Below are 72,089 nucleotides of genomic sequence, written 5' to 3'. Positions count from 1 at the left end.
ACTGCAATTAAATAAACCATCTTAATTTTCAAACAATTAAACCATATAAACCCTCAGTGCCATATCTGTTCACAGTTGAATAAACCATTCAAATTTACAGAGTTTATGTTTATTACACAATAACAGTATAACAATATGATTCAAGTACTTTAATCTATAAGCATTTGTGTACAAATAATTTTTAATTTAAAAATAAACAATTTACCTATAATACCTGATGAGTTGAAGAGCGAAGACGATGGAGACAAAGGAGGGCTGGTCTGACTCTTACAGATTCACGAAGTTGCTTGGGGAGACAACCACCGCCGATGGAAGAGAAGACCAAGCCGCTAAAGGAAACGACCTCACCGCTAGAGGAGATGACCGCACTACTGGAGGAGACCACCGACCGTGAGCACTGCGCCAGTGAAGAACGCGACCTATGAAGAACGCGTATGGAGAACGACGCGACTGCCGTCCACCGCGTCGATGGAGGAGGCGACGACCGTGCAACTGGAGCCTGGAAGAACAAAAAATGATGACCTTAGGAGACGGTGATGGACAGCGAACGCCGGTGATAGAGTGAGGTAGAGCTAGTCAGAGAGAAGAGGGAGAGCCAGAGTTTGAGAGTCTGAGTGAGTGAGTGAGAGTCTGAGACTGAGAGGAGAGTCTAGAGTCCAGAGAGTGAGAGAGGTAAGGAGCGCCGTAAGGTAACATTAGGGATTTAGGGTTAGGTCACAATAACATTAGCTATTTATATAATGTGAGGATCTGTACGGATCTGCAGATCGGATCCACAGGTATCACTGCTAAATCCGCAATCCGATCCTACCACAGTGCGGATCAGATAATATCCGCAAAATTCAGATCGGATGCAGATAGTTACCGCGGATCTGTGGATATTATCCGATCCATGTGCAGCCCTAGGTTCATGGATGTTAACGTATAACTACTTATTGTCGCTGGATTCGTACAATTCTATTATGGAGAGCATATACGGGAGACTGATTTTTTTCACATTTCTTAGATTGGAGTAATCCAGTGTCAGGAAGCATTGATCAACACATTAATCGAAAGATGGCACCCTGATAGCATATATTTCACTTTCCGGTTGGTGAGTGTGCTGTCACATTAGAAGACGTGGCTATGATACTTAGTCTTATGATTAATAGTCTTCCAGTGACAAGAGTAATCGTAAGTAGTTTCGATGTCCTAGAAGTTGAATGCTTAGATCAGTTTAGGGTGGCACCTAGGAAGGCGGATTGTAGAGATAGTTTTATAAAGTTGATGTGGCTACGGAATCTGAAAAACCATTTAGTCTTGAATGATGAAATTGGGATTTAAAGGTACGTAAAGTGCCACATCATGTTATTATTCGGGACGATCCTGTTTGGAGACAAGTTTGGGACAGCGATACACTGGAATTTTTTGCCTTTACTGTGCGACGTTTCTAGTATCGGTGAATTTAGTTGGGAATCAGCCTGCCTGGCACACTTATACAAATCTCTTTGTAAGACATCTCGTTTCGACTGGAAGAAGGTCGATGGTCCCCTAATACTTTTGCTGACTTGGCCTTGGATCCGTTTACCATTTCTTACACTGATTCCTGTCAACCCCTGGTTTTTTCTGCTTGCAAACAGGTAAACCTATCTAGCAACAACTTCAGCTATATGTTATCACTGTATCTTAATGTTTTGGTTTAGGGTTTGTTAACAAAATAAATGATATCAGTTGGCATAATTGGGAACGTACTGACCGACTATATAGATTTCATTCTCTTGCTCACTTTAGGAAGTCGTTAGATAAACTGTAAGAAGGCCAAATATGTTTTCATGATATAAGTTTCTGTATTTGGTACGACATTATTATTTAGTTCGTAATCATATGTTTCTGTGATGTGTCCAGTTTATGTGGGAGACTTAAATCATAAATAAATCATTATGAACTTATGTTAAATTTATACACATCTTGAATAAATATTCATTAAATTAATATAAATATATACATATATTTATTTAAAATCATGTAATTATCTCAATTTTAACGAAATAAATACATAAATAAATGCTAATTAATATTAACCAAATAAACAATAAAATACAATCTTATCTTAAATTTAACCAAATAAAGACATAAATAAATACTAATCGATTATATTTTCACATGTCACGTAATTAATTAATTTATCAATAATATAACAAATAATAAAATTTTAATCTATCGTACAAATATCCAAATTACGTATCTGCATTCATATATTTAGGAAACTTTGGTGCATGCATGGCCTCCAAATCCAACGTGCGTATGAAAGATGGCTCCTCAAACAGATGTTGGTTTGCTAGTGCATTTGTAACTTCTGTCACATCTGCCTCTATAGTGTCGTCAGTTTGATCTTCATCTTCATCTGAACAAACGACCTCGTAGGTACTTTCAAACTCTTCCTCATTGTCACTATTGTAATCTTTCTGTTCAATATTTCGATCAGTTTCAGATTGTTCGAACTCAATATACAAATCAATGAACGACATCTAGGAACGACTTTCAATATACATTGAAAATATTTCTTTCATGCTCGCTTCATCAGTTACATATTTAGTTTAAAATTGAATTAAATCCATCAAATACCGATATAGGATACATGTATAAAATACATGACACTATTCCTGACATTTGAGAATCTATCTTCTCACAAATCACGCTTTTTAGTTCTTCAAATGAGATTGTGAATAGAATAACAATATCACACAGATTCTCACATACAAATTTTACTCTTTCAGATATTTGTAACAAAATCTGACCATAATAATATACTTTCAACACAACTCTATCATCCATTTTTTTCTCACCTTAAAATAAATTTTAAAATTGTAATATTTTAAAACAAAGAGGAAAATACAACCAGAGGAGGAGAGAACTCTCGAGGGGGTTGAGGGAAGAAGACTGAGGGAAAAAGAAGAAAGATCTGGACAACTAAAGAATGTGTTGAATATATATACCTAAAGAAATCGGTTGGACCGATTTTCAATAAGCAATTTAAATTATTTTTTAGGGTAAAATACTAAATTGGTCCCCTACATTTGGGCGTAATCATGTTTTGGTCCTTAAGGTTTAAAGTGTCCTATTTGAATCCAAAAAAGTTTTATTTAGCTTCAATGTAGTCCCACCACGAGGACAAAGTTAATAATTAACAGAATGTCCTACATGACAGCAGTACAAGAATAAGATCGATAATCTGGAGAACAAGTACAAGCTCCAGAGGCACAAATTCAACCGTAGATGCATCAATACATTTATTTATCATTCTCTTTAGTTCTATAGAAAATATTTCATTTAAATTGTAACAAGAATGATAAATAAATGTATTGATGCATCCACGGTTGATTTTGTGCCTCTAGAGCTTGTACTTGTTCTCCAGATTATCGACCTTGTTATTGTACTACTGTCATGTATGACATTCCGTTACTTATTTAACTTTGACCTCACGGTGGGACTACATTGAAACTAAATGAAACTTTTTTGGATTCAAATAAGACACTTTAAACTTTAAGGACCAAAACAAGATTACATCCAAACGTAGGGGACCAATTTAGTACTTTACCCTATTTTTTAAGCAAATTGGACGGTCTGATTTGCTATAACGCCAATTAATTTTTTTTTAAAATGCCTATAATCGAACGGTCCGATTAATACCACGTAAATTCAAAATTTTAGCTTCATACAAATTGGATCGTCCGATTTGTGTTCCAACTTTTACCAACAAATAAATTGGATTGTCCAATTTTTTCTACGTAAATTTAAAAATTTAACCACCACATTAATGTCTAACACACTCAAACTCCTTAAAAAAGCACAACACACATAAAACCTTTATATCAGAAAAAAATGAGCCATCCGACTACTAGTAAATATTATTTTGATAACGATTATGTTAGATTTACACCCGTATTTATAGAAATTTATAAAAAAATATATAATTTATATTTATATTTTTTAGAATTTATACACGTAAATTAATAAAATTTATTTGTTAAAAATAATTTAATATTTATATTAACCAAGTAATAGACAAAATTATCAAAAATTACTGCTAGAGTTTTTGTTTAATTAATAAAATTAATAATAGTAATTAACTTCAATTTGTAGCTATAGCTACTATCATTGTGGTCTGTGGACTGGTAGTAAATGGTAATAGTTGTTCGTTGCAGTAGTATGTACTTCTTTAGCATTTTACTCCTTGATAGTTAAAATAGTTTGTTAAACATTAAGTGCGTATGAATTTGATAATAAAAAACTTAGATATTTTAAGTTGTTCCGTAAAACAGTGAATTAAATGATTTCTTTTATCAATTTAAGGATGATATATCATAAAATTATTGATACAACGTCTTGTTATTTAATTAATGAAAAAAAAATCTAATTTACCGTTGCATTTTTTAATATCTAATTTGAAGTTTTTTATCTTCAAAAATTATTTGTCTATTAATCCAAATTTTAATATATTAAATTAATATTTGAAAGATTATACTTTATAAATATAAATTAAATATAAATTATTTTATTTTAATTTATATATTAAAAATATTAAAATTTTATAAAATAAAAAATTGATAAAATAAAAAAGTAAAACTCTAATCATCGCTGTTGAGTATTGAGTTAATATAGTGAAATTTATACATGGTAAAAATTATAAATTCAATAACAATTAAATTATTTTTCATTTTGCCAATTTTTTTTTTTACTTTTTGAGAAAATTTTCTCTTGAAACATGGGGATAAGAGTTGAGATTATCATTTCCAATATTTTGTACGAGATGTGTTTGATATTTTTTAAAGCAATTTATCCAGAAGTCCTTTTCATTCTTTCAACCTCACCTCGTAATACCCATATTGCTACTTCGCCAGTTCGCCATTTGTCTTCTACTTCTAGTTCGTTCATATTTTATGGGGGTTTTATGGTTCAAATAAAATATAATAAAAGGATAATCTTACAACAAAATTACTTTCTCTTGTTTTTCAACTCGGGTTAATGTTTTAATAATTTTGAAATAATTGGTCATATTTGTTGAGATAAGTATGATGATGTAGATGTCTATTAAGTGGTTCACTCTTTTCACATATAAAAATTTATTTTTTTAAAATAAAATAAAATTAATGAAACCAAATAACAATGTTCTTGTACGCTTATAAAATAGGTATGATCTGATGCAAAAGAAATATACACTATAATTTGTTGTGATAAAGATATGGATGACTATGTATGTCTTGGATGGCTATCTTTCTCAATACTAAAGGAATCACTTTTCAAGACAAAATCAAATTAATTGAGAGTTGAAAATAAAGTGCTCGTATATGTATAAATAGGAATAATATGGCATGTGAATTACACACAGCAATAAAATAATTCTCTCCTTTCCTTATGTTACAAATTTTTTTTCTCTCTCTTTATTTTTCTGTGGTTTTAAGCTACGATAATTATAATATTAATAAATAGATAAATTACTTATATTATAGTGAGATAAGAACATATTTATATTTCTCTATTTTATATTTATTTTACAACACGTTATCAGCACGAGACTCTGATCAAATTTTAGGAAGACTCAGGTAACAAATTTTTATTATGTCGAAGCTCTCTCATCTTGAATTTAATGCTCTTGACATATCTGGAAACAACTATTTATCATGGATACTAGATGCTGAAATCCATCTTGATTCAATGGATCTTGGAGATACCATTAAGGCTAAAAATAATACATCCCAGAAGGATAAAGCCAAGACCATAATTTTTCTTCGTCCTCATCTTGACGAAGGATTGAAAAATGAATATCTCACATTAAAAGATCCAGCAGATCTGTGGAAAGACCTTGAAGAAAGGCATAATCATCAAAAGACGGTGATACTTCCTCAAGTCCGATATGAATGAACGCACATACGTCTACAGGATTTTAAATCCATAAATGAATATAATTCAGCAATGTTTTGAGTCACTTCACGAATGAAATTATGTGGGAAAAAGATATCTGATAATGATATATTAGAGAAAATTTTGTCGACCTTCCATGCCTCGAATGTCCTCCTGCAGCAGCAGTATCGAGAAAAAGGATTTAAAAAATATTTTGAGTTAATTTCTTGCCTTCTTGTTGTTGAACGCAACAATGAATTGCTTTTGAGAAATCATGAAGCGTGCCCAGCTGGCGCCGCCCCATTTCCTGAAGCAAATGCGGCAAATCATTACCCTAGAAGAGGTAAGTGGCAAGGTTTTGGTAGCAAGAAAAATTATGGAAGGAATAAGAATTATGTTCACAAGAAAGGATCTCACCAGAAGTGGGATAAAGAAAGAAACACTGAGCAAAATAAATCAACAGAGGATAAATATTTCCGTTGTGGTGGAAAAGGTCATTGGTCGCATACCTGTCATACCCCAAGGCACCTAGTCGATCTTTATCAAACATCTTTGAAAAAGGACGACAAAGGAAAGGAAACGAATTTCGTTTCAAATGATGCTGTTGAGAATTCCACCACTCATTATGATGTATCTGATTTCTTTGAGGATCCTGAAGAAAATATTGATCATTTGATCAACGATGGAATAGTTTAATATGTATGTTTGTTAAGTATTCATGTGAATAAATAATATAAGAAACTTCTTCTTAAGTTTTATTTTATACATATGAATTTCAAATATGATATTCATGAATTTTAAAATGACTGAATGTGCCAAGATAATAATAATAAAATTTTTAATATACTTCTTAGAAAAATATTTTCAAACAAGGAAATAATTTTACTGTGTAAATATTTCTATTTATCTTATTATTATTTGTCTTTGAAGAGAATGACAAGGACATATAGTGAAGATGTTCGCCGAAATGGATATCATATTGAGACAATGAATGAGGGAAATCATGAGTACTATATTAGAAAAGTTACCCTCACTTTCATCTGGGTTACATTATACCAATATTAGTGCAATTGAATCACATGCCATTGTCAACCAGAAGTTTACTAGCCCAAATAAATTCATAACTTGGCACGACCGATTGGGACATCCGAAAACAACCATGATGCGGAGAATTATTGAAAACTCCCATGGACATTCACTAAAGAACTATAAGATTCTTAAATCTAGTGAATTTTGTTGTGCTGCATGTTCTCAAGGGAAGTTAATTTTAAGGCCATCACCAGTAAAGATTGGATTTGAGTCCCTTGAATTCCTAGAAAGGATTCAAGGCGATATATGTGGACTTATTCATCCACCATGTGGATATTTTAGATATTTTATGATCCTAATAGACGCATCTTCGAGATGGTCACATGTGTGCTTATTATCTTCTCGCAACCTGGCGTTTGCGAGATTACTTGCTCAAATTATTCGATTAAAAGCACAATTTTCAGAAAATCCAATCAAAGCAATTCGTCTTGATAATGCTGGTGAATTTACTTCACAAGCCTTTGATGCTTATTGTATGGCTAATGGAATAAGTGTTGAACATCCAGTAGCTTATGTTCACACACAAAATGGGTTAGTAGAATCACTTATTATGCGCCTCCAATTAATTGTTAGACCCTTAATTATGAGAACAAATCTCCCAACCTCGGTTTGAGGGCATACTATTTTACATGCTGCAGCACTTATTCATTTGAGGCCAACGAGTTACCATCAGTTCTCTCCTATTCAATTAGCTTTTGGCCAACAGCCAAATGTTTCCCATTTAAGGATATTTGGGTGTGCGATATATGTTCCCATTGCACCACCTTCTCGCACAAAAATGGGACCCCAAAGAAAATTGGAGATATATGTTGGATATGATTCTCCCTCTATTGTAAGGTATCTTGAGATACAAACTGGGGATGTATTTAAAGCCCGATTTGTAGATTGTCATTTTGATAAATCAAAATTTTTAACATTAGGGGGAGAGAATAAGCTTCCTAAAAAGGAACTTAATTGGAATGCATTATCGTTGATGCATTTAGATCCTCGATCAGGGCAATGTGAACTAGAAGTTCAAAAGATTATACATTTGCAAAGAATAGAAAATGAATTGTCTGATGCATTTTCTAATACAAAGAGGATAACCAAATTATATATACCAGCGGAAAATGCCCCAATTTGAATTGATGTCCCAATTGGACAAATTGACAGCAAAGCAAATACACGCCAGAAGCGTGACAGGCCTGTCGGTTCCAAAGACAAAAATCATCGAAAGAGAAAAGAGGTAAATACTATTCCTGTTGAAAATGACATAGTAAAGACACATGCAGTTGCGCAAAATTCTGATATATTTTTAACGGTAGAAGACGTTCAGGTACCTGAAAATTGTGAAAATGATGAGATATCGATAAATTATGTCTTTGCAGGAGAAAAATGGGACCGAAATAAGACAATTGTTAATGAAATATTTGCATATAATGTGGCATTAAATATCATGCATGAAAGTAAGGATCTTGAGCCAAGATCAGTCGAAGAATGTCGACAAAGAAATGATTGGCCAAAATGGGAAGAAGCCATGAAGGTTGAGTTAGACTCACTTGCAAAACGTGAAGTATTTGGACCTTTAGTCTGTACACCAAAAGATGTAAAATCTGTTGGATATCGATGAGTATTTGTTAGAAAACGAAATGAGAAAAATGAAGTTGTACGCTACAAAGCTCGACTTGTAGCACAAGGTTTTTTACAAAGGCCCGGTATAGATTATGAAGAAATGTATTCCCCTGTAGTGGATGCAATAACATTGCGTTATTTGGTCAGTTTATCTGCATATCATAAACTACATATGCATTTAATGGATGTGGTAACAGCCTACTTATACGGCTCATTAGATCATGATATCTATATGAAAGTCCTTGAAGGACTAAAGATATCTAAACCATCCAATGAATATTCACAAGGGTTATACTCAGTCAAATTGCAAAGATCTTTATATGGTCTAAAGCAATCTAGATGAATGTGGTATAATTGTCTTACTGAGTATCTGGCCAAAAATGGATTTAAGAATGATGATATCTGCCCATGTGTTTTCATAAAGAAATCTACATCTGGATTCATTATAATTGGTGTGTACATTGATGATTTAAATATGATTGGAACTCCTAAAGAGATTCCAACAATTATAAAAACTCTAAAAGAAGAGTTTGAGATGAAAGATCTTGGAAAGACTAAATTTTGTCTCGGCCTACAGATTGAGCATACAAAAAATAGGATCTTTATTCATCAAACAACATACACAGAAATGATTTTAAAGAGATTTTATATGGATAAGTCACATCCATTAAGTATCTCAATGATCGTAAGATCTTTGAATGTGGAAAATGATCAATTCCGTCCTAAAGAAGAAAATGAAGATATCCTTGGTCCTGAAGTACCATATCTTAGTGCCATTGGAGTGCTAATGTATCTTGTTAATACTACATGACCCGATATATCATTTGCTGTGAACTTACTAGCAAGGTATAGTTCCTCCACAACCAGAAGACATTGGGGTGGAATCAAACAAATCTTTTGATATCTTTATGGAACGGTGGATATGAAATTGTTTTATCCATATGGATCCAAGTCACAATTAGTTGGCTATGCAGATGTTGGATACTTGTCTGATCCACACAATGGGAGATCTCAAACAGGATACCTGTTTATATATAGCGGTACAACTATATCATGGAGGTCCACAAAACAGACGATAGCAACAACCTCCTCTAATCATGCTGAAATACTAGCGATACATGAAGCAAGTCGCAAGTGTTTTGGCTCAGGAGTTTGATCCAATATATCCTGTCATCATGTGGACTGTTTGATAATAAGATAGCTCCAACTGTCCTGTTCGAGGATAATACATCATGCATTGCTCAACTTAAGAGTGGATACATCAAAGGTGATAGAACAAAGCATATTTCTCCCAAATTCTTCTTCACTCATGATCTTCAAAATCAAGGGACAATTGATATCCAACAGATCTACTCAAGTGATAATCTGGTAGATTTATTTACAAAGTCACTCCCAAAATTATCTTTTGAAAGATTGATACATCAGATTGGGATGCGCCGATTTCGAGATATTAAATAATGTCGACAAGAGGGGGAGACTGTACTCTTTTTCCCTTGGTCAGGTTTTTTCCCATTGGGTTTTTCTTGACAATGTTTTTATTGAAGCAGTTCCCATCACAAAGGATATTGTACTCTTTTTCCTTCACTAAAGTTTTTCCTATTGGGTTTTCCTTAGTAAGGTTTTAACAAGGCAATAATTCTAAATGGTCATCCAAGGGAGAGTGTTGTGATAAAGATATGGATGACCATTGGGTTTTCCTTACAAATATTTTTCTCTCTCTTTATTTCTCTGTGGTTTTAAGCTAAAATAATTATAATATTAATAAATAGATAAATTACTTATATTATAGTGAGATAAGAGCATATTTATATTTTTTTATTTTATATTTATTATATCTTCCTTATTTATTTTACAACACAATCAATAATAATCTTCTCTCTCCTTCTATCTCTCTTCGTGGATCTTTTTAAATTACAATATATTACTAATATATAAATTACTTATTATATAGCGAGATAATTATATTAGTAAATTGATACAAGGATTTATACCGGTCCGGAATTTCACAAAATGATTTCGTTAATAGTATAGTCCAAACCGATAATCGATCATCAAATCAAATTTTAAAGATTGGTTAAAGTAAACTGAAGTATTCAAACCTTGGGTCGTCTCACAAGGAATGGGCAAACATGTGCATCAACATTGGTTAGAATTCCGGGGTTGGGAGTCATGATCAAGAAATTAAACTACTAGACTTAACAAGCAAGAAATCTTAAAGTGCAAGAAACCAATTCAAGTAACTAAAGCAAGGTATGAGCAATTTCAAACTAACAAGAGAACATCCAATATAATTCTGCTCTAGAACTAAGCAAGTAACTATAGCTAGAATTAATGCAATTGAAATTTTTGGTTTTCAAATATGAATAATAAAAGGAACTCTTGGCTAGGCATAGGAATTTGGGTCACCATCCTTGTCTAATAACCATATCTTGACAATTATGAGGAACCAAGCTCATTAAGTCTACTTCCAAAAGCTTTAAGTACGTAATGCCTACTCCTAAACTTAAAGTACATCAAATGGCTTGGTCAATTTCAACTCATAAGTCCTAATCTAACTACCAATTGGCTTAGTAGTGGATTAGTTTCAATGGGTATCAACTTGACCACCAAGGGTTCTCAAATCACCAAATCAATTAGACCCAATGACTCAAGTTTACCCAATTTCCTTAGCCTAGGCCAAGAGTAAAGAAAACTACTCCATAATCAAAGGAAATATTTCATCAAACACATGGTATGCATTAATAAAAGACATGATCAAATTGCAAATAAATTGGAAATTGAAAGTACCCACTAATAATTATCAATGGAAAACCACTCAAACAACACTATTAATCATGGATAACATCAATGTATCATTAGAAATTCAATATCCACAAAGTTCATAAAATGAGTGGAAAATGGGAAATAACAAGAAAACATAAATCTAACACAAGATCTCAACAAAATTATACTAGAGAATTCAAATTAAGTAATCAAAACTAGAAATCAACAAAACCCAATTCAGAATTCAACAAAGGAAGATCAAATCAAACTAGATCTAGAGAGGAATAAGGGTTTCTCTCTCTAGAAGAACAAGAACCAAAAACTAGCCAAAATTATGTCTAAGTGTGTAATGAATGAACCCCCCTTTTCCCCCTAGAGTTCATGGGTCTTTTCCATGCAGAATCCAGCTGAATTTGGGCCTGGAGCTCCTCAGAAATCGATAGCCACGATTTCATTAATGAGGTCACGTGCTGCTCATCACGCGTACGCGTCAAGCATGCGTACGCGTTGGTGGGGAATTCGCCAATCCACGCGAATGCGTCACTCTCGCGTGCCATACCCAGCTTTCTGCACCCACGCGTGCGCGTCGCAGCCAATTCTCCAAAGCTCAATTCTTCATGTTCCTTCCACTTGTGCATGATTCCTCTCTCTCTTCTAGGCCATTTTTTGCCCTATAAACTCTGAAACACTCAACAAACATATCACGACATCTAATGGCAATAGAAGATGATCAAAATATGGCATTTTAAGGCAAAAAAAGCATGTTTTCCACCATGAAGCAAAATTAGGAATAGAACACAAAACCATGCAATTTATATGAATAAGTGTGGAAAACATTGACAAAAATCCCCAAATTCTATATAATATAAACCACAAAATTGGAGTTTATCAAACCTCCCCACACTTAAACCAAGCATGTCCTCATGCTAAAAATAAAAGGACCAAAGACCATGGGAGAAAAGGGTTCATGAAGTGCAAATTACCTAAATGAATTCATGCGACTAATGCAAATATATCTATCTACTTGGTCAGAAGCGACTCAACCTTCCAAGAACAAATATGAGCACATTGGGTCAAGATGGAAATATGATTTATGAATCCTACCAATTCAAACATTAAAGCCGTGCGTGCATAACTTGCATGATGAAACTCGTGAAAGCCGGGAACAAGGGGTTTGAGCATCGAACCCTCACCGGATGTGTATCCGCTCTAGTCGCTCTAGTGTATAGTGTTGATCACTCAATTCTCTTCTAATCTTGCTTTCCAAGATTTGTTTTTCATCTAACAATCAACAATTATTCAATGCACGCATACATTTATCATGAGGTCTTATGCATAGGTTGTAATGGGGCTAGGGTCAAGGTAGGGATGCATATGGTTAAGTGAGCTTGAAATATGAATCTTTGATTAACCTAAGCTCTCACCCAACACATATAACAACCTATACAATTCTAATACAATGCCTAGCTATCCATGATTCCCACTTTTTCACATACTCATGCATTCTCTTTAATTCATATTCCATATGCATTGTTATTGTTACTTTACCTTGGGACATTTTTGTCCCCTTTTTATTGCATATATTTTTTTCTACGTATTTTTTTGTTTCTTTTATTTTTCTATTTCTTTTTCTACATTTGTTTTCACATTTTTTATTCACAAAAAGTATATACAAACGTATCAATGCATACGCTTTTACATATTTAATGCATAAGCACGTACCCAATCCCATGATTTTCAACAAAGATACAAAATATACTTTTACCTCAACCAATGTCCCAAGTTTCCCATACCCAAATGATACACACTCTCACTAGCCCAAGATAATCAAAGATTCAAATTAAGGAACATTTATTATTTTTCACTTAGGGGTGGTGATGTGCTAATCATTAAGAACAAAAGAGATTAAATAGGCTCAAAATTGGCTAACAATGGTTGGTGAACGGTAGGTTATTTGGGTAAGTGAGCTAAATTAAATGATGGTTTTAATCATATAAATGCATGTATACATGGAATAATGGACATAAAGAATCAAACAAATCAAAGATCACAATCATAGAAAGAGAATGATGCACACAAGAATGGAAATAAGTGGTTATAAGATGTAACCACACCATAAGTCTCAAAACTCACATGCTTGTGTTCTTAGCTCAAAAACCATGTTCCGAAACACATTCTTCAAGAAAGTTTTAATACACAAACAAAAATTTTCCGAATTGGTAGGGTGCCCTAGAGATGGTTTTCTTGGAAAAGAGGTTATCTGATTGCAAGAAGATTGTTGTCAGTCTAGATTTTCTTCTTAGAGAAAAGAATTACTTCGTTGTAAGCATAGCTCCAAACCAACAAACAACTCTCACATCAAATTAAGATATGGTTTTGTCACATGTACAAACCCCAATGAAAATTAACCGAAGTATTTAGACTCCAGGTCGTCTCACAAGGAATTGCAATGAAGTGTATACGTATTGGCTATGAAGGGGTAAAAGGGGGTTTGGTTGATAAAAGGGGTAGTAAAATAAATGGCAAGAAAAGTAAATCAAACAAGCAATTAAAGAGGACAAGTAATAAAGAGAAACAATTATTACAGAGAGACATTCATGGCAAGAATTGAGATCATAGGCCTTCCATCCTAGTCACTAATAACAATAATTAACAAGAATTTATCTTATTACGTCATCCCCAATGATGGAAGAAGATATAGGTTATCTTCCATGAGAGAAAGTCTAACAAGACTAGCTAATCTCAATCCAAATGTCCTAATCAACTCACTAATTGGATTAGCAAGAGATTAGAGTTAATGGAAATGATATTAACTAACAATTCTAGATCACCAACATAGGTTGGGTTTTCATGATTCAAGATTGCCTAATTACTCTTTCCAAGACAAGAATGCTCAAAGTCTACTCTAAAGCCCAACCAAGCATTTTATCAAATACTTGGTGGGTAATAAAGGAAAGCATGGTAAGTATGCAAGAATAATAAAATCTAACAACTACCAATTGCAAGGAGAGTAAATCAACAACTTAATTCATCAATGAAAGAAACATCAACCTCAAATTGCATTAAATGTAAACCAAATCCAACATGAGTTCATCATCACAAAAGAAAGCAAAATGAGAAATTAATATTACAACTAAGAAAATCAAGATGTAGACATGAGAAATTATAAAAGAAACAAGATTAAAGTAAGGAATTAAATATGGATCTATGACAATTTAACCTAATCCTAACCTAATTCTAGAGAGAAGAGGGAGCTTCTCTCTCTAAAAAACTAACTAAAGGCTCATGTTGACTAAATAATTGCTCCTCCCTTTGCCCAAACTTGAATTCTTCATGAAATAGAATTAGAAATGAGTTGGATTGGGCCCAAAATACTCTACAAATCGCTGGCCACGAGTTGCTTTTAGTAAATCACGTGCACCAATCGGCACGCACGTGTACAGTGCACGTGCGCATCCTTAGACGTCAGACAACTATAGCAAAGTTTATATCATTTTGAAGCCCCAGATGTTAGCTTTCCAATGCAACTAGAACCGCCTCATTTGGACCTTTGTAGCTCAAGTTATGGTCGATTGAGTGCGAAGAGGTCAGGCTTGACAGCATTGCGGTTCTTTCATTTCTTCATGAGTTCTCCCACTTTGCATGCTTTTCTCCTCACTTCTTCCATCCAATACTCGCCTTACGAACCTAAAATAACTCAACAAACATATCAAGGTATCGAATGGAATTAAGGTGAGTTAAAATCCCCAATTTAAGGGCCCAAAAAGCATGTTTTCACACTTAAGCACAAATCAAGGGAGAATTGCAAAACCATGCTATTTCATTGAATAAATGTGGAAAAAGGTGATAAAATCCCCTAAAATAAGAACAAGATAAACCACGAAATTGGGGTTTATCAAATCTCCCCACACTTAAACTAAGCATGTCGTCATGCTAAAATCAAGAAAGAAGCAAAGGGTATCACATTTATTCAATGCAAACTAACTAAATGCAATCTATCTATATGAATACAATGACTTAGTCAAAATAAGTCAAATTCCAAGAATACATATACAAACACAAGGACTAAGGTAATAGCAATCAAATCAACCCGCAATTGAATTGAATCATTGAAATATTTTACAAACTTGCAAGAAGAGATGATCATGGGTGGAAACATGTAATTGAGCGATTGAACCCTCGCCGGATGTGTATCCGCTCTAGGCACTCAAGTGTATGGGGTTGATTCACTCAATTCTCCCCTAATCATGCTTTTCAAAATTTGTTTTTCATCTAACAATCAACAATTATTTCATGCATGCATACAAATATCATGAGGGCTTTCCCATAGGTTGTAATGGGGCTAGGGTCAAGGTAGGATGCATATGGTCAAGTGAGCTAGAGATTTGAATCTTTGATCAACTTAAACTTCCCACCTAACCTATGACAACCTATACAATTTTAAACAAACCTAGCTATCCATTCTTCACTTTTCACACACACACTCATGTATTCTCTTTTTGATCACAACTCACATGCATTGACTCTTATTGATCTTTACTTTGGGACATTTTGTCCCCTTTTTTTATTGCTTTTTCTTTTTTCTTTTTTTTCTTCTTTTCTCTTTTTTTTTTCTTTTTTTCAAACTAAGATGTATACAAGAACATCAATGCATATGGTTTACACATGATTAATACATGAGTATGTACCCAATTCCCAAGATTCTCAACACAAATACAAAAACACACTTTTATCTCTACCCAATGTTCCCAACTTTCTCAAAATCAAATGATGAACACTCTCACTAGCCTAAGCTAATCAAAGATCTAAACAAGGGACATTTATTATTTTTCACTTAAGCTTGTAATGTGCTTCAATTAAGAATAAGTGGGTTAAGCATATGCTCAAAATTGGCTAACAATGGAAGATAAAAGGTAGGCTATTTGGGTAAGTGAGCTATTTAAACAATGGCCTCAATCATATAGATGCATGTATACACAAAATAATGGACATAAAGAATCAAACAAATCAAAGATTACACTCATAGAAAGAGAATAATTCACACAAGAATGGAAATAAGTGGTCATATGATGTAACCACACAATTAGGCTCAAAACTCTCATGCTTGTGTTCTTAGCTCAAAACATGATCCACAAAGTGTATTAATCAAGCAAGTTCTAAAAATTTTTTTTTTCAATCAATAGGGGTGCCCTATAGATAAAATCCTTGGAAAATATCATGATTTTGACTAAGCTTAATATATACATATGCAAAATGAGAAAGTGCAACTAAAAATCCTAAAATGAAATGCAAGAGTGTTGGGACTAGAAACTTGTTACCCAAAAATGCCGAATGGTCGGACGACCTCCCCACACTTAAAAGTTTGCACCGTCCTCGGTGCACTAAAAATGAGCAAGGGGGTACGGCGAATTTTCGAGTTGCCACCTTCAACTGGCGGGTTAACCGGTGCTGCGTGTTCTTCCTTCCGCTTCCATTTTTGCTTATGGTGCATCAATCATGAAAAACAAAATAAACACCATAAGATAAAAACATACAAAAGCAAGGAAGCGTGAATTGTTGGAATGAGGTAAGAACCACTAGAATGGAGTGAGTGAATTAGTGTGACATTAATGAAAAATAGGTGTGTGGGTTCTAAAATTGCGCGCGGTTTAGAACACACACGCGCGCTAGTACATAAGTGATGTCACAATTACACAAAGGAGAACATGCACTTCACTCATTCTAGTGTGCTTGGGATACTTTAAAAGACTTGTAGGTTAAGGCAACCAAACAAGTAGTGAAGAAGCATAAAAGCATTCAAGCAAAAATCAAGCAAATGTGAAATTGGATAATGCATGGACATTGATTGATGTACAATTAAATTTGATGAACAAAATGGTACAGAGAGCTCACACATCAAACAATGACACATATTGAAGTTATTGCAACACTTAAGTGACATAGAGGTGAAACACATGGATGCTATAGAACTTAGGAAAAAGGATATAGAAGTCAAAAATCATTTCAAATAGCAAGCATGGTCCACAAAGCTTGAAAAGCTCAAAAATACGTCACTAGGTAAGCTTTCGATCCAATTTCACAATTCTACAATCTCAATGCATGAAATAAGTGATGTGAATAAGGGTAAACCATAAACAAGCATCACCTAAAAAAATGCAATGATAGTATACAATTGCCTAACAATAGATGATGAATGCATGGTGACCAAAACATGCAATTCAAAAGAGTTAAGAAGCTTAAAGGCAATGTAACATTCACTTGGTACTCACAAATGTTAAACATGAAAATTCAAAACCAAGTAATAAATTGCAACCTCAACAAAGGAATCCAACAACGACAATAACAACAATGATGTTAAACTAACATCCTATTAGTAATAAGCAGCAGTAAACAGTAAACAAGATTAGTAATCTAACACTTATAATGGAAAACAAAAACTAAACTAACTAACTAACTAAAAGAAATGGTGTTGGATGGTGTTTGGTAGTGTTGGGTGATGATTGAGGGGTGGAAAGAGAAGAGAAGAAGGAAGGAAATGGAAAGAAGAGAAGAAAAGAAGGTGGGTGAAACATGGCAATCCACGCGTACGCGTCATGTGCGCGTAAGCGTGGATTGATGAAATGGAAGCGACGCGTGCGCGCGAATGACGCGTACATGTGCATGACAAAGTAGAGAGTCGACACATACGCGCAAGGTATGCGTCCGCGTGCCCTGGGGCACAAAGTTGGCACATTTCAGGCATAACTCTCGGGTGAATGTATGAGAATTAGAAAAATTCAATCCACGTGTACGCGTACATGACGCGTGCGCGTGGATGGTCGAAATGGCTTGATTCACACGTACGCGTAAAGCCCGCGTGCATGTGGATGGTGCTCTATTTTTCACAACTTTTTTCTATGTTTTTGCACCAAACCAAGCATTCCAAACCTCCAAACAACTACCAAAACACCACAAATCTTATTTAACACACTAAACTACCAAACAAACTTAACAAATCAATCAAAACATGAAATTAAACCTATTTTACCAATATGTACAAAAGAGAAAAATGAAAGGATATTACCATGGTGGGGTGTCTCCCACCTAGCACTTTTGTTTATTATCCTTAAGTTGGACTTATGGGGAGCTCTTCATCAAGGTGGCTTGTGCTTGAATCCATCCTTGAACATCCACCAATGCTTGGACTTTCATTGTGCTTCATCATTCAAGGTTAATAACTCCAAGCTTTGATGGAGTTCTTCACAAACCATAGGCTCCCAAAGTTGATTTTTGATGCCAGGGCATTTTGGCCAGTTTCACTGACATTTTCTTTACTGTTTTTAAGGAAGTTTCATGCATTTTCTTAGAAAATAAGATAGTTTTGGGTAGATATTCACTTACATCTTGATTCAAGCATACATTGTGCACTTTACATGATTTCATGAGGATTTTGCATGAAATTAATGACAAATTGGATGTTGCATTTCCCATGACTTGGACTAGAACTTTGATGCACTTTATTGCTTGATTTCAGGATAAAGGAAGCAAGGAAGAACCACATTAGCAGCCACGTTAGTCTCACTAACGTGACTTCTAACGTAGGAATGGGAGCTAGCTTGCAAAGTTAATGAGAAAAGTAATCGCCAATAACGTCCTCAAAGCCATCATAGCCCACGTTAAGAGTCACGTTAACTAAGTTAACGTGAACTCTAACGTGGAGGAAAGAAAATGGAGCCAACGTTAGTGACACTTACCTTTGTCACTAACGTTGGGCCAAGCTCATAAGTGGCCACGTTAGTTGCCACGTTAACTTAGTTAACGTGGCTTCTAACGTTAAGAAGCAAAAGAGAAGCCAACATTAGTGACATTTAACTTTGTCACTAACGTTGGCCAAGCCTCCACAAGCCACGTTAACTTCCATGTTAACTTAGTTAACGTGGAAGCCAACGTGGAGAAAGTATATGATCGCCAACGTTAGTGACACCTAACTTTGTCACTAACGTTGGAATGAACCACACAAGCCACAATGAGCCACGTTAACTCCCACGTTAACTTAGTCAACGTGGAAGCTAACGTGAAGAAGAGAGATGATGAGCCAACGTTAGTGACATTCACCTTTGTCACTAACGTTGGAGATGGCTAGCATTGCTACGTTAGAGGCCACGTTAACCTAGTTAACGTGGACTCTAACGTGGGAGATAGGGGCACATTGGAACGTTAGTGACAAAGGTAAGTGTCACTAATGTTCTCGAAGGTTGGCAAGTTAACGTTAAGAGCCACGTTAACTAAGTTAACGTGGACTCTAACGTAAGAAAGGGGGAGGCTTATCAACGTTATTGGGAAAGGTAAGTCCCAATAACGTGTGCGAAAGACCAAGAGGCAACGTTAGTGGCAACGTTTGTGCCACTAACGTTGAGGTTAACGTGGCTCTAACTTGGGTCAGGAACGTTAGTGAAAAAAGTGATTGTCACTAACGTTCTCGAACCCATAATTTCACTTAACGTTAACACCACTAACGTCCTGAGCTAAAGTCCCTGCCCACTTCACACTTTCTCTCTGCAAGTAAAGCTAAGCCCAATGAACAAGATAACTGATTCAAACTCAAGATCCAAAAGCCCATACCCAAGACTTGAGGAGCCAACTAGAAGATCAGAAGAGTAGTATATATAGGAGTAGCTTTGAGTTGATTAGGAAGATTGGAAATTGGGGGAAAACTACTCTCTGTATTTTGCCATTCTCTGCACTTTTAGTTTTGTTTTCATGATGTATTCTCCATCTTTGCTTTTATTTTCCAGAGCTATGAACAACTAAACCCCTTTCATTGGGTTAGGGAGCTCTGTTGTAATTTGATGGATCAATACTAGTTTTCACTATTCTTCTTCTATCTGTTTTCTTGATTTTACTTGAAAGCTTTCGATCTTCATCCAATTTGATAGTTATCTTGGAAAAGAAGCTATTCAAACTTGGATCTCTTCTGAACCTTGAAAGAGGAAGGAAGAGATAATGCTAGAAATGCTTTCTCATGCTGGACCAAATTGGGTTTGGATGGATATGTGACTATAATCCTCTCAATACTTGATTTGGAAAATGCATGTGGTATAATCAGTGACCATACTTCATCTCTTCTCATGAGCAATTGACCAAGGAATTGGCTATTGATCAAGATTTGAGAGATTGAATTACAAGGAATTGTAACTCGATCACTTAAGATTGCCAAGGAGATCAATGAATGCATTGATTGAGGAAGAGATGAAAATAAAATTGATCCGGAGAATGCAACATCTCCTGAGCCCAATGAACTCCCCATTTCTGATCTTACCCATTCTCTTTAGTTTCTGTCATTTACTTTTATGAGCAGTTACCCCATTTCCATTTACAATTCTGCAATTTACTTTCCGTCATTTACTTTCAGCACTTTATTTCTAGCATTTACTTTTTTTGTTATTTACTTTCCCGCCATTTTATTTTCTGCAATTCTAAACTCAAATTCTGATTCGCTCAACTAGAACATTCCTCTAATTAAAGTTGCTTGATCAATCAATCTCTGTGGTATTCGACCTCACTCTATTGTGAGTTTTTACTTGACGACGAAATTCGGTACACTTGCCGAAGGAAATTTGTTACGAGACAAGTTTTTTGCGCATCAAGTTTATGGCGCCATTGCCGGGGATTGATTGTGCATCAACAATGATTAAATTGGAAGATAACTAGATTGAGCATTTTTGTTTTGTTTGATTTAATTTTCTGTTTGAGTAATTTACTTTCAGTTTTAGTTAATTTCTTCCCTTCCCCCTACTTTTTAGTTTCTTTTTGTTATTTACAATTCAGTTCACTAACCCACTAACTGTTTGATATATTGCATCACTCACACTAACAGTAATTCTAACAGAATACTTTCTGCATTTATTTTCCTTGCTTGTGCTTTGTTGGTTGTATGACAGGGAGAAGAAGCGGGGCTTCAACTTCCTTTGATTCTGAACCTGAGAGAATCTTCTTTAGATCAAGGAGGGAAGCAAGAGGAAAAAGAGTGGTTGGTGCTGAGGAAGAGGAGGAATACTTTGAACCAAACATGGAAGAAAACATGGAAGACCATCGTGAGGAAGAGGCTCACAACCATGGCGGAGGAGGTCGAGCAAATCATGCTGGGGAGGATAGAAGAGTTTTAGGCTCTTACATCAATCCAAACCCAGGAAACTGTGGAAGTAGCATTCAAAAGCCAACCATCCATGCCAACAATTTTGAACTAAAACCACAGCTCATCACCCTTGTTCAGAACAACTGTTCGTTCGGAGGAAGTGTCCAAGAAGACCCCAATCAACATCTAACCACCTTTCTTAGAATTTGTGACACAATGAAGTCTAATGGTGTTCATCCTGACGCCTATAGACTGCTCTTATTTCCATTCTCACTCAAGGATAAGGCAGCCAAATGGCTGGAGTCCTTCCCGAAGGAGAGCTTGACAACTTGGGAAGATGTAGTGAACAAATTTTTAGCAAGATTCTACCCCCCTCAACGAATCAATAGGTTGAGAGCTGAGGTCCAAACTTTCAGGCAACAAGATGGTGAGACTCTTTATGAAGCATGGGAGAGGTTTAAGGACCTAACAAGGAGGTGTCCACCTGACATGTTCAACGAATGGGTGCAACTGCACATTTTCTATGAAGGCCTGTCATATGAATCAAAGAAGGCTGTAGACCATTCATCAGGAGGATCTTTGAACAAGAAGAAGACTATTGAGCTTCTGAAAGAGGCAACACTAGAGGAGTAATAGAGCTAAACAATGTAGATGCTCTGCTGGCCCAAAACAAGCTCATTACCCAGCAGCTGGCTGACCTCACCAAGAAGATGGAGAGGAACCAAGTAGCAGCAATCACTACTTCATCAACAACCCAAGAAAGAGTGAATGAAGAAGCAGAGGGTAGTCAGGAGCAAGCCAACTACATTGGAAATTCACCTAGGCAAAACCATGATCCATACTCTAAGACCTATAACCCTGGATGGAGGAATCACCCAAACTTTGGGTGGGGAAATCAACAAAACCAAGGCATAGATCAAAGACGTTCAAATCCCAACAACAATGCAGCCCACCAACATTTCACATCTAGACCATATCAGCACCCACATAACCAACCCTCTCAACACCTTTACCAAGGCCAAAATAACCCTCCTCATCCTTCCACCTCTAATCCCAATCTACCATCATTTGATGACAGACTCTCAAGGATTGAGAATCTACTTGAAGGCATAGGCAAAGAGATTCAAGACAATAAGGCATTCAAGGAGGAAGTGTGAGCCAATTTCAAGAACCAGGGAGACACAATCAAGAGGTTGGAATCCTAAGTGGGGTATCTCTCTGAGCAGATTCCCAAACCTACAGATGGATTCCCAAGTGACACAGAGAAGAATCCGAGAGGTGAAACAAAGAAAGTAAGATGGGAAGATTGCAAGATGGTCACTATAAGTGATAAGGAGACTGAAGACAAGCCAAACAAGTCGGCAGAACAACCTGGAGACACCTCAACAGAGAAGGAGGAAAAAGATCACCAAGAACTAGAAATCTCACAACAGGAGCTGCTGAGACTTTATGCACCATTTCCCCAACTACTCAAGGGTGCTGTTGAGAAGAGAATATACTCAAGATTTCTTGACTTGTTTGCATCTCTGCATGTCAACATACCATTCATCAAGACCATCCAAAAAATGCCTGCATACATCAAATACATGAAGGAACTGCTCCCTAGGAAAAGCTCACTCAAAGGAGGCCAAACTATAGTAATGAACAAGGAGTGCAGCGCCCTCATTCAACCAGAGTTGCCTACAAAAACAAAGGACCCAGGGAGTTTTCACATCCCCTGTGCCATAGGAGAAACAATGTTCGATAGAGCACTTTGCGATTTGGGAGCAAGCATCAACTTAATGCCCTTACCCCTGGTGAAGAGGCTGCAGATCAATGAGATAATGCCCACAGATGTAGTCATCAGGCTGGCTGACAAAACTCAAAAACAAGCAATAGGAGTGGTGGAAAATGTGTTGGTAAAGGTTGGGAAATACTTTCTTCCCACAGACTTCGTCATCCTGGACATGGAAGAGAGTCACACTCACCCAATCATATTGGGAAGACCATTCCTAGCTACAGCCAGAGCACTCATAGATGTTGAGCGAGGGGAGCTAATATTGAGGATCCGTGATGAACGACTCAGTTTTAATGTCTTTAAACTCTCACAAGAAGCAGACCAAGAGAACAAAGAACCAAGCAAAGATCATAATGAGATACTGAAAGAGGAAGCAAGCATTGAAGCACAACCAGCCCAGCTGGGAAAGCCCTTGCTTGATGAACAAGGAAATAAGCAGTTGTCACAGCTCAAGGAAAAGCTGGAGGAACCTAAACCACCAGAGACATGTGAAGATAACAACAAAATTCCCTTAGAAGAAGAAGTCATAAAGAGCAAGGCAACATCAAAAGGAACAAAGAAGAAGGTACCAAGGAGGTGGAGGAACAAGAAGATCCCTACCGAGGACTTCTCTCCAGGGGATAAAGTGATCTCAGCTTACTTCCCAGATATCCCCCCTGATCTCCCCACTGTACCATCTTAGTTACCTAAGGTCTTCACTATCAACAGAGTTCTCTCCTTGGAACATATAGAGATCATTGATACAACCAATGGATATAAGTCCAAGGCAAGAGGGGAGGACTTGAAGCATTATCAACCTCCCTGATGAAGAAGAAACGTCAAGCTAGTGACGCTAAAGAAGCGCTTCATGGGAGGCAACCCATGTTTTATATGCCTTTAATAGTGAATAAGTCAATATTCATGAATTCCAACCCAAACTTGACAAACACTTGGTGAAATCCTTATTATGCAGTATATAGTGAAGAACAAGTTTGGTGTTCAAAGCATGCCAAGAAAGCATGGATGCAACTCAGAGCATGCTAGTCTTGGAGCTTTGAACAAAACTTTTCATCACAGTGCTCCAAACTAAGTTTGGTGTCACCCCAGGGTGCCACGGATATGCATATAAGGACGCACAGTTAGTTAGTTAGTTGGTGTTCATGAATAAATAACCTAATCCTTTTTCTTTACTATACTAGCCGTAAAGTTTAATTTTTATGATATTGAATTTTCTTATTTTATTTTTATAGGGAAAAGGAGAGGAGCATTGAAGGGGATTGATTGGATAATTAAATGAAAAAGGTTCGGCCACTTCATGAAGAGAAACTACACCCTTGTCTCAAGAAGGAATGCATTGGAAATTGTTGCCATGCAACATTGAAAAAAGGAGACCCTTGGAGACCGAACCAATAACCTTCATAAAGTGATGATCCTTGTCCTTTCTCCATGCACAACCTCAACCGTCCATCAAGCAACCATTCCATCAATCCACACCCTCCACTCACTCATAATCTCCCTATATAAATGAGTCCTAGTGCATACTTACCCCTCACATTCAAATTCCCACTCTCCACACTTCACACTTTCGGCATCCAAAACCCCTTCATCACACCTCGTCTTAACCAACCAAATTCCTCATCTATCCTTACCTTCCAATCCCCTCACACAGCAACTCAAATTCATGGCATCATCAAGCTCCAAGAGGCAAAAGAGGAAGGAACCAATAGAGAACATTCCTTTCGATGAGAAGAGATTCAAAACTGCCTTCCATGAACAAGAATTTGAAAGGATCAAGATCAAGAAGATATTGCCTAAGTTAACCTTCCAAATCAATGAAGACGAGTGCCCACAGATTCGGGAGAAAATTGAACAAAGAGGGTGGTAAAGGCTCACTAATCTAGAGGGGAAGATCAATGCAAACATCATCAAAGAGTTCTATGCAAATGTGGTTAGAAAAGACAAAACCAGGGCCCCAACCTTCAAAAGCTATGTAAGAGGAAAGGAGGTAGACTTCAGCCCAAATGCTATAACAAGAACTCTTCACTTGAAATCACCACATTTTGATGAGCCCAGTTATCATGCAAGGATAAGTAAGAGCCCTGACAATGATGAGCTCACAGAAATCGTGACTGACATCTATGTTATAGCAGCTGATTGGGAGAGGTATGCAGATGGAAGACCCCGGTTCATCAAGAGGGGAGACCTTAGCCCGGAAGCCAAAGGGTGGTTTGAACTCGTAAGGAGGTCCATCCTCCCAGCTGCAAATAATTTAGAGGTCAATATTAATCAAGCGACTATGGTACATTGCCTAGTACAGGGTGGAGAAATCAATGTGCATGAACTCATAGCTGAGGGGATTCAAGAGTCAGCTGAGAAGGCTGATTCGGGTGCCAGGCTTTGGTACCCCAACACTATTCTCAGACTATGTACAAAGGCTAAGGTGGTCTTCGAGGATAGCAATCCAAACTGGGTGAACCCTGGGAGGCTAGTTACAATCCAGCGTCTTGTCTATACTACACCTGCTCAGCAACAAAGAAGGCCACAAATAGGGAAGCTAAAAGCGAAAGAAGGAGCTCACCAAGAGGAGCCTCATCAAGAAGAATATCAACAAGAAGAGCATCATGACCCAGCCAACTTGAACATGAATCACCTTCTAAGGGCCATTGAAGATCTGGGGATGAGACATATGGAAGGACAAGAGCAAATACTAAACCGGATGAGCCAACAAGAAGAGTGGCAGAAACAACAAATGGAGCAGCAACAGGAACAATACTCCCAGCTCACTCAAGCCATCCACCAAGTTACTGAGAGGCAAGAACGTCAAGATAAGCATTTGCAGGAACTCAATCAGCGGCAAATAGCTCAGATGAAAGCATTCAATGAGTTCACTGTACTTAATGAAGGACGGCAACTACATAGGGAGGAGTTCAACGTAAACACTCAAGCCAAGTTGAACTACATGTCTAGTAATATGCATCATCTACACTATGCCATCCCTACATATGATGAGGTCCAAAAAGATTTTGTAGAACAAGAAGAGAGGAAGGTGAAACAGCAGAAGGAAACACTCAAGAAGAAGATGGAAGATGGTGGTTTCTGGAAGAAGCTGATTGGAAAAAGCAAAGGGAGTGGGAGTACGAGCAATCAAGTGGGACACAAGGAGGACAAGCAAGGAGGAGAGCATGGGCAACCACATGAGTAAAAGGTGGTGGAGTTCCTTCTTTGGTTCATCCCTTTCTATGTTTTAAATAAGGAAGATCTTGTATGAAATAGAACATGCTTCCATGATAGTTTGAACCTTTTAAATGCTGTCTTTTAAGTTCTTGGTTGAATAAGTCTATGATTGCTAGCCTTTATATCACTGCATCCTTACTTTGCTCACTTGTATGCTTGTTCCTTTGAATCAAATGAAAAGAGAATGAGTGTTTTGCAAAAGACCAGAGTGGAGTTCATACTATGGAGTAAGTTCCTTAGTTTGTGGTGCAGTCATAAATTAGCTAAGTTGGTTCAACCACAAGGTGAAAAGACAACTATCTGTCATGAATACTATGCTTTGAACACACCCCATGAGAATAACTAAATAACAAGATCCTAATAAGAAAAAGGGGAAAAGAAAAATGAAAGTGAAAAAAAAGAATAAAAGAAAAAGAGTAAGCAATAAGGCTAGGCACCAATGGTTTTAATCTTGAGGCATGTGTCTGTGGTGTTCCTGTATGAGGGATTTACTTGGATGAATAAGCTCTTAGGGGTGCCTTATCACTTGGTAACTTGGGTTAACTAACTCGGGATTATCAGCTGAAAGTCCACTATCAAGAGTAACCCTCACTACAGAGCATTTAGTAACCCAAAGAGGTGCTCGACACCAAGGTCTCAAGAAAAGAAAATAAATAAACCATATGCCTGTGGTGTGTATGTATGGGAGAGAGACTTGAGGAAGTAAGTCTTTAGGGGTGCTTCAACACCTAGCACCTTGAACCAACTGGTTCGGGAGTGTTGGCTGAAAGCTTATTTTAAAGAGTTGCCCCCTTACAGAACACTTAGCTTAAGAACACAAATAAGCCCTGAAATGACAACAAAAGGATCAATGAATAAAGGTCTCATGGGATGCAACCACAGTGAGTATTCTAGGACATGATAAAGGTCTGAAAGCCAGGAATGAACCTAAGTTGCTATGCATGAAACCACCATAAAACCAGGGACATGACCTCCACAAGAATGACTCATTTCTCTTGGCATTCCATTCATCATTCTCTTGTTCCAGTACTTGCTTAGGGACAAGAAAGCTTTAAGTTTGGTGTTGTGATGCCAGGGCATTTTGGCCAGTTTCACTGACTTTTTCTTTACTGTTTTTAAGGAAGTTTGATGCATTTCCTTAGAAAATAAGCTAGTTTTGGGTAGATATTCACTTATATCTTGATTCAAGCATACATTGTGAACTTTACATGATTTCATGAGGATTTTGCATGAAATTAATGACAAATTAGATGTTGCATTTCCCATGACTTGGACTAGAACTTTGATGCACTTTATTGCTTGATTTTAGGAAAAAGGAAGCAAGGAAGAACCACGTTAGCAGCCACGTTAGTCTCACTAACGTGACTTCTAACATAGGAATGGGAGCTAGCTTGCAAAGTTAATGAGAAAAGTAATCGCCAATAACGTCCTCAAAGCCATCATAGCCCACGTTAAGAGTCACGTTAACTAAGTTAACGTGAACTCTAACGTGGAGGAAAGAAAATGGAGCCAACGTTAGTGACACTTACCTTTGTCACTAACGTTGGGCCAAGCTCATAAGTGGCCACGTTAGTTGCCACGTTAACTTAGTTAACGTGGCTTCTAACATTAAGAAGCAAAAGAGAAGCCAACGTTAGTGACATTTAACTTTGTCACTAACGTTGGCCAAGCCTCCACAAGCCACGTTAACTTCCACATTAACTTAGTTAACGTGGAAGCCAACGTGGAGAAAGTATATGATCGCCAACGTTAGTGACACCTAACTTTGTCACTAACGTTGGAATGAACCACACAAGCCACAATGAGCCACATTAACTCCCACGTTAACTTAGTTAACATGGAAGCTAATGTGAAGAAGAGAGATGATGAGCCAATGTTAGTGACATTCACCTTTGTCACTAACGTTGGAGATGGCTAGCATTGCTACGTTAGAGGCCACGTTAACCTAGTTAACATGGACTCTAACGTGGGAGATAGGGGCACATTGGAACGTTAGTGACAAAGGTAAGTGTCACTAACGTTCTCGAAGGTTGGCAAGTTAATGTTAAGAGCCACGTTAACTAAGTTAACGTGGACTCTAACGTAAGAAAGGGGGAGGCTTCTCAACGTTATTGGGAAAGGTAAGTCCCAATAACGTGTGCGAAGGACCAAGAGGCAACGTTAGTGGCAACGTTTGTGCCACTAACGTTGAGGTTAACGTGGCTCTAACTTGGGTCAGGAACGTTAGTGAAAAAGGTGATTGTCACTAACGTTCTCGAACCCATAATTTCACTTAACGTTAACACCACTAACGTCCTGAGCTAAAGTCCCTGCCCACTTCACACTTTCTCTCTGCAAGTAAAGCTAAGCCCAATGAAGAAGATAACTGCTTCAAACTCAAGATCCAAAGGCCCATACCCAAGACTTGAGGAGCCAACTAGAAGATCAGAAGAGTAGTATATATAGGAGTAGCTTTGAATTGATTAGGAAGATTGGAAATTGGGGGAAAACTACTCTCTGTATTTTGCCATTCTCTGCACTTCTAGTTTTGTTTTCATGATGTATTCTCCATCTTTGCTTTTATTTTCCAGAGCTATGAAACCCCTTTCATTGGGTTAGGGAGCTCTGCTGTAATTTGATGGATCAATACTAGTTTTCATTATTCTTCTTCTATCTATTTTCTTGATTTTACTTGAAAGCTTTCGATCTTCATCTAATTGGATAGTTATCTTGGAAAAGAAGCTATTCAAACTTGGATATCTTCTGAACCTTGAAAGAGGAAGGAAGAGATCATGCTAGAAATGCTTTCTCATGCTGGACCAAATTGGGTTTGGATGGATATGTGACTATAATCCTCTCAATACTTGATTTGGAAAATGCATGTGGTATAATCAGTGACCATACTTCATCTCTTCTCATGAGCAATTGACCAAGGAATTGGATATTGATCAAGATTTGAGAGATTGAATTACAAGAAATTGTAACTCGATCACTTAAGATTGCCAAGGAGATCAATGAATGCATTGATTGAGGAAGAGATGAAAATGAAATTGATCTGGAGAATGCAACATCTCCTGAGCCCAATGAACTCCCTATTTCTGATCTTACCCATTCTCTTTAGTTTCTGTCATTTACTTTTATAAGCAGTTACCCCATTCCCATTTACAATTCTGCAATTTAATTTCCGTCATTTACTTTCAGCTCTTTATTTCTAGCATTTACTTTTTCTGTTATTTACTTTCTCGCCATTTTATTTTCTGTAATTCTCAACTCAAATTCTGATTCGCTCAACTAGAACATTCATCTAATTAAAGTTGATTGATCAATCAATCTCTGTGGGATTCGACCTCACTCTATTGTGAGTTTTTACTTGACGACGAAATTCGGTACACTTGCTGAAGGAAATTTGTTACGAGACAAGTTTTTCGCGCATCAATTTTCCTTGTGTGATCCGGGATCCCACACTTTGTTTCACACCTGTACTTGAGTTGATCATAGTGATTTCCTCCGGGTGGCAAGAGAGATGAATTCTCATAGAAGCACCAGACTATCCCCCTAGACCCATTCAATTGAGCACTACACCAATCCATACTCCTCAATTTCGAGCTTCCAACCATAATGAGCCTAGACTTACAACGCCAACCACTAAACATCCTCCTTTTATGCTTAATACCACAAAGCATCCTAAGTTAGCCATCCATCTCAAGCAAACCAAATTCAAGTGGGATAATAAAGCTAAGAGTTAGAAGTTTTACCCACTCAAATGAAGGATTAGATGACAACCTAGGTGGAGGAGTTCCCAACGGTCTTGACAAAGTACGCTCCACTTCCGTCCATCCTTTTTGGAAGGCTTCCACCACTTGGCAAGATATTTCGTGCTCTACCTCTCGCCAAGCTTCCTCAAGTTCACATTCTTCTTCACCAATGTCCTCTAACTCTTTCCCATCACTCAAATCATACATAGGAGGTTGAGTGAAATCTACCTCATCATCAATTCCGAGCATAGTGGGGGAGGATTCTTCAAGCTCAAAAGGATCATATGTTGGTATGGAATCATCATAAATAGGAGGGCCTATTACTTGGGACACTTTTTCCAATTCTTCAATCACATTTTGTCTTAGAGGTTGTGCACTCTCCTCCTCAACATCAACTTCGAACTCCATGGAAGAAGTCTCTTCAATTTGTGCTTCCTCTATGTACTCAACATATCCTAAGGCTCCAACCACTACTTCCTCTTGTTCAATAATCTCTACCTCCTCCTCTTGTTGCATTTCTTGCTTTAACTACTCTTCTTCACCTTGGAGCTTCAAGTTCACTCCCTTACTAAGCTCATTGGTTGCTTCTCCACATTCAACAATGGGAGTGCCTTGATCGCGTAGGCTTAGGCGGGATGAGACTATGTTTCCAATGGCTTCTTAACTTCTCCACATTCTACCATGATAGCCATTTTTTCTCTTAACTCTTCAAACTTCTTTTCATCCTCCTCGTGTCGCCTTAAGATATGAGATTCAAGATCTCTCAATTCTAGCATGGGGGCTTCATCGGGAGGCGATGGTGGAAGAGAGGGTTCATTGTTTGAGGGAAGGTTGTTGTAATTGGAAGGTGGTTCATATTGGTGAAATTCTTGAGGTGGTGTGTGTAGACTTTGTGGTTCTTGGGAGTATTGGTGTTGGAATGGTGGTGGCTTTAGATGTAGCTCATATGGTGGTTGGTATGGTGGGTGTGAGTTAGGATCATATGGAGGTGAATGGTGGTATGAGGATTGTGAGTATAGTGGAGGGCTATATTGAGGAGGGGGTTCATATGTATGTGGTGGTTGTGGTTGACAATCACAATAAGGGTCATCACATACATTAGATTGGTGTGCATTAGGATAAGGAGTATACCCATAAGAATCCGAAGAGTAGTCACGTTGGGGTGGTGCTTGGACGGATCGGGTGGCAATAAATGCCCTTTGGTCATCGCGCATCTCCGTGAGGATAGTAGTCATGTCCCCAATCACTTTTGCCAAACTTTGATCTCCAAATTCTTGATGGATGTTATCATTGTAAATTCAATCTCCTACAACATAGTTTGAACCACACTCATAGCCAAAGAGGTGAGAATTCATGGTGACAAGAGAAAATAAAAAACAAAAGCTAACAAGAAACAAAGAAAACAAAGTCCTACAACTAGCAAAAATCAACAAACCAAACCAATAATAAAGCTATTCACAATATATACAATAGCCAATAACATAGCACCATTGCAATTCCCCGGCAACAGTGCCATTAATTTGATTGCAAGAGGATTGTTGTCAGTCTAGATTTTCTTCTTAGAGAAAGGAATTACTTCATTGTAAGCATAGCTCCAAACCAACAAACACATCAAATTAAGATATGGTTTTGTCACATGTACAAACCCCAATGAAAATTAACCGAAGTATTTAGACTCCGGGTCGTCTCACAAAGAATTGTAATGAAGTGTATGCGTATTGGCTATGAAGGGATAAAAGGGGGTTTCGTTGATAAAAAGGGCAGTAAAATAAATGGCAAGAAAAGTAAATCAAACAAGCAATTAAAGAGGACAAGTAATAAAGAGAAACAATTATTAAAGAGAGACATTCATGGCAAGAATTGAGATCATAGGCCTTCCATCCTAGTCACTAATAACAATAATTAACAAGAATTTATCTTATTACGTCATCCCCAATGATGGAAGAAGATATAAGTTATCTTCCATGAGAGAAAGTCTAACAAGGCTAGCTAATCTCAATCCAAATGTCCTAATCAACTTACTAATTGGATTAGCAAGAGATTAGAGTTAATGGAAATGATATTAACTAACAATTCTAGATCACCAACATAGGTTGGGTTTTCATAACTCAAGATTGCCTAATTACTCTTTCCAAGCCAAGAATGCTCAAAGTCTACTCTAAAGCCCAACCAAACATTTTATCAAACACTTGGTGGGTGATGAGCGGATAATTTATACGCTTTTTGGCATTGTTTTTACATAGTTTTCAGTATGATTTAATTAGTTTTTAGTATATTTTTACTAGTTTTTAATTAAAATTCATATTTTTGGACTTTACTATGAGTTTGTGTATTTTTCTATGATTTCAGGTATTTTCTGGCTGAAATTGAGGGACTTGACCAAAAATCAGATACAGAGGTTGAAGAAGGACTGCAGATGTTGTTGGATTCTGACCTCCTTGCACTCAAAGTGGATTTTCTGGAGCTACAGAACTCCAAATGGCACGCTCTCAATTGCGTTGGAAAGTAGACATCCAGGGCTTTCCAGAAATATATAATAGTTCATACTTTGTTTAATTATAGACGACGTAAACGGGCGTTAAACGCCAGTTCCATGTTGCATTCTGGAGTCAAACGCCAGAAACAGGTTGCAAAGTGGAGTTAAACACCATAAACAGGTTACAAACTGGCGTTCAACTCCAAGAAAGACCTCTACACATGTAAAGCTCAATGCTCAGCCCAAGCACACACCAAGTGGGCCCCAGAAGTGGATTTCTGCATCATTTACTCATTTCTGTAAACCCTAGTAACTAGTTTAGTATAAATAGGACTTTTTACTATTGTATTTACAACGGGGATCTTTGATTAGTTTTATGCTATCTTAGACTTTCATGGGGGCTGGCCATTCGGGCATGCCTGGACCATTATCACTTATGTATTTTCAAATGGTAGAGTTTCTACACACCATAGATTAAGGTGTGGAACTCTGCTGTTCCTCATGAATTAATACAAAGTACTACTGTTTTTCTATTCAATTCAAGCTTATTCCTTCTCTAAGATATCCATTCGCACCCAAAAACATGATGAATGTGATGATTATGTGACGCTCATCATCATTCTCACCTATGAACGCGTGCCTGACAAACACTTCCGTTCTACATGCAAACAAGCTAGAATGAGTATCTCTTAGATATCTAATACAGAGGACCGAGTCCGAGATATTAGAATCTTTGTGGTATAAATTAGAACCCATGGATGGCCATTCCTGAGATCCGAAAAGTCTAAACCTTGTCTGTGGTATTCCGAGTAGGATCTGGGAAGGGATAGCAGTGACGAGCTTCAAACTCGCGAGTGCTGGGCGTAGTGACAGACGCAAAAGGATAGTAAATCCTATTCCAGTATGATCGAGAACCGACAGATGATTAGCCATGCAGTGACAGTGCATTGGACCATTTTCACAGAGAGGATGGGATGTAGCCATTGACAACGGTGATGCCCTACATAAAGCTTGCCATGGAAAGGGGTAGGAATGATTGGATGAAGACAGCAGGAAAGCAGAGGTTCAGAGGAACGAAAGGCATCTCTATACGCTTATCTGAAATTCTCACCGATGAATTACATAAGTATCTCTATCCTAGTTTATGTTTTATTTATTTTTTAATTATTAAAACTCTATATCATTTGAATCCGCCTGACTGAGATTTACAAGGTGACCATAGCTTGCTTCAAGCCGACAATCTCCGTGGGATCGACCCTTACTCACGTAAGGTTTATTACTTGAACGACCCAGTGCACTTGCTGGTCAGTTGTACGAAGTTGTGACAAAGAATTAAGATTATGAACGTGCGTATAAAGTTTTCAGCGCCGTTACCAAGGAATAGAACCGTCACGATTTATGCGCACCAAGTTTTTGGCGCCGTTGCCGGGGATTATTCGAGTTTGGACAACTGACGGTTCATCTTGTTGCTTAGATTAGGTAATTTTATTTTAATTTTAAGATTTTTATTTCTTATTTTCGAAAAAAAATACAAAAAAAATTTCTTCTTTTTCGTTTTTCCCAATTAATTTTTGAAAAAAATCCAAAAAAATTTATAAAATCATAAAATCAAAAATATTTTTCTGTTTCTTGTTTGAGTCTAGAGTCAAGTTTTAAGTTTGGTGTCAATTGCATATTTTTAATTTTCTAAAAAATTTTATTTTCAAAAATTTCATGCATTGCATTCTTCATGATCTTCAAGTCGTTCTTGGCCAGTCTTCTTGTTTGATCTTCATATTTTCTTGTTTTGTGTCTTTCCTTGTTTTTCATATGCATTCTTGAAACATTGATGTCTAAAGAATAAAAATTTTTTAAGTTTGGTGTCTTTCATGTTTTCTTTTCTTGAAAATTTTTCAAAAATAAGTTCTTGGTGTTCATCTTGACATTCAAAGTGTTCTTGGTGTTCATCTTGACATTCATAGTGTTCTTGCATGCATCACAAGTTTTGATCCAAAATTTTTATGCATTGAGTCTTTTTTATGTTTTTCTCTCTCATCCTTAAAATTCAAAAAATAAAAAATAAAAAAAATATCTTTTCCTTATTTTACTCAAAATTTTCGAAAATTTGGATTGACCTTTTCAAAAATTTTTAAAATCAAATTGTTTCTTATGAGTCAAATCAAATTTTCAATTTTAAAAATCTTATCTTTTTCAAAATCTTTTTCAAAAATCAAACTTTTTTCATTTTTCTTAATATTTTCGAAAATTTTTAAATTAATTTTCAAAAATCTTTTTCTTATCTTTATTTCATATTTTCGAACATCTTACTAACATTTAATATGATTGATTGAAAAATTTCAAAGTTGTTACTTGCCTATTAAGAAAAGATCAATCTTTAAATTGTAAATCATATCTTTTTGTTTCTTGTTAGTCAAGTAATCAACTTTAATTTTCAAAATCAAATCTTTTTAAATTTCTTTTTCAAATCTTTTTCAAAATATCTTTCAATTATATCTTTTTCAAAATCAATTTCAAAATCTTTTCTAACCTTTTATCTTTTTAAATTGATTTTCAAACCTTTTTTCAATCAATCATATCTTTTTGTTTCAATCATATCTTTTTCAAAACTACTTAACTAATTCTCTCTAATTTTCGAAAATCACCTTCCTCTTTTTTCAAAATTCCTTTTTAATTAACTAATTATTTTAATTTTTAATTTTAATTTTATTTCTTTTCTAATTTTTGAATTTTATTTTAATTTCAAATTAAAAACAAAAATATTTTTATTTTAATTTATTTATTTAATTTTCGAAAATTCTTCTCTCTCACCTCCTTCTAATTATTTATTTATTTACTAACACTTCTCTTCATCTAAAAATCCGAACCCTCTCTTCCTCCTGGTGTTCGAATTTCTTTTCTTCTACTCACATAAAGGAATCTCTATACTGTGACATAGAGGATTCCATATTTTCTTTTCTGTTTTCTTCTTTTTTTCATATGAGCAGGAAAAAGGATAAGAATATTCTTGTTAAAGATGATCCTAAACCTGAAAGGACTCTGAAGAGGAAGCTAAGGGAAGCCAAAGCACAACTCTCTGGAGAAAATCTGACAGAAATTTTCGAAAAAGAGGGAGGCATGGCTGAAAATAATAACAATGCAAGGAAGATGCTTGGTGACTTTACTACACTAAATTCCAATTTACATGGAAGAAGCATCTCAATCCCTGCCATTGGAGCAAACAATTTTGAGCTTAAACCTCAATTAGTTTCTCTAATGCAACAGAATTGCAAGTTTCATGGACTTCCATCAGAATATCCTTTTCAGTTCTTAACTGAATTCTTGCAGATCTGTGATACTGTTAAGACCAATGGGGTTGATCCCGAGGTCTACAGGCTTATGCTTTTCCCGTTTGCTGTAAGAGACAGAGCTAGAATATGGTTGGACTCTCAACCTAAAGATAGCCTGAACTCTTGAGATAAGCTGGTCACGGCTTTCTTAGCCAAGTTCTTTCCTCCTCAAAAGCTTAGTAAGCTTAGAGTGGATGTTCAAACCTTCAGACAGAAGGAAGGTGAATCCCTCTATGAAGCTTGGGAGAGATACAAGGAACTGACCAAAAAGTGTCCTTCTGACATGCTTTCAGAATGGACCATCCTGGATATATTCTATGATGGTCTGTCTGAGCTATCAAAGATGTCACTGGACCATTCTGCAGGTGGATCCATTCACCTAAAAAAAATGCCTACAGAAGCTCAAGAACTCATTGACATGGTTGCAAATAACCAGTTCATGTACACTTCTGAAAGGAATCCTGTGAATAATAGGACGCCTATGAGGAAGGGAGTTCTTGAAATTGATACTCTGAATGCCATATTGGCTCAGAATAAAATATTGACTCAGCAAGTCAATATGATCTCTCAGAGTCTGAATGGATTGAAGGAATTATTCAACAGTACTAAAGAGGCATCTTCTGAAGAAGAAGCTTATGATCCTGAGAACCCTGCAATAGCAGAGGTGAATTACATGGGTGAACCCTATGGAAACACCTATAATCCCTCATGGAGGAATCATCCAAATTTCTCATGGAAGGATCAACAAAAGCCTCAACAAGGCTTTAACAATGGTGGAAGAAACAGGTTTAGCAATAGCAAGCCTTTTCCATCATCCACTCAGCAAAAGACAGAGAGTCCTGAGCAGGATCCATCTAGCTTAGCAAATATAGTCTCTGATCTATCTAAGGCCACTTTAAGTTTCATGAATGAGACAAGGTCTTCCATTAGAAATCTGGAGGCACAAGTGAGCCAGCTAAGTAAAAGGGTCACTGAAACCCCTCCTAGTACTCTCCCAAGCAATACAGAAGAAAATCCAAAGAGAGAGTGCAAAGCCATTGATTTAATCACCATGGCCGAACCTACAAGGGAGGAGAAGGACGTGAATCCTAGTGAGGAAGACCTCCTAGGACGTCCAGTGATCAACAAGGAGTTTCCCTTTGAGGAACCAAAAGAATCTGAGGCTCATCTAGAGACCATAGAGATTCCATTGAACTTCCTTATGCCCTTCATGAGCTCTGATGAGTATTCTTCTTCTGAAGAGAATGAGGATGTTACTGAAGAGCAAGTTGCCAAGTACCTTGGTGCAATCATGAAGCTGAATGCCAAATTATTTGGTAATAAGACTTGGGAAGATGAATCTCCCTTGCTCATCAATGAACTAAGTGATCTGGATCAACTGAGATTGCCTCAGAAGAAACAGGATCCTGGAAAGTTCTTAATACCTTGTACCATAGGCACCATGACCTTTGAGAAGGCTTTATGTGACCTTGGGTCAGGGATAAACCTCATGCCACTCTCTGTAATGGAGAAACTGGGAATCTTTGAGGTGCAAGCTGCCAGAATCTCATTAGAGATGGCAGACAACTCAAGAAAACAGGCTTATGGACAAGTAGAGGACGTGTTAGTAAAGGTTAAAGGCTTTTACATCCCTGTTGATTTCATAATCCTAGACACTGGGAAGGATGAGGATGAATCCATCATCCTTGGAAGACCCTTCCTAGCCACAGCAAGAGCTGTGATTGATGTGGACAGAGGAGAATTGATCATTCAACTGAATGAGGACAACCTTGTGTTTCAAACTCAAGGATCTCCTTCTGTAACCATGGAGAGGAAGCATGAAAAGCTTCTCTCACTGCAGAGTCAACCAAAGCCCCCACAGTCAAACTCTAAGCTTGGTGTTGGGAGGTTCCAACAATGCTCTGAATATCTGTGAGGCTCCATGAGAGCTCACTGTCAAGCTACTGACATTAAAGAAGCGCTTGTTGGGAGGCAACCTAATGTTATCTAATTATATTTATTTTTTTATTTTCTATTGTTATTTTATGTTTTCTTTAGGTTGATGATCATGTGAAGTCACAAAAACTACTGAAAAATCAAAAAAGAATGAAAAATAGAATGAAAATAGCACACTCTGGAGGAGAACAGTCTGGCGTTTAAACGCCAGAAACAAGCATCTGTCTGGCGTTTAACGCCAGAAACAGGCACCAAGCTGGCGTTTAACGCCAGAAACAAGCATCTACCTGGTGTTAAACGCCATAACAGAGCATGGAAGTGGTGTTTAACGCCAGAAACAGGCAGCAGTCTGGCGTTAAATGCCAGGATTGCATGTATAAGGCGTTTTACACGTCTAAAGGGTGCAGGGATGAAAAAGCCTTGACACCTCAGGATCTGTGGACCCCACAGGATTCCCTCAGGATCTGTGGACCCCACAGGATCCCCACCTACCCTTCTTTTCTCCTCTTCATACCTTTTCATAACTCTCTTCCCCAAATGCCCTTCACCAATCACTTCAATCACTCTTTCCCATCACCCCCTCACCATTCACATCCATCTTCTCTTCCCCATAAACCCTACCTACCTTCAAATTCAAAATATTTTCCCTCCCAAACCCAACCCTAAATGGCCGAACCCTAAACCTCTCCCCACTTCTATATAAACCCCTCATTCCTTCTTCTATTTCACACAACACAACCCTATCTTCTTCCACTTGGCCGAAACCTACTCTCTCCTTCTCCTCCATTTCTCTTCTTTTTCTACTTCTTTCTTTCTTCTTTTGCTCGAGGACGAGCAAACATTTTAAGTTTGGTGTGGTAAAAGCATTGCTTTTATTTTTCCATAACCATTTATGGCACCTAAGGCCAGAGAAACCTCTAGAAAGAGGAAAGGGAAGGCAATTGTTTCCACCTCTGAGTCATGGGAGATGGAGAGATTCATCTCAAAGGTCCATCAAGACCACTTCTATAAAGTTGTGACCAAGAAGAAAGTGATCCCTGAGGTTCCTTTCAAGCTCAAAAGGAATGAGTATCCGGAGATCCGACTTGAGATTCAAAGAAGAGGTTGGGAAGTTCTCACCAACCCCATTCAACAAGTCAAGATCCTAATGGTTCAAGAGTTCTATGCAAACGTATGGATCACAAGGAACCATGATCAAAGTGTGAACCCAAACCCAAAGCATTGGCTTACTATGGTTCGGGAAAAATACTTAGATTTCAGTCCGGAAAATGTAAGGCTGGCGTTCAACTTGCCAATGATGGAAGAAAGCGCACGCCCCTACACAAGAAGGGTCAACTTTGATCAAAGGTTGGACCAAGTCCTCATAGACATATGTGAGGAAGGAGCTCAATGGAAAATTGACTCAAGAGGCAAGCCGGTTCAACTAAGAAGGCTTGACCTCAAACCAGTGACTAGGGGATGGCTAGAGTTCATTCAACGCTCAATCATTCCTACTAGTAATCGGTCTGAAGTTACTATAGACCGGGCCATCATGATCCATAGTATCATGATTGGAGAAGGGGTGGAAGTTCATGAGATTATACCTCAAGAACTCTACAAGGTGGCCGACAAGTCCTCCACTTGGGCAAGGTTAGCCTTTCCTCACCTCATATGCTACCTCTGCAATTCAGCTGGAATTGACATAGAGGGAGATATCCTCATTGAAGAGGATAAGCCCATCACCAAGAAAAGAATGGAGCAAACAAGAGATCATGGACCTCAACATGAGCATGAGGAGATTCCTCACCATGAAATCCCTGAGATGCCTCAAGGGATGCACTTTCCTCCACAAAACTATTGGGAACAAATCAACACGTCCCTAGGAGAATTTAAGTTCCAACATGGGATAACTAAGGGTGGAGCACCAAGAGCACTCCATCATCCTCTATGAAATTAGAGAAGATCAAAGAGCTATGAGGGAGGAGCAAGAAAGACAAGGAAGAGATATAGAGGAGCTCAAGAGGACCATTGGTTCTTCAAGAAGAGGAAGACGCCACCCTCACTAAGGTGGACTCATTCCTTAATCTCCTTGTCTATTTATTTTCTGTTTTTCGATTTTTGAGCTTTATGTTTATTTATATTTGTGTCTTATTACATGATCATTAGTGTCTAAGTGTCTATGCCTTAAAGTTATGAATATGAATCCATCACCTCTCTTGAATGAAAAATGTTTTAATTACAAAAGAACAAGAAGTACATGGTTTCGAATTCATCCTTGAAACTATTTTAATTATTTTGATGTGGTGACAAAACTTTTTGTTTTTTGAATGAATGCTTGAACAGTGCATATGTCTTTTGAAGTTGTTGTTTATGAATGTTAAATATGTTGGCTCTTGAAGAATAAGGAAAAAGGAGAAATGTTATTTGATAATCTGAAAAATCATAAAAATGATTCTTGAAGCAAGAAAAAGCAGTGAATACAAAAGCTTGCAGAAAAAAAAAAAGAAAAAAAATAGCGAAAAAAAAACAAAGGAAGAAAAAGAAAAAGCAAGCAGAAAAAGCCAAAAGCTCTTTAAACCAAAAGGCAAGAGCAAAAAGCCAATAGCCCTTAAAACCAAAAGGCAAGGGTAATAAAAAGGATCCAAAGCTTTGAGCATCAGTGGATAGGAGGGCCTAAAGGAATAAAATCCTGGCCTAAGCGGCTAAACTAAGCTGTCCCTAACCATGTGCTTGTGGCGTGAAGGTGTCAAGTGAAAACTTGAGACTGAGCGGTTAAAGTCAAGGTCCAAAGCAAACAGAAGAGTGTGCTTAAGAACCCTGGACACCTCTAATTGGGGACTCTAGCAAAGCTGAGTCATAATCTGAAAAGGTTCACCCAGTTATGTGTCTGTGGCATTTATGTATCCGGTGGTAATACTGGAAAACAAAGTGCTTAGGGCCACAGCCAAGACTCATAAAGTAGCTGTGTTCAAGAATCAACATACTAAACTAGGAGAATCAATAACACTATCTGAACTCTGAGTTCCTATAGATGCCAATCATTCTTAACTTCAATGGATAAAGTGAGATGCCAAAACTATTCAAGAGGAAAAAAGCTACAAGTCCCGCTCATCTGATTGGAGCTAAGTTTCATTGATATTTTGGAATTTATACTATATTTTCTTCTTTTTATCCTATTTGATTTTCAGTTGCTTGGGGACAAGCAACAATTTAAGTTTGGTGTTGTGATGAGCGGATAATTTATACGCTTTTTGGCATTATTTTTACATAGTTTTCAGTATGATTTAGTTAGTTTTTAGTATATTTTTATTAGTTTTTAATTAAAATTCAAATTTCTAGACTTTACTATGAGTTTGTGAGCTTTTATGTGATTTCAGGTATTTTCTGGCTGAAATTGAGGGACTTGAGCAAAAATCAGATTTAGAGGTTGAAGAAGGACTGCAGATGTTGTTGGATTCTGACCTCCCTGCACTCAAAGTGGATTTTCTAGAGCTACAAAACTCCAAATGGCGCAATCTCAATTGCGTTGGAAAGTAGACATCTAGGGCTTTCCAGAAATATATAATAGTCCATACTTTGATTAAGTATAGACGATTTAAACTGGCATTGAACGCCAGTTCCATGCTGCATTTTGGAGTCAAACGCCAGAAACAGGTTGCAAAGTGGAGTTAAACGCCAGAAACAGGTTACAAATTGGCGTTCAACTCCAAGAAAGACCTCTACACGTGTAAAGCTCAATGTTCAGCCCAAGCACACACCAAGTGGGCCCCAGAAGTGGATTTCTGCATCATTTACTCATTTCTATAAGCCCTAGTAACTAGTTTAGTATAAATAGGACTTTTTACTATTGTATTTACAACGGGGGATCTTTGATTAGTTTTATGCTATCTTAGACTTTCATGGGGGCTGGCCATTCGGCCATGCCTGGACCATTATCACTTATGTATTTTCAAACGGTAGAGTTTCTACACACCATAGATTAAGGTGTGGAGCTCTGCTGTTCCTCATGAATTAATACAAAGTACTACTATTTTTCTATTCAATTCAAGCTTATTCCTTCTCTAAGATATCTATTCGCACCCAAGAACATGATGAATGTGATGATTATGTGATGCTCATCATCATTCTCACCTATGAACGCGTGCCTGACAAACACTTCCGTTCTACATGCAAACAAGCTAGAATGAGTATCTCTTAGATATCTAATACAAAGGAGCGAGTCCGAGATATTAGAATCTTCGTGGTATAAGTTAGAACCCATGGATGGCCATTCCTGAGATTCAAAAAGTCTAAACCTTGTCTGTGGTATTCCGAGTAGGATCTGGGAACGGATGGCTGTGACGAGCTTCAAACTCACGAGTGCTGGGCGTAGTGACAGACGCAAAAGGATAGTAAATCCTATTCCAGTATGATCGAGAACCGACAGATGATTAGCCACGCAGTGACAACGCATTGGACCATTTTCACAGAGAGGATGGGATGTAGCCATTGACAATGATGATGCCCTATATAAAGCTTGCCATGGAAAGGGGTAGGAATGATTGGATGAAGACAGCAGAAAAGCAGAGGTTCAGAGGAACGAAAGGCATCTCTATACGCTTATCTAAAATTCTTACCGATGAATTACATAAGTATCTCTATCCTAGTTTATGTTTTATTTATATTTTAATTATTAAAACTCTATATCATTTGAATCTGCCTGACTGAGATTTACAAGGTGACCATAGCTTGCTTCAAGCCGACAATCTCCGTAGGATTGACCCTTACTCACGTAAGGTTTATTACTTGGACGACCCAGTGCACTTTCTGGTCAGTTGTGCGAAGTTGTGACAAAGAATTAAGATTATGAACGTGCGTATAAAGTTTTCAGCGCCGTTACCAAGGAATGGAACCGTCACGATTTTTGCGCACCAGTGGGTAATAAAGGAAAGCATGGTAAGTATGCAAGAATAATAAAATCTAACAACTACCAATTTCAAGGAGAGTAAATCAACAACTTAATTCATCAATGAAAGAAACATCAACATCAAATTGCATTAAATGTAAACCAAATCCAACATGAGTTCATTATCACAAAAGAAAGCAAAATGAGAAATTAACATTACAACTAAGAAAATCAAGATGTAGACATGAGAAATTATAAAAGAAACAAGATAAAAGCAACGAATTAAACATGGATCTATGACAAGCTTGAATTCTGCATGAAATAGCATTAGAAATGAGTTGGATTAGGCCCAAAATGCTCTACAAATCACTGGCCATGAGTTGCTTTTAGTAAATCACGTGCACCAATCGGCGTGCACGCATACAGTGCACTTGCGCATCCTTAGACGTCAGACAACTATGAAGAATTTTATATTATTTTGAAGCCCCGGATGTTAGCTTTCCAACGCAACTAAAACCGCCTCATTTGGACTTCTGTAGCTCAAGTTATGGTCGATTGAGTGTGAAGAGGTCAGGCTTGACAGCATTGCGGTTCCTTCATTTCTTCATGAGTTCTCCCACTTTGCATACTTTTCTCCTCACTTCTTCCATCCAATACTTGCCTTACGAACCTGAAATAACTCAACAAACACATCAAGCCATTGAATGGAATTAAGGTGAGTTAAAATCACCAATTTAAGGGCCTAAAAAGCATGTTTTCACATTTAAGCACAAATCAAGGGAGAATTGTAAAACCATGCTATTTCATTGAATAAATGTGGGAAAAGGTGATAAAATCCCCTAAAATAAGCAAAGATAAACCACAAAATTGGGGTTTATCATTATCACCCTAACTAAGTAGTCCTAATCATGCAAAGAGTGTTCGAGTATAAAAACTAACCATGCAATTTATTCTAACTAAAGAAAGAAAAAAATGAAAAGAAAATCAAAATCATGGGTGTTGAAAGGGGAAAATTATTACTTACGGAGATCGGTCGAACGACCTCCCCACACTTAAGATTTAGCACGGTCCTCCGTGCCACTAGTGATACGCAAAGGGGAATCAAGGTCGCTATCTCCATCATCCGAGCCTTGAGTGCTAGTTTCACTGTGGGCCGAGGTGGAAGAGGATAGGACCGGCTCTTCCGTAGGCGGGCTGACTGATAAACCACTATTTTATGGTTTATATTGTGCTTAATTGTGTGGTTTTATCATGATCCTTACCCACTTATTCATTGAATTAACATGAAATTATAATTCCTTCCTAAATTTATAACATGTTTGAAAACTGCTTCCTAGAGACTTTAATTATGTATTTTTAATTCTCTTTTATTCCATTCGATGCCGTGATCTGTGTGTTGAGTGTTTCAAACTTTATAGGGAATGAATGAGTTGGAGATTGGAAAGGAAGCTAGCAAAAATGGAAGGAACACAAGAATTTGAGGAGGTAACCAGCGAGAAGTGACGCGGTCGCATGGCTCACGCGACCGCGCGAAGGAGAGCAAATCGCAGTGACGCGGCCGCATGGCTCACGCGGCCACGCGGATTGGAAAAGCTCAAGCGACGCGGTAGCGTGGACAACACGAACGCGTGGCAAGGAAAAGCGTGAATGACGCGTCTGCATGGATGACGCGATCGCGTGACATGTGCGATCTGCATAATCTGCAGAATTCGCTGGGGGCAATTTTGGACCTTATTTCGACCCAGTTTTTGGCCCAGAACAGCAGACCAGAGCCAGAGAATATGCAGAAACAAAAGAACAACATTCATTCTACACAGTTCGGGGAGTTTTTTTAGATCTAGTTTTACTCCTCTAGGTTTTTCTCTCTAGGATTTAGAATTTTAATTTTCAATTGGTCTTAGCATTGGAACATTGAGAAGAGTTATTTCCTCATCAAGATTTCGTCATTCTAGTTCGTTCTCTTAACTTGGTTTTATTCTTCCATGTTCTTTGCTTTGTTCAATTTTGTCATTTGAATACTTTCATGATTATTTAGTACAAGGATTATTTCTTCCATTTTAATTTATTTTCCATTCCAATAATCATGTCTTCTTTTAATTCCCTTTCATGTGTTATGGATTTATTATTTACAATGAGTGAGTAGTTCCCTCACTTGATAGGGAGTTGATTGAAAGGAACTCTTGAGTTAGAAGGATTGAAAGAAAAATTGTAATTGGGTTAACTGTTTGATTGTTATCTAATCACTAACACCAATCCCTTTGAACTAAGTGGGTTGCAACTCGTGAACAGATCTAGCATTCCAACTTGTTTGACTTTCCTTTACCTAGTAAAGGATAGCTAAACGGAACAACCATTAATTATAAATTAATCTTGAAATCATCCCATCAATGATAGAGATTCTAACTAATCAACTCCCAGTCAAGGCTTTTATTCATATTATTTGAATTTTCTCAATTTAATTTTCCACCTACTTAACTCAACTTCTTGGAACATCTGATTAATAAAATAGCACACTTTTCTGCAACTCGTTGGGAGACGACCTGGGACTTAAACTCCCAGTAATTTTTAATTTAAACTCTCTGTGACATATTTCTAAATTGATAGGCAGATTTTCGGTGAGTTAAGAACTATACTTGCAACGTAACTATTTTAATAATTTTTAATTCACCAACTTCTGTGTCTCATCAATTTTTGGCCCGTTTCCAGGGAGTTGCAATAGAGTGCTAAAGTTATTAATTAGAATTTATTTATTTGTATTTTATTTTATTTTGCTACTATGAGCTGCATGTTTCTTTCGTCAAATGACGCGTTCACTTCCTGATCCATGCTTGCTAATATTCAATCCTGAAATTGAAAGGACTATTTCACGAATAAGGCGAGAACAACGTCGATTAGTCTGCTCTGAGGGCGGATCTGAAAGTGAACTTGAGGAAGAAACCAGCCCCCGTTCTACTGATTCGGTTGTCTTACGTGCAGAAGACATGGAAGCTAGAAGAGTTACCATCCAAGAGGAAGGAGCCCCTGATTTTACAATGCAACCGTTTCAAGCGCATCATCCAGCGGTAGCTACAGATTTTGAAATAAAGACCGCACTGCTAAATTTGATGCCCAAGTTTCATGGCCTACCTGCTCAAGAGCCTATCAAGCACTTGAGAGATTTCCAGGCAGCCTGTTCTACTGTCAGGCGTGATGGTACTGATGAAACTTCAATTTTGCTGAAAGCTTTCCCGTTTTCTCTTGAGGGAAAAGTAAGAGAGTGGTACTACACTCAACCTCTAGCAAATGTATCCAACTGGGATACACTCAGAAAGGAGTTTTTGGAGAAATTCTTTCTATCTGAAGTTACTGATAAACTGAGGAAGGATATTTCCACGATTGTTCAGGATGACAATGAGACTCTCTTTGAATACTGGGAGCACTTCAATAATCTTCTGGAAGCATGGCCCCGCCACATGATTGATAAGATAGTGTTACTTAGCTATATCACACAGGGCATGAGGCCCCAAGATAAGACCACATTGGAAAGTGCTAGCAATGGGTCTATGAAGAAGTACAAGACCACTGATGAGGCTTGGCAACTGATCAGTGATCTAGCTGAGTCTACTAGGAACCACAGGCAAAAGCAAGGCCGTTCAAAAGCCGTTGCAGAAGTATCCTCTAGTAGAGAGACTGCGGCTCTAGCTCAGAGTATATGTGAGATGACCAACTTGCTGAAGCAGATGCAATTGAATCAACAACAAGCTCAGCAAGCTCAACCTCCTCCACCACAGCAAAACCAACAACTAGTCCCGCAAAGAATTTGCGGAATCTGTGCTGATTATAGCCATTACACTGATGAATGCCCGCAGCTCCAACAAGAAGACAACATGGTGGCATCCACTCATAACTTCTATGACCGCCCCAACCAAGGGTACAATCAAAGTGGAAATAATAACCATGGATGGCAGGACAATTCTAACCAGAATTGGAAGGACAACAATAACAGAGGAGGCAGAGATAATCAGGGAAATCCGAGATGGAATAATAACAACAACAGGCAGCAGAATCAACCTTACAGAGCACCTCACCTGAGGCAAAACCAAGGACCATAGAACAATCAACAGCAGACCTCTCAATTTACTCATTCTTCTGTATCTCCTAATGAAGAGCTACTACAATCTTTTGAGCGAAAACAACAGACCATGGAAAGTAACATCATGAATAGTATTAATGCCAGTCTGAATGGTCTGACCTCTACTTTGCAAGCTCTTATGTCACAGATTGGATCAACGCAAAATTCCAGTAACCAACCTTCAAGCTCCACTGGAATCCCCTCTCAACCATTACCCAATCCAAAATGAGGCATTAATGCCATCACCCTAAGGTCTGGAACCACACTGCAGGAGAGGAATCAGGAGGAACCAAGTCCACCAGAACACACCTCAGCTGAAGAGGTAGTAGAAATAGAAGATATTGAAGAGGAAGAGGACATACAGGACATAGCTGAAGAAGAAATAGCTCAACCACAGGAGGAAGCACCAAAAGGCGCAGACACCACAGAAAACACTACTCCTATTCCATTTCCACAACTTGCAAGGAAGCCCAGGAAGCAGTTGGAACCCGACCCCAAAATGGTAGAAATATTCAAAAAGGTTGAGGTAACTGTTCCTCTTTTTGATGTTATTCAGCAGGTACCTAAATATGCAAAGTTTCTAAAAGACTTATGTATCCATAAAGACAAAATTAATGAATTAGAAACTATTCCTTTAGGTAGTTCTATATCTGCTTTAATGGGAGGATTACCTGAAAAATGTAGTGATCCAGGTCCTTGTATAGTTAGCTGTACTATTGGTGGTGTAGTAATTTATGATTGCATGTGTGATTTAGGAGCATGTGTCAGTATAATGCCTTTGTCTATATATGATATTTTGAGGCTCCCTCCCTTAAAAAGGTTGGCAGCTCGTTTTGTGTTAGCAGATAAAAGCATTATTACAGTGGCTGGAGTTGCTGAAGATGTTTTGGTGAACATTAAAGGGCTTACATTTCCCACTGATTTTTATATCTTGGAGATGCCCCATAATAATTCAGATAAGCCATCATCAATCCTACTTGGAAGACCATTCCTGAAGACATCAAAATTCAAATTGGATGCTTTTTCAGGAACATACTCCTTTGAAATAGATGGCCACATAGTAATCTTCAATCTGAATGGAGTCATTGACAACCCCCCAGAAGATCGTTCTATCTTCCAGTGTGATGTCATAGATGAAAGTGTAGCTAAAGTTCACAAGGAAGAGTTTGAAGAGAGGCACACTTGACAAGGTCCAAGTGTGGGGACCCTTTTAACTGACAATGAGGGAACTTCGCCATTTTCACAAGCTCCAGATAATCCAGAGCCTACCCATGATCAAAAGTTAGAATTGAAACCCCTCCCTCCACATCTCAAATATGCTTATCTTGAAGATGAGTAGAGGTTTCCAGTTATCATTGCAACGGAACTTACTTCTTAACAAGAAGAGCAGTTACTTGATGTGGTGAAGAAGCATAGGAAGGCAATTGGGTGGAGCTTGGCAGACATAGTAGGCATCAACCCTCAAGTATGTGAGCACAGAATATTTTTAGAAGAGGGAGCAAGACCTGTCTGTCAACCCCAAAGAAGATTGAATCCCACCATCTTGGAAGTTGTCAAAAAGGAAGTGACCAGACTATTGGAAGCAGGTATCATATATCCCATTTCAGACAGTGAATGGGTAAGCCCAGTACAAGTGGTGCCCAAGAAGTCTGGAGTCACTACAGTGAAGAATGAGCATGGAGAGCTCATAGCAACTAGAGTTCAAAATGCTTGGAGGGTCTGCATTGATTACAGGCATCTCAACCAAGCTACCCGTAAGGATCACAACCCACTTCCATTCATTGATCAAATGCTGGATCGCCTGTCAGGTAAATCACATTATTGCTTTTTAGATGGTTACACAGGTTATTTCTAGATTCATATAGCTCCTGAGGATCAGGAGAAGACTACTTTTACATGTCCTTTTGGGACTTATGCTTACAAGAGAATGCCTTTTGGCTTGTGCAATGCACCAGCTACCTTTCAAAGGTGCATGATGAGTCTTTTCTCTGATCTTATTGAGGACTGTATGGAAGTTTTTATGGACGATTTTAGCGTTTATGGTGATTCTTTTAGCCTTTGCTTGGATGGATTATCTAGAGTATTAGATAAATGTGTTAATACAAACCTTGTATTAAATTTCGAAAAATGTCACTTTATGGTAAAACAAGGGATTGTATTAGGACATGTGGTATCTAATAATGGCATTTCTGTAGACCCAGCAAAGGTGAATGTTATTTCTAGTCTACCTTACCCCTCTTCTGTGAGGGAAGTCCGTTCGGTCCTTGGCCATGCAGGTTTTTACAGGAGATTTATTAAGGACTTTAGTAAGGTTGCACTTCCCTTATCCAGATTACTGCAGAAGGATATTGAGTTCGAGTTCAGTGAGGATTGCAAACAAGCGTTTGATAAGCTGAAGACTGCTCTGACTCAAGCTCCAATTGTGAGAGGACCAGATTGGAGCCAACCGTTTGAAATCATGTGCGATGCTTCCAACCATGCAGTAGGAGCAGCGCTGGCTCAGCGTGAAGGTAAGGATCCTTTCGTTATTGCCTATGCGTCTAAGACTTTAGACACTGCCCAGTCCAATTATACTACTACTGAGAAAGAGCTTCTTGCTATTGTTTTTGCTCTGAATAAATTCCGAGCTTATTTACTTGGCACTAGAGTAGTAGTGTATTCGGACCATGCAGCTTTAAAGTATCTATTAGCTAAAAAGGAGTCCAAACCAAGACTCATACGTTGGATACTGCTGTTACAAGAATTTGATTTAGAAATAAAGGATAGGAGTGGTAATAAGAATTTAGTGGCAGACCACTTGAGTCGGCTTGAGCATATTAAGGATGATTCTACTCCTATAGATGATAATTTTCCTTTTGATAACTTGCAAGCAGTATCTGAGGTAGTCTCTTGGTATGCACCTGTTGCTAATTATTTAGTTAGCCGCACATTTCCTCCAAATTTTTCTAAGCATCAAAGAGACAAGCTGAAAAGCAAGTCTAAATATTATATATGGGATGACCCATATTTATGGAGATGTGGCACTGATCAAGTGATTAGACGTTGTGTGCCTCAATCAGAATTCCAGTCCATTTTAGAGGCCTGTCACTCATCTGAGAGTGGAGGACATTTTAGCCCTCAAAGAACAGCTAGAAAGATCTTAGACTGTGGATTCTGGTGGCCTACTCTTTTTAGAGACGCTGCTGAGTTCTGTAAATCTTGTCTCCCATGCCAGAAATTTGGTAATATATCCAGGAGGGATGAGATGCCTCAACAAATTATGCTTTTCTGTAAAATTTTTGATGTTTGGGGAATTGACTTCATGGGTCCATTTCCAAATTCTAATGGATATTTTTATATATTGTTAGCTGTGGATTATGTTTCCAAATGGGTGGAAGCAATTCCTACCCGCACTGATGATGCTAACACTGTTGTTTTCTTTGTGAGAAATCATATTATATGTCGCTTCGGATCACCACGAGCAATCGTGAGCGATCAAGGCACTGATGAGGGGCAGAAGTTGGTGAATTAAAAATTATTAAAATAGTTACGTTGCAAGTATAGTTCTTAACTCACCAAAAATATGCCTATCAATTTAGAAATATGTCACAGAGAGTTTAAATTAAAAATTACTGGGAGTTTAAGTCCCAGGTCGTCTCCCAATGAGTTGCAGAAAAGTGTGCTATTTTATTAATCAGATGTTCCAAGAAGTTGAGTTAAGTAGGTGGAAATTTAAATTGAGAAAATTCAAATAATATGAATAAAAGCCTTGACTGGGAGTTGATTAGTTGGAATCTCTATTATCGATGGAAGGATCTCAAGATTAATTTATAATTAATGGTTGTTCTGTTTAGTTATCCTTTACTAGGTAAAGGAAAGTCAAACAAGTTGGAATGCTAGATCTATTCACGAGTTGCAACCCACTTAGTTCAAAGGGATTGGTGTTAGTGATTAGATAACAATCCAACAATTAACCCAATTACAATTTTCTTTCAATCCTTCCAACTCAAGAGTTCCTTTCAATCAACTCCCATCAAGTGGGGAAACTACTCACTCATTGTAAATAATAAATCCATAACACATGAAAGGGAATTAAAAGAAGACATGATTATTCGAATGGAAAAATAAATTAAAATGGAAGAAATAATCCTTGTATCAATTAATCATGAAAGTATTCAAATGACAAAATTGAACAAAGCAAAGAACATGGAAGAATAAAACCAAGTTAAGAGAACGAACTAGAATGACGAGGTCTTGATGAGGAAATAACTCTTCTCAATGTTCCAATGCTAAGATCAATTCCCAAAATTAAAATTCTAAAACCTAGAGAGAAAAACCTAGAGGAGGAAAAACTAGATCTAAAACTGTCCACTGTCTAGAATGAATGTTCTCTTTTGTTTCTGCATATTCTCTGACTCTAGTCTGCTGTTCCGGGCCGAAAACTGGGTCGAAATAGGGTCCAAAATTGCCCCCAGTGAAGTCTGCAGATTATGCAGATCGCACATGTCATGCGATCGCGTCATCCATGAGGACGCGTCATTCGTGCTTTTCCTTGCCACGCGTTCGCGTCGTCCACGTTACCGCGTCGCCTGAGCTTTTCCAATCCGCGCGGCTGCGTGAGCCATGCGGCCGCGTCACTGCGATTTGCTCTCCTTCACGCGGTCGCGTGAGCCATGCGACCGCGTCACTTCTCGCTGGTTATCTCCTCAAATTCTTGTGTTCCTTCCATTTTTGCTAGCTTCCTTTCTAATCTCCAACTCATTGATGCCCTATAAAGTCTAAAACATTCAACACACAGATCACGGCATCGAATGGAATAAAGGAGAATTAAAAATACATAATTAAAGTCTCTAGGAAGCAGTTTTCAAACATGTTATAAATTCAGGAAGGAATTATAATTTCATGCTAATTTAATGAATAAGTGGGTAGTGATCATGATAAAACCACACAATTAAACACAATATAAACCATAAAATAGTGGTTTATCAGGCACCCATTTTTTGTAACAGGAGACTAACAGGATTAATGAAGAAGCATGGGACAATTCATAAAGTTGCAACAGCTTACCATCCCTAAACTAATGGGCAAGCCGAGGTGTCAAACAGAGAAATTAAGCGTATCTTGCAAAAGATAGTAAAGCCTCATAGAAAAGACTGGAGCACCAGGCTACAAGATGCACTCTGGGCATATAGAACAGCATACAAGACACCCATTGGGATGAGTCCTTTCCGCTTGGTTTATGGAAAAGCTTGTCATCTCCCAGTTGAAGTCAAGCACAGAGCTTTTTGGGCAGTTAAGGAGTGCAACATGGGAATTGAGAAAGTCAGAGCTGAAAGGAAGTTGCAACTACAGGAACTAGAGAGCCTTCGCCTAGAAGCTTATGAAAACTCCTGAATATACAAGGAAAAGATGAAGGCTGTACATGATCAAAACATCAAGAAGAAAGAGTTCCAACCTGGGGATTTAGTCCTCCTTTACAAATCCCGACTAAGGCTCATGCCAGGAAAGTTGAGATCAAGATGGGAAGGTCCATACAGAGTAGAGAAGGCCGAACCGTACGGAGTTTATCACCTAAGCCATCCCTCAAGATCTGAACTCATTAAGGTTAATGGACAACGCCTGAAGCTATACCATGGCGAGAAGATGCAGAGAAACAAGGAGCTTGAGATCTTCCTCTTGGAAGATCCCCACATAGCCGAAGATTGAGCTAGTGGAGCGTCCAACTTACGGACGTTAAAGCAAAGTGCTAAGTGGGAGACAACCCACCATGGTATGATCGTTCTTTTCTTTATTTTTAGTTTTTCCTATTCAATAACTCTTCTCTTTTTTAGTACTTTCGTGCATCTGCATTTACATGTTTTTATTTCTTCAAAAAAAAATTTTTTGCTACGCGACGCGATCGCATCAGCGACGCGTCCGCGTCACAGGGAGAGTAAAGAAAAATAAAAATGAACAGAAAGTTACGCTGGAGTGTGGCTGGAGGCGTGCCAATGGCACAAATCAACCCACGCGACCGCGTCGCTGACGCGTTCGCGTCCCTTGGGAATCATGGCCTCCCATGCGACCGCGTGCCCTGAGTTTTCGACGTAAAAGGGTGCACAATGAAATATTGTGCGAGAGTGATGCTGGATTAGTGCTGGAAGCACAATCTTTATCACGCGACCACGTCGCCGACGCGGCCGCGTCATCCATTTTCTGGCGCACACTCACGCGATCGCGTGACCCACGCGATCGCGCCGTCCCAATTATGGCAAATAATTTAATTTGAACAGAGAGTTGTGCTGGAGCGAGGCTGCACTCGCGCCAGACGCATAACATGGGTCACGCGACCGCGTGACCGACGCGATCGTGTCACCATACTTGAAGCGCATCCATGCAAACGCGTGCCCCACGCGGCCGCGTTGCATGCGCCGCACAGCTCACCCTAAAATTGCCACTTATCTTATCTTTCTCTCCTCCAAATCCCAATTTTCCTTTTTCTTCCTTATTTCTCCCTTCCCCCCTCTATCTCACCTTTCACTCTCTATCTCTCTCACCTCCATTAACAAGGTTTTATTTTCTTCTTCCCTCCTTCTTTTTTTATCATTCTTATTATTTTATATGTATTTTCTTTTCTTTTCATTATTCATATTTTTTTTCTTTTCCTTTTTACATGGTGTTAGAAATTTACTTGTTTTTCTTTTTTGATTCATTATCCCTCATTATATGCTTGTGGATTGTTACAAATTATTTGACAATTATTTTTATTCTATTTAAGGGATTGCTTGCATGTTCACCTTCATATTTTCTATACCTTATTCAACATGCATGCTATGTGTTTGTGAAAAAGTCCATATAGCATTATGCACTTCTCTATGTTGTTATACTATTCAATGCTTGCTTTTCACAAATTCTCTTTACTATTGTATTAATTGAATTTAATTGTCAATACAAACGTGATGGTTTGTTACAAAGTATTGCTTGGTCTATGCTACTCATGCCCTTTGCCGGCATGCCAATAAACACCTTGCAGTCACTTGTCTTTCTATGCACTAGCTATTTTCCATTGTTGGCTTTTCACATGTACTCGAGAGCATGTGTTAATGTCATCTACATCCTAATGTGCACCCATCACCACTCTTCCGTTCTCTTCCTTGCTATATATCTATTTGAATTTAATTTACTTTCTCCTCTCTTTTCAGGATGGCCACCAAGAAAGGAAAGGAGAAAGCGACTCCTAAACCCCCAGCAAGAAGAGGCACTAAAAGAGCATTAGTGGCAGAGCCTTCTTCAACCGCAGTCAAGCCCTCAACAAAAAGAGTTAAGATGATAATAAAGGTTGATGAGAAGGAGAAAGCCTTTCCAGCAAAGGACACTGCGCGATTTCCCAATCGCTACTGTGAGCAGATGTTCCCTATCCTGGCAGAAAGAAACTATAACAATGAATACCTTCTTATCCTCCCGTCCAATATTGCTTCCTTTGTTGAGCCGCAAATTGAACGACGATAATGGGGTTTCCTACGGAGACAGCCAAGGCAGGTCAATCTTTCTTAGGTAGTTGAGTTCTACTCTAACTTCTACATGCCAACTCTGCAGTCTGTTTATGTCCGGCAGAAGCAAGTCCCCATCACAGAAGAGGCCATTCAACAAGCTCTGAGTCTTCCCCTATTCCAGAAGTAATGGACGCCTTCCAAGAAGCCGCACTTAAGAGCCAGAGGTACCAATTTGACTGGGACTCCGTTCTCGGAGTTATCGCCTTACCTGGCAGCCGTTGGATCTACAGATACCACCGTACCCGCCCTAAGAGAATCTTGGCCTCAGCACTTACCTTGGAGGCTCGCGTATGGGCACAGATCATGTCCCATTACGTATTTTCGAGCACTCATGAGTCCTCCTTCACTGCGGACATGGCTGTTTTACTATGGTGCATCCTTACAGACCAACCTCTACATCTCTCAAGACATATCCGGAATGCTATAGGACACGTACAAATTGCGGGCAACTTACCTTTCCCCGCCTTGATCTCAGATCTTGTCTCAGCAGCCAGAGTCTCCTACAAAGCTGGGGACACCAAAGCCGTGCTTCCACGGGATGATCAGTATGTCCCTAACGGGAAATACCTCAGACTCCCAACAGCCACTACAAACCTTCCTACTACTCCAGTTGAAGATAATCCTTATTCAACCACACAAGCACCTACAACTGATGAATTGCTCCAGCAGATAATCGAAAGGTTGGATCGGCAAGAACAGAAAGCAAAGACGAGAGAGCGCCGTAATGAGTGCCGATTCAAACACCTCAAGGAGCTACTCAAAGGACACTTCAAGGACTCGGATACCCCGGACTCCACTTCTTTTACCAGCACAGGGAGCCATGACGGTCCCGATTGTGGAGATACTGCTACCAGCCCACCCCTGTTCCTGACAGAAGGCACCGAGGACGGTGCAAAGCCCTAAGTGTGGGGAGGTCGGTCAATACCTGACTTCCGGAGGTAATTTCTCTTCTCTAGCACCAATAATTAGGATATTTTAGTTAGATTTTCTTTCTTTTATAGAATAGAATAAATTGCATAGGTTAGGATAGTTGCATGCATGTTCTACTTGATTGAAAAGACAATAAGTTTCTTTTAAGACTCTATCTTTTGAACAAAATTTCACTAATTTTTCAAAATTTTTATGATAAATTTGCTTGAGTTGTATTTGGAACATGACATTTGAGCTAAAGAACACACAACCTGTGAAATATTTGAGCCTTTATGTATGGTTACATTATTTAACCATAATTATTTCATTCTTGTGTGTTTACTTCTCTATGATTGTAATCTATATTTTGTTTTATCTTATATGTCTAATATTTATTATATTTTCATGCTTGCACATGATTGAGGCCATTATTTGTTTAAACTCACTTATCCAAATTAAGTCTACCCTTTTTAATTACCTTTGTTAACCACTTTGAGCCTTTAAATCCCATTTGTTCTATATTTTACCACATTACTAACCTTAAGCTGAAAAACAATTGTATATCCCAAATTGAATCTTTGGTTAGCTTGAGATAGAATTGTGTGTGCTAGTTAAGCATGGAAAATTGTGGGAACAAAAGTTGTTAAGGGAATGTGTCATGAGAATTTAATGGGAATTTGGATACCTACTCATGTGAAGCTATAAGAATTAAAAATCTATGTGCATTGATAAGCTATATTTATTTTAATGTCAAAAAAATTATATAAATAAATAAGGGGACAAAAATTATCCCAATGTTAAATTCAGAATTCAAAGATCAATGCACATATGATAGAATCAAATAAGAAGTTGATACATGAGTATGGATAGAAAAAGGGAATTCTGGGTAGCTAAGTATGAACTTTAAGATTACATTAAAAATATATAGGTTGGGTTGAAGCTTGGGTTAATTAAAGATTCAATTTATTAGCTCACTTGACCAAATGTATACCCATACCTGTACCTTAGCCCCATTACAACCTTAAAAAGACCTCATGATGTTTGCATTGGTATATTAACTGTTGTTGATTGGTTAGGAGAAGAACAAAAGTTAGAAAGCATGATTAGATAAGGATAGAGTGATTACCCTATACACTAGAGATTAGAGCGTACATACATTATCAGTGAGGGTTCAATGCTTGAATTTTCATGTTCCCTGCTTTCATGAGCTATCTTCTTGCACTTTTATCTGTTTTATTGTATAATGATAGAATTAGTGGAATTTGATTTGTAATTGTTTTGAAGAGCTTATTTACTTTTGATCAAGTGGGCAAGAATCATATAGTTGTATTTATTTATAGGCTTGCATTGCATTTCATGAGTTTCTACATGTTCATACTTATCTCCTTATCTCCTTCAATTAAGCATGAGGACATGCTAATGTTTAAGTGTGGGGAGGTTGATAAACCACTATTTTATGGTTTATATTGTGCTTAATTGTGTGGTTTTATCATGATCCTTACCCACTTATTCATTGAATTAACATGAAATTATAATTCCTTCCTGAATTTATAACATGTTTGAAAACTGCTTCCTAGAGACTTTAATTATGTATTTTTAATTCTCTTTTATTCCATTCGATGCCGTGATCTGTGTGTTGAGTGTTTCAGACTTTATAGGGCATGAATGAGTTGGAGATTGGAAAGGAAGCTAGCAAAAATGGAAGGAACACAAGAATTTGAGGAGGTAACCAGCGAGAAGTGACGCGGTCGCATGGCTCACGCGACCGCGCGAAGGAGAGCAAATCGCAGTGATGCGGCCGCTGGCTCAAACGGCCGCACGGATTGGAAAAGCTCAAGCGACGTGGTAGCGTGGACGACGCGAACGCGTGGCAAGGAAAAGCACGAATGACGCGTCCGCATAGATGACGCGATCGCGTGACATGTGCGATCTGCATAATCTGCAGAATTTGCTGGGGGCGATTTTGGACCTTATTTCGACCCAGTTTTTGGCCCGGAACAGCAGACCAGAGCCAGAGAATATGCAGAAAAAAAAAGAACAACATTCATTCTACATAGTTTGGGGAGTTTTTTTAGATCTAGTTTTACTCCTCTAGGTTTTTCTCTCTAGGATTTAGAATTTTAATTTTCAATTGGTCTTAGCATTGGAACATTGAGAAGAGTTATTTCCTCATCAAGATTTCGTCATTCTAGTTCGTTCTCTTAACTTGGTTTTATTCTTCCATGTTCTTTGCTTTGTTCAATTTTGTCATTTGAATACTTTCATGATTATTTAGTACAAGGATTATTTCTTCCATTTTAATTTATTTTCCATTCCAATAATCATGTCTTCTTTTAATTCCCTTTCATGTGTTATGGATTTTTTATTTACAATGAGTGAGTAGTTCCCTCACTTGATAGGGAGTTGATTGAAAGGAACTCTTGAGTTGGAAGGATTGAAAGAAAAATTGTAATTGGGTTAACTATTGGATTGTTATCTAATCACTAACACCAATCCCTTTGAACTAAGTGGGTTGCAACTCGTGAACAGATCTAGCATTGTTTGACTTTCCTTTACCTAGTAAAGGATAACTAAATAGAACAACTATTAATTATAAATTAATCTTGAAATCATCCCATCAATGATAGAGATTCCAACTAATCAACTCACAGTCAAGGCTTTTATTCATATTATTTGAATTTTCTCAATTTAATTTTCCACCTACTTAACTCAACTTCTTGGAACATCTGATTAATAAAATAGCACACTTTTTTGCAACTCGTTGGGAGACGACCTGGGACTTAAACTCCCAGTAATTTTTAATTTAAACTCTCTGTGACATATTTCTAAATTGATAGGCAAATTTTCGATGAGTTAAGAACTATACTTGTAATGTAACTATTTTAATAATTTTTAATTCACCAACTTCTGTGTCTCATCACTGACACAACCCCACAGTTTCTTCATGTAAGCGAATCGGCATTTGTTACGCCTCTCATAGCGATTTATCTTCTCATAAAGCTCTACAAGCAATTGATGGGTTGACTTTGGTGGTGCGGACGAAGGGGTAGGAATGGCGGAATGAGGGGCTTTGTCATAGCTCGTGGTGTCCATGGGAGGCTGAAGATATCTTCCGCTCGGGACAACATGGCCCTTTGTCAGAATTATGGCTTTCATGTCCTTAGCCTCACAAGGGACACCAACACCGGCAACTAAATCTGATACCAAAGCAAGAACCGGTAGATTACCCTTGGCATGGACTCGACCCATCGCTTGTCGAATGAGGAGAGGGATGCTGACCGGCTTCTCCGTGAGAATGCACCAAACAAGGAGGGCGAGTTCCGCTGTGAAGGATGACTTATGGGTGCTCGGAAGCACGTAATGAGATAAGATCTGGGCCCATGCGCGGGCCTCCACAGTAAGGTGGCGGGCGTCAATGCACTTAGGCCACATCCTGAGTCTTCCTTGGGTCCAAAATGCCTCTGGTTCGGCAATGACTCGAAGGATCGAGTCCCAATCAAACCCAAATTCAAGCCGCTGACGTAGGACCTCTTGGTAACCATCCATATCCTCCGGTACCGGCGGAATATGAAGCACTCGCTGAATAGCCTCTTCTGAAATTGGGACTTGCTTCCGGCGCACGTAGACCGACTGAAGAGACGGAGTGTGGTAATTGGTGTAGAATTCCACCACCCACAAGAGGTTCGTCTCCTATGGTTTGCGCAATAGAAACCCCCATCCTCTCTGCTCAACGCGGGGTAGCACACATGGAGCAATGTGGTCCCGGGGAGCAAGTAGGTGCTCGGAATGATAGTTCCTCTCAACTATGGCGGAAAACATGAGCTCACAGTAACGGTTAGGGAACCTTGTGGGGTCCCTTGCCGGTTCGCTCTTCTCTTGTTCGTCAACATGAACGTTTTCCTTCGCCTTCTTTGAGAGGGGCTTAGCGCCCAAACTGGGACGTGCCTTGGATGTTGAGGTTTAGGGTTCCCTTTTTATGGCTGGTTTCTTCGATGCCTTCTCCTTGCATTTCTTGGTGGCCATCCTAAAAAGGGAAGGGAGGGGAGAACATTAAACCCAAATAATCAACATTTAGAAAAATAACATGCAAGTGAAAAGTATGAACGGAATGGTGCGTCTTGAGGACATGACAGCTGCAACATGCGATTAAGACACTAACAGAATCAAGTGTCATAACACTTAGCATGTGATGCAAGAGTGAGTAAAGCATGCAAAAGGCATGAGAAGGATAAACTCAAGCATCAACACTAATATGGAAGCAAGTAATGGGAATGAGCATAAGAATAGTAAACATGAAGCAAAATAGGCTCAACACACACAAAGAAAGGTAAGTGTATGAAGAAGAGGCACCAAGTTAAAAGCACAAGGTCAAAATTGAACTAAAATGGTGTATGTGCCTTTCATCAAACATTTGGCGTGCAATATTCAAACAATGGACAATTATGAAGAAATCAACCATGTAAAATCCCAAAAGAAATACCAATCAACTACACACACCACATAGTCATAAAGGAATCAAGAAACATAAAAATGATCCATCAAAGCAAGAGAAATCCAAAGTTAAACACCCATGCAAATATGAAAAGAAAGAAAGCAACCAAGCAAGAACTAATCAAGAAAAATGCAACTAAGAAGAGAGAAAGAAAAATTAAATGCAACTACTAAGAGAGGGAAAATGTAGAATAGGAGACAAAAAGAAAGAGTAGGGATGAACCTTGAGAAGAAGAAGAGCAAGATGGAGTGTGGGTAAAAGAGATGGAATAAGAGTAAAGAGAAAAAGAGGAGAGAGAAAGTATGGGCCCACCAGAGGTGGTGGTGGTCGCCGGCAGAGCGGCGGTGGCCGGAGATAAGGTAATAAGGTGATGGGGGAAGATGGAGGAAGAGAATGGATGGAAGAATGAGAGTGGAAGAAGGGAGTTGAAAACAAAAGATGAAATAGGACGCGCATGTTCATTACTTGCGTCCAGGTTGTGACGCGTGCGCGCACGCCACGCGTAATTGAAGGCGACGCGTAAGCGTCTCCCACGCGTACGCATGGGTTGCAAGGAAGCGAAGGGACGCGTATGCGTCAGGTGACGCGCACGCGTGGGTGGGGTTGTGTCCAGTCACGAAGTGGGCACAGAGCAGGCATAACTCTCTGGTTTTTGGCCCGGAAGTGGCGTGCAGCAGAATCGACGTGTACGCGTCTATCACGCTCATGCGTGGATTTTAAATTGGCGAATGACGCGTACGCGTCGCCCACGCTTACGCGTGGGTTGCCTGGCACAGTTTTGGCATAAAGGGGGCATAACTCTCTGGAGTTTTGTACCAGAGTGGCCAAAATTTGCAGCCGACGCGTACGCGTCGCCTATGCATGGGGTTTGCGAATTTGTAGGGGGCGCATAGGCGCCAGGCACGCTTGCGCGTGGGTCATGGTTGTGCCCCAAGAACAAAGTGGGCACACTGGAGGCACAACTCTCGGGTTCTAGTACTATGGGCTGCGAAAAATGCATCCACGCGTACGCGTGAGGCACGCTTGCGCGTGGATGCCCCCCCCCCCCTTTTTTTTTACAACATGCAAAAAAGCAGTTTAAACACATTCTTGGCAGGCAGTCAAGCTAGGTAGTCAAGAAAACACTCACAAATTCATGCACTTACTCAAAATAAAACATTTTCTCTAACCTTATCAATTTATCCATACCAAGATTGATGAAATCTACATGAATATCCTAACAATTCAACAAAATCAACAAAAGCTAACCTACCTAAGCAAACTCAACAACACCAAGAAATCACAAAATTCACAAGAATCTAAAGCTAGAAGCAAGAAAGTATACACAAGAAAGATCTTATCATAGTGGGGTGTCTCCCACCAAGCACTTTTCTTTAACGTCCTTAAGTTGGACGATCATGCGCTTAAGCTTCCTCTCCTTTTAGTGCATCCTCAAGCAGAAACACCTCAACTTCCCTTGGTAATTTGTAGCCATGGTACTTCTTCACTCTGTGTCCATTCACCTTCAAAGTTGTCTCACTTTGAGGGTCAAATAATTCTACTACACCATAGGGCTTTACCTCATTTACTCTGAAGGGTCCTTCTCATCTTGAACGGAGCTTCCCAGGCATGAATCTGAGCCTCGAGTTGTAGAGGAGAACTTCTCACCTTCTTGAAAATCCTTCTTTCGGATATGGTGATGATGAAATGCCTTAGTCTTTTGGTATGCAAAATCGTGATCGTTCATTCCTTGGTAACGGCGCTAAAAACTTAATACGCACGTTCATAATCTTAATTCTTCTTCACAACTTCGCACAACTAACCAGCAAGTGCACTGGGTCGTCCAAGTAATAAACCTTACGTGAGTAAGGGTCGATCCCACGGAGATTGTCCGCTTGAAGCAATCTATGGTCACCTTGTAAATCTCATTCAGGCGGATTTCAAATGGTTATGGTGAATTGATAATTAAAATATAAAATAGGATAGAAATACTTATGTAATTCATTGGTGAGAATTTCAGATAAGCGTATGGAGATGCTTTTGTTCCTTCTGAACCTCTGCTTTCCTACTGTCTTCATCCAATCCTTCATACTCCTTTCCAAGACAAGCTTTATGTAGGGCATCACCGTTGTCAATGGCTACTTCCCATCCTCTCAGTGAAAATGGTCCAAAATGCGTTGTCACTGCACGGCTAATAATCTGTCGGTTCTCGATCATACTGGAATATGATTCAGTAATTCTTTTGCGTCTGTCACTACGCCCAACACTTGCGAGTTTGAAGTTCGTCATAGCCATCCCTTCCCAGATCCTACTCGGAATACCACAGACAAAGTTTAGACTTTCCGGATCTCAAGAATGGCCGCCAATAATTCTAGCCTATACCACGAAGACCCTGATCGTAGATCAGAAGGCTAAGAGATATGCATTCAAGCTTGCTTTCATGTAGAACGGAAGTGTTTGTCAGGCACGCGTTCATAAGTGAGAATGGTGATAAGCGTCACATAATCATCACATTCATCATGTTCTTGTGTGTGAATGAATATCTTAGAAAAGAAATAGGCTTGAATTGAATAGAAAAACAATAGTACTTTGCATTAATTCATGAGGAACAACAGAGCTCCACAGCTTAATCTATGGTGTGTAGAAACTCTACCGTTGAAAATACATAAGTGAAAATAGGGTAGACATGGCCGAGTGGCCAGCCTCCCATGGAGGTCTAAAGATCTAAAAATGATCAAAAGATCCCCCGATTCCCCTAGTAAAAAGTTCTATTTATACTAAACTAGTTACTAGGGTTACAGAAATAAGTAATTGATGCAGAAATCCACTTCCGGGCCCACTTGGTGTGTTCTTGGGCTGAGCATTGAAGCTTTCATGTGTAGAGGTCTTCCTTGGAGTTAAACGCCTGTTTGTAACCTGTTTCTGGCGTTTAACTCTGCTTTGCAACCTGTTTCTGGCGTTTAACTCCAGAATAGGGCAGAGAGCTGGCATTGAACGCCATTTTGCATCGTCTAAACTCGGGTAAAGTATGGACTATTATATATTGCTGGAAAGCCCTGGATGTCTACTTTCCAATGCAATTGAGACCGCGCCATTGGGACTCCTTTAACTCCAAAAAATTCACTTTGAGTGCAGGGAGGTCAGAATCCAACAGCATCTGCAATCCTTCTTCAACCTCTGAATCTGATTTTTGCTCAAGTCCCTCAATTTCAGCCAGAAATTACCTGAAATCACAGAAAAACACACAAACTCATAGTAAAGTCGAGAAATGTGATTTTTATTTAAAAACTAATAAAAATGTATTAGAAACTAACTAAATCATACTAAAAACTACATAAAAACAATGCCAAAAAGCGTATAAATTATCCGCTCATCACAACATCAAACTTAAATTGTTGCTTGTCCCCAAGAAACTAAAAATCAAATAGGATAAAAAGAAGAGAATATACTATAAATTCCAAAATATCAATTAAACTTAGCTCCAATCAGATGAGCGGGACTAGTAGCTTTTTGCCTCTTGAATAGTTTTGGTATCTCACTTTATCCATTGAAGTTCAGAATGATTAGCATCTATAGGAACTTATATTTTAGATAGTGTTATTGATTCTCCTAGTTCAGTATGTTGATTCTTGAACACAGCTACTTTATGAGTCTTGGCCGTGGCCCTAAGCACTCTGTTTTCCAGTATTACCACTGGATACATACATGCCACAGACACATAACTGGGTGAACATTTTCAGATTGTGACTCAGCTTTGCTAAAGTCCCCAATTAGAGGTGTCCAGAGTTCTTAAGCACACTCTTTTTTTGCTTTGGACCTTGACTTTAACCACTCAGTCTCAAGTTTTCACTTGACACCTTCACGCCACAAGCACATGGTTAGGGACAACTTGGTTTAGCCGCTTAGGCCAGGATTTTATTCCTTTAGGCCCTCCTATCCACTGATGCTCAAAGCCTTGGATCCTTTTTATTACCCTTGCCCTTTGGTATAAAGGGTTATTGGCTTTTTGCTCTTGCCTTTTGGTTTAAAGAGCTTCTGGCTTTTTCTGCTTGCTTTTTCTTTTTTTTTATTTTTTTTCGCCATTTTTCTTTTCTCTTCTCTTTTTTTCTTCGCAAGCTTTTGTATTCACTGCTTTTTCTTGCTTCAAGAATCAATTTTATGATTTTTCAAATTATCAATAACATTTCTCCTTTTTCATCATTCTTTCAAGAGCCAACATATTTAACATTCATAAACCACAATATCAAAAGACATATGCACTGTTCAAGAATTCATTCAGAAAACAAAAAGTATTGTCACCACATCAAAATAATTAAACTAGTTTCAAGGATGAATTCAAAACCATGTACTTCTTGTTCTTTTGTTTTTAGAACAGTTTTCAATTAAGAGAGGTGATGGATTCATAGGACATTCATAGCTTTAAGACATAGATACTTAAACACTAATGATCATGTAATAAAGACACAAACATAAATAAACATGAAGCATAGTAAACGAAAAACAGGAAAATAAGAACAAGGAGATTAAGGAACGGGTCCACCTTAGTGAGGGTGGCATCTTCCTCTTCTTGAAGAACCAATGGTACTCTTGAGCTCCTCTATGTCTCTTCCTTGTCTTTGTTGCTCCTCCCTCATAGCTCTTTGATCTTCTCTAATCTCATGGAGGATGATGGAGTGCTCTTGGTGCTCCATCCTTAGTTGTCCCATGTTGGAACTTAATTCTCCTAGGGAAGTGTTGATTTGCTCCCAATAGTTTTGTGGAGGGAAGTGCATCCCTTGAGGCATCTCAGGGATTTCATGGTGAGGAATTTCCTCATGCTCTTGTTGAGGTCCATGATCTCTTGTTTGTTCCATATTTTTCTTAGTGATGGGCTTGTCCTCATCAATGAGGATGTCTCCCTCTATGTCAATTCCAGCCGAATTGCAGAGGTGGTAAATAAGGTGAGGAAAGGCTAACCTTGCCAAAGTGGAAGACTTGTTAGCCACCTTATAGAGTTCTTGAGGTATAATCTCATGAACTTCCACTTCCTCCCCAATCATGATACTATGGACCATGATGGCCCGGTCTACAGTAACTTCAGACCGGTTGCTAGTAGGAATAATTGAGCGTTGGATGAACTCCAACCATCCTCTAGCTACAGGCTTAAGGTCCGGTCTTCTCAATTGAACCGGCTTGCCTCTTGAGTCAACTTTCCATTAAGCTCCTTCCACACATATGTCCATGAGGACTTGGTCCAACCTTTGATCAAAGTTGACCCTTCTAGTGTAGGGGCGTACGTTTTCTTGCATCATTGGCAAGTTGAACGCCAACTTTACATTTTCCAGACTGAAATCTAAGTATTTTCCCCGAACCATGGTAAGCCAATTCTTTGGATTCGGGTTCACACTTTGATCATGGTTCCTAGTAATCCATGCATTTGCATAGAACTCTTGAACCATTAAGATCCCGACTTGTTGAATATGATTAGAGAGAACTTCCCATCCTCTTCTTCTAATCTCTTGTCGGATCTCTGGATATTCGCTCTTTTTGAGCTTGAAAGGAACCTCAGGGATCACTTTCTTCTTGGCCAAAACTTCATAGAAGTGGTCTTGATGGACCTTTGAGATGAATCTCTCCATCTCCCATGACTCAGAGGTGGAAGTAATTGCCTTCCCTTTCCTCTTTCTTGAGGTTTCTCTGGCCTTAGGTGCCATTAATGGTTATGGAAAAACAAAAACCAATACTTTTACCACACCAAACTTAAAATGTTTGCTCGTCCTCGAGCAAAAGAAGAAAGAAAGAAGGAGAAAAGGAAGAAAAATAGAGGAGAAGGAGAGATGTGTGTATTCGGCCAAGGGGAAGAAGAAAGGGTTGTGTTAGGTAAAAAAGAAGAAAGAATGAGGGGTTTATATAGGAGAGTGGGGGAGGTTTAGGGTTTGGCCATTAGGGTTGGGTTTAGGAGGGAAAAGAGTTTGAATTTTGGAGGTAGGTGGGGTTTATGGGGAAGAGTGGAGGGATGTGAGTGGCTAAGAGGTGATGGGGAAGAGTGATTGAGGTAATTGGTGAAGGGTATTTAGGGAAGAGGGTTATGAAAAGGTGTGAAGAGAGAGAGTTAGGGTAGGTGGGGATCCTGTGAGGTCTACAGATCCTGAGGGGTCAAGAATTTAGCATCCCTACTCTAATTAGGCATGCAAAATGCCCTTTGTATGCAATACTGGCGTTTAACGCCAGACTGCTGCCTGTTTTTGGCATTAAACGCCCAAATGTAGCCTGTTTCTGGCGTTTAACGCCACTTCCATGCTTTGTTCTGGTATTAAACGCCAATCTGGTACTTGTTTCTGGCATTTAACGCCAGCTTGATGCTTCTTTCTGGCGTTAAACGCCAGTTTGATGCTTCTTACTGGCGTTTAAACGCCAGTAAGCTCTTCCTACAGGGTGAGCTATTTTTTATGCTGTTTTTTATTCTGTTTTTTATTTTTCAGTAGTTTTTGTGACTCCACATGATCATCAACCTAAAAAAAACATAAAATAACAATAGAAAATAAATAGATATAATTAAATAACATTGGGTTGCCTCCTAACAAGCGCTTCTTTAAAGTCAATAGCTTGACAGTGAGCTCTTATGGAGCCTCACAGATATTCAGAGCATTGTTGGGACCTCCCAACACCAAACTTAGAATTTGAATGTGGGGGTTCAACACCAAACTTAGAGTTTGGTTGTGGCCTCCCAATACCAAACTTAAAGTTTGACTGTGGGGGCTTTGGTTGACTCTGCAGTGAGAGAAGCTTTTCATGCTTACTCTCCATGGTTACAGAAGGAGATCCTTGAGTTTTAAACACAAGGTTGTCCTCATTCAGTTGAAGGACCAATTCTCCTCTGTCCACATCAATCACAGCTCTTGCTGTGGCTAGGAAGGATCTTCCAAGGATGATGGAGTCATCCCCATCCTTCCCAGTGTCTAGGATTATTAAATCAACAGGGATGTAAAGGCCTTCAACCTTTACTAGCACGTCCTCTACTAGTCTATAAGCCTGTTTTCTTGAGTTGTCTGCCATCTCTAATGAGATTCTGGTAGCTTGCACCTCAAAGATCCTAAGTTTCTCCATTACAGAGAGTGGCATTAAGTTTATTCCTGACCCCAGGTCATATAGAGCCTTCTCAAAGGTCATGGTGCCTATGTTACAGGGATTAGGAATTTACCAGGATCCTGTTTCTTTTGAGGTAGAGTTTGCTGAACCAAGGCATTTAGTTCCTTGATGAGCAATGGAGGTTCATCCTCCCAAGTCTCATTACCAAATAATTTGGCATTCAGCTTCATGATTGCTCCTAAATATTGAGCAACTTGCTCTTCAGCAATGTCTTCATCTTCTTCAGAAGATGAATAGTCATCAGAGCTCATGAATGGTAAAAGGAGGTTCAATGGAATCTCTATGGTCTCTAAATAAGCCTCAGATTCCTTTGGTTCCTCAAAAGAAAACTCCTTATTGGTCAGTGAACGTCCCAGGAGGTCTTCCTCACTAGGATTCACGTCCTCCTCCTCCTCTTTGGGTTCGGCCACACCAAGTAAGGTAATGGCCTTGCACTCTCTTTTTGGATTCTCTTCTGTATTGCTTGGGAGAGTACTAGGAGGGGTTTCAGTGACTCTTTTACTCAGCTGGCCCACTTGTGCCTCCAAATTTCTAATGGAGGACCTTGTTTTATTCATGAAACTTAAAGTGGCCTTAGATAGATCAGAGACTATATTTGCTAAGCTAGATGGATTTTGCTCAGAATTCTCTGTCTGTTGCTGAGTGGATGATGAAAAAGGCTTGCTATTGCGAAACCTGTTTCTTCCACCATTATTAAAGCCTTGTTGAGGCTTTTGTTGATCCTTCCATGAGAAATTTGGATGATTTCTCCATAAGGGATTATAGGTATTTATATAGGGTTCCCCCATGTAATTCACCTCTGCTATTGCAGGGTTCTCAGGATCATAAGCTTCTTCTTCAGAAGATGCCTCTTGAGTACTGTTGGATGCAACTTGCAATCCATTCAGACTCTGAGAAATCATATTGACTTGCTAAGTCAATATTTTATTCTGAGCCAATATGGCATTCAGAGTATCAATTTCAAGAACTCCCTTCCTCTGAGGCATCCCATTACTCACAGGATTCCTTTCAGAAGTGTACATGAACTGGTTATTTGCAACCATGTCAATGAGTTCCTGAGCTTCTGCAGGCATTTTCTTTAGGTGAATGGATCCACTTGCAGAATAGTCCAATGACATCTTTGATAATTCAGACAGACCATCATAGAATATATCCAGGATGGTCCATTCTGAAAGCATGTCAAAAGGACACTTTTTGGTCAGTTGCTTGTATCTCTCCCAAGCTTCATAGAAGGATTCACCTTCTTTCTATTTGAAGGTTTGAACATCCACTCTAAGCTTGCTAAGCTTTTGAGGAGGAAAGAACTTGGCTAAGAAAGCCGTGACCAGCTTATCCCAAGAGTTCAGGCTATTCTTAGGTTGAGAGTCCAACCATATTCTAGCTCTGTCTCTTACAGCAAACAGGAAAAGTATAAGCCTGTAGACCTCGGGATCAACCCCATTGGTCTTAACAGTATCACAGATCTGCAAGAATTCAGTTAAGAACTGAAAAGGATCTTCTGATGGAAGTCCATGAAACTTGCAATTCTGTTGCATCAGAGAAACTAATTGAGGCTTTAGCTCAAAATTGTTTGCTCCAATGGCAGGGATTGAGATGCTTCTTCCATATAAATTGGAATTTGGTGCAGTAAAGTCACCAAGCATCTTCCTTTCATTGTTGTTGGGTTCGGCCATTACTTCTTTTTCAAGATTCTCTGTAAGGTTTTCTCTGGATTGTTGTATTTTAGCTTCTCTTAGTTTCTTCTTCAGAGTCCTTTCAGGTTCAGGATCTGCTTCAACAAGAATGTTCTTGTCCTTGCTCCTGCTCATATGAAAAAGAAGGGAACAGAAAATAATAGGGATCCTCTTTGTCACAGTAGAGAGGTTCCTTTATGTGAGTAGAAGAGAAGAAAAAGAATTTGAACACAGAAAGAGGGAGAGGGTTCGAAATTTTGAGTAGAAGAGAAGTGTTAGTAGATAAATAAATAAATAGAAGGTGGTGAGAGAGAGAAGAATTCAAAAATTAAATAAAATAAAATAAGAATATTTTTGTTTTTGTTTTTGTTTTTAATTTAAAATTAAAGTTAAAATTCGAAAATATGAAAAGGAATAAAATTAAGATTAAAATTTAAAATAATTAGTTAATGAAAAGAAATTTTGAAAAAGAGGTTAGTGATTTTCGAAAATTAGAGAGAGAAAATTAGTTAGGTAGTTTTGAAAAAGATAAGAATCAAACAAAAAGATAAGATTAATTGAAAAAGATTTGAAAATCAATTTTGAAAAGATAAGAAGTTAGAAAAGATTTTGAAATTGATTTTGAAGAAGATGTGATTGAAATTTATTTTGAAAAAGATTTGAAAAAGAAATTTAAAAATATTTGATTTTAAAAATTAAAGTTGATTACTTGACTAACAAGAAACAAAAAAGATATGATTTTAAGATTTAAAGATTGAACCTTTCTTACTAGGCAAGTAACAAACTTAAAATTTTTGAATCAATCACATTAATTGTTAGCATTAATTTCAAAAATATGAAATAGAAATAAGAAAAAGATTTTGAAAATAAATTTTGAAAATTTTGAAATTATGAAAGAAAAAATGAAAAAGATAGAATTTTTAAATTGAAAATTTGATTTGACTCATAAGAAACAACTAAATTTTAAAAAGTTTTGAAAAAGTCAAGTCAAATTTTCGAAAATTTATGAGAAAATAAGGGAAAGATATTTTTTTGATTTTTGAATTTTTAATGAAGAAAGAGAAAAACAATCAAAAGACTCAAAACATGAAAATTATAAATCAAAACACATGATGCATGCAAGAACACTTTGAATGTCAAGATGAACACCAAGAACACTTTGAATGTCAAGATGAACACCAAGAACTTATTTTTGAAAATTTTTAAGAAAAGAAAAACATGCAAGACACCAAACTTAGAAATTTTCAAACTTTAGACACTAACAAATTGAAAATGCATATGAAAAACAAGAAAAGACACAAAACATAAAAATGTAAAGATCAAACAAAGAAGATCATCAAGAACAACTTTGAAGATCATGAAGAACATAATGCATGAGTTTTCGAAAAATGCACAATTTTTAAAAACATGCAATTGACACCAAACTCAAAAATTGACACAAGACTCAAACAAGAAACATCAAATTTTTTTTTTTTTGGTTTTTATGATTTTATTAATTTTTTTGGATTTTTCGAAAATTAATTGGAAAAAGAAAAATAAGGATTTCAAAATTTCTAATGAGAATTCCAGGAATCATGCAATGTTAGTCTAAAGCTCCAGTCCAGGAATTAGACATGGCTTACTAGCCAGCCAAGCTTTCAGTGAAAGCTCCGGTCCAAAATACTAGACATGGCCAATGGCCAGCCAAGCTTTAGCAGATCATTACATACAAAAGCTAAATTGCTGAGAAAGACAAAAAAGCTCTTCTCAAGATAGTTAAAACCTCGGTCCAAAAGATTAGACATGGCTTAACAGCTAGCCAGGCTTCAACATATCTCATGAAACTCTAGAATTCATTCTTAAAAATTTTGAAGCCATAGAATAATTTATTTATTTTATAGAAATATTTTTTTTGAAAATTTTTCGAAAATAGAAATAAAAATAAAAATAAAAAGCTTAAAATTAAAATAAAATTACCTAATCTGAGCAACAAGATGAACTGTCAGTTGTCCAAACTCGAACAATCCCCGGCAACGGCGCCAAAAACTTGGTGTTGTTGCCGGACCAAAAACTTGGCATTGTTGTTGCCGGAAACAAATGCGAAATTGTTGTTCGTTCCCTCCCCGGCAACGGCGCCAAAAACTTGGTATGCAAAATCGTGATCATTCATTCTTTGGTAATGGCGCTGAAAACTTAATACGCACATTCATAATCTTAATTCTTCTTCACAACTTCACACAACTAACCAGCAAGTGCACTGGGTCGTCCAAGTAATAAACCTTACGTGAGTAAGGGTCGATCCCATGGAGATTGTCGGCTTAAAGCAATCTATGGTCACCTTATAAATCTCATTCAGGCGGATTTCAAATGGTTATGGTGAATTGATAATTAAAATATAATTAAAATATAAAATAGGATAGAAATATTTATGTAATTCATTGGTGAGAATTTCAGATAAGCGTATGGAGATGCTTTTGTTCCTTCTGAACCTCTGCTTTCCTACTGTCTTCATCCAATCCTTCATACTCCTTTCCATGGCAAGCTTTATGTAGGACATCACCATTGTCAATGGCTACTTCCCGTCCTCTCAGTGAAAATGGTCCAAAATGCGCTGTCACCGCACGGCTAATCATCTGTCGGTTCTCGATCATACTGGAATAGGATTCAGTAATCCTTTTGCGTCTGTCGCTACGCCCAGCACTCGCGAGTTTGAAGTTCGTCACAGCCATCCCTTCCCAAATCCTACTCGAAATACCATAGACAAGGTTTAGACTTTTCGGATCTCAAGAATGGCCGCCAATAATTCTAGCCTATACCACGAAGACCCTGATTGTAGATCAGGAGGCTAAGAGATATCCATTCAAGCTTGCTTTCATGTAGAACGGAAGTGTTTGTCAGGCACGCGTTCATAAGTGAGAATGGTGATGAGCGTCACATAATCATTACATTCATCATGTTCTTGTGTGCGAATGAATATCTTAGAGAAGAAATAGGCTTGAGTTGAATAGAAAAATAATAGTACTTTGCATTAATTCATGAGGAACAGCAGAGCTCCACACCTTAATCTATGGTGTGTAGAAACTCTACCGTTGAAAATACATAAGTGAAAATAGAGTAGACATGGCCGAGTGGCCAGCCTCCCATGGAGGTCTAAAGATCTAAAAATGATCAAAAGATCCCCCGATTCCCCTAGTAAAAAGTTCTATTTATACTAAACTAGTTACTAGGGTTACAGAAATAAGTAATTGATGCAGAAATCCACTTCCGGGCCCACTTGGTGTGTGCTTGGGCTGAGCATTAAAGCTTTCATGTGTAGATGTCTTCCTTGTAGTTAAACGCCTGTTTGTAACCTGTTTATGGCATTTAACTTTGCTTTGCAACCTGTTTCTGGCGTTTAACTCTAGAATAGTGCAGAGAGCTGGCGTTGAACACCAGTTTGCATCGTCTAAACTCGAGCAAAGTATAGACTATTATATATTTCTGGAAAGTCCTGGATGTCTACTTTCCAACGCAATTGAGAGTGTG

The 72,089-nt window shown here is 38.1% G+C and overlaps 3 non-coding genes across 3 annotated transcripts; 1 reads left to right on the top strand and 2 right to left on the bottom strand.

Moving 5' to 3' along the window:
• Positions 1-21,844: 21,844 nt before the first annotated feature.
• On the bottom strand, positions 21,845-21,948 carry LOC148576576 (small nucleolar RNA R71). Its single transcript, XR_015903122.1, has one exon. It is a non-coding gene; the product is annotated as a small nucleolar RNA R71 (small nucleolar RNA).
• Positions 21,949-36,164: 14,216 nt separating this feature from the next.
• LOC148576575 (small nucleolar RNA R71) lies at positions 36,165-36,272 on the bottom strand. Its single transcript, XR_015904408.1, has one exon. It is a non-coding gene; the product is annotated as a small nucleolar RNA R71 (small nucleolar RNA).
• Positions 36,273-68,084: 31,812 nt separating this feature from the next.
• Positions 68,085-68,192, top strand: LOC148576574 (small nucleolar RNA R71). Its single transcript, XR_015902941.1, has one exon. It is a non-coding gene; the product is annotated as a small nucleolar RNA R71 (small nucleolar RNA).
• Positions 68,193-72,089: the final 3,897 nt, after the last annotated feature.

Source organism: Arachis ipaensis, chromosome B1 (genome assembly GCF_059453495.1).
Source record: "Arachis ipaensis isolate K30076 ecotype BB chromosome B1, ASM5945349v1, whole genome shotgun sequence".
NCBI classification, from domain to species: Eukaryota; Viridiplantae; Streptophyta; class Magnoliopsida; order Fabales; family Fabaceae; genus Arachis; species Arachis ipaensis.
This window is presented reverse-complemented; position numbering and strand designations above follow the sequence as displayed.